Raw genomic sequence first — 72,089 nt, 5'->3', positions numbered from 1 at the left:
TACGCACCGACCCTGTGGCTGAGTGGTTGTCGACCTCCGTGGCGAAGTGGTTAGCAGAGCGCGTTACAACGACAGGGGTTCTGGGTTCGAGCCCCGGGTAAGGCATGGGTATTTGTGTTTGTCCTGATGAAAAGAAACTGAGAAACTGTAAGAATTGAAAAATATAAAAACTGAAATAATTGTGAATGGTGGGGGATACCTCCGTATAGGGGGTATTTCCTTTTAAAAAAAAAAAAAGTGGTTAGCACATCGCACTGCGACGCCAAGGGTCCCGGGTTCGAATCCCGGTCTAGCTTGGTTGTTTGTAAATGTCCATTCATCAATTTCATCATTTCATCACTCATCCCCATCTTCGCAAATTAGCCAAGAGGCACAAAACGCGAAGTAAAATAAACTAAATCAATCAATCAATCGTGGTGAGCTCTAGGTTATTTTAAAAGCATAATAAGCTATGAAAATAAGCGAAGCGCTGGACAGTAATTGAGAAACTGTTAGCAATTAGAAAGCCAAAATATTTTATTTAGTCTTTTATATCGGAAAACTTTCGAATAAAACACAAAGTCGAAACCAATTGGAAACCATCAATAGAAAAAATTGAATTTTTAGCCTCAAATTCACAATTTTTGACCAAAAGCATACGTAAACAGCATAGGAAACCACCCCTGAGGCACGAATGTAGGATATTTGCCATAAACAAAACAATAAACAACCATAATGCAGAAAAAAGACATGAAATAGCCAAATAATGACATTTTTGTGAAATTGTTGTGCGTGTTGCATAACCAAATCACTATCAAAACTTCAAGGTCAATGCGCGCCACCTAAACGACCTCCAAAAAATCTGAAAAAAATCAGACGTCTTTTTGGTCACAAATGGCCACTTTTCCGCACTAGCCATCTTAACATTTCGAAAGAAGGTTTTTTTCGATACACCCTAATCCACAATCTTTAAAAGTAAAGTGAAAAAATTGTCATTGGAATACACATTATATTTAGTTCAAGAATTTCAAGAATTAAATAACTTTATAAAATAAATTTAGATTGTATATTATATACTCCCTCTGTCCCATAACACTGATAAACAAGCTGTAGATAACTGACATGATGTTTACATTTTCTAATGCAGTTTTTCATGCTGATTTAAAATCTGAAAACCGTTTTGCTCCATCACGTCAGATTTTGAAGATATCGACAAAATTTTATTTTTCACGGAAAACCGTTCCCCAAAAAACTTTCGTCGTTTTTAGTTATATTTCGTGCAACACCAAAATTTTCTTTCGTCTTTTGTGAAAACAGTTATACTTAATGTAATACATCGAAATATTTTGGAGATCGCATTACTATACTTTCATTTGTTTATTTTTTATTTTGAGCGACAGTGGATTATGGCGTCCAGAGGTTGCATAAATTCACCAGATCTGTTTTGCTACGTGTGCGGCTATCTAACAGAAATCCATTCCATCGGAAGACTTTTAGACCGTTTCTGAAGAAAGCATATGAAATATACTTTCATTCGAAGGTAGATAGTAGTAAGTCGTGGGCACTACAGTTGATATGTTTGACATGTGCACGCAACTTGCATGGTTGGGTGAGGAAGGCGAAGAAGTACTGCTGCTTCATTTGCGAGTGGGATAGCAGAGATAGGAAGCACCACTACATAAAGAAGAATTGGCCGATCAGAGATAGAATGCAGTCATGAAGTAAAAACGTCCTTCGTGTGCCGTTGGTTGAGCATGAAAAAGTTATCATGCCACCGCTTCATTTGAAGCTGGGACTCATGAGGAATTTCGTGAAGGCACTAGACAACGACTCAGATGCTTTTCGGTACCTGTGCAACAAGTTTCCGGAGTTGAGTTATGCGAAAGTGAAAGGAGGTATGTTCATAGGTCCACAAATAAGGAAGATCATTGCTGACAGCCACTTCCAGGACTTACTGGGTGGCACTGAAAGAGACGCATGGGTGGCATTCAGTCGTAGCCAATTTCCTTGGAAATTATAAATCTGCTGACTATGTGAATGTTGTGCAGAAGTGCATTAGTGCGTACAGACAGCTGGGTTGCAACATGTCCCTCAAAATTAATCTCCTCGACTCACATCTTGACTTCTTCTTCAAGAACCTAGGTTCAGTCAGCGACGAATATGGTGAACATTTTCATCAGGACATCTCGGTGATGGAATCACGCTATCAGTGTCGATGGAGTGCAGCAATGTATGCTGACTACTGTTGGACGCTTCATCGTGACATGGCAAATGCTCAGCACAAACGCAACTCTACAGCCAAGAAATTCAAACCAATCACACCTTAAATTAAGGAAGTATTTTCTATATGTATGTATTTTATATGTGTATTATACCTTCCACTAGATGTTACTATATATGTCATGTGATGCATTTGCACAATTTTCTTAGCTAAAGCCATGTTCAATAGTACTCCATGTAGCAAAAAGTGTTCTAGTGAAACCTATGTCTGTGAGTTGTTTGCCTTGATACAATGTTAAACATATATACAAGGGTTGGATAAATAGTAATGGCAACACTGCTGTCCCGTGAAAGAGGTGAGTCACAGCACCACAACCGTTTCGTGGCTGATAAAGGAATGTCAGGCGAGGAAGTATAGTGAGTGGGAGCGATTGTATGTTATTCAGTCAAAAACAGCAGTGCTCTGAAGCAGAGGACGAGAGTGCAAGCGCCCTAACAATATGTTTAGGCAAGAAGAACAACGTCTCTCAGGCAGACGGTCAACGCAGCCTACTTCTGCACCTTCTTGCAACACCACCTTCGTCTCGCATTAAGAAGGAAGCGACGGCAGGGTGTCCCATCATCCTGCTTGACAATGCAAGGTGTCACACTGCGAACAATGTGACGGCGCTCCTGCATAACTGGTAGTGGGAGGTACTGGAACATCCTCTGTATTCACCGGTATGAGACCGTGTGATTACGACCTTTTTGCCAAAATGAAGGAACCACTGGGCGGGAAGCACTACGACACGCGCGAAGCCATCATATGTGCTATAGGGCGGTCACTGCGGGACATCGACAGAGATGGACGCGCTGACGGTGTACGACGCCTTCCATACGTGTGACAGAAGGTCGTAGAGATGAGGGGCGATTACTTTGAAGGAATGTAACACGAGCTCCTCTGCCAATACAGTCAAGTACCAATTATACCAGTGTTGCCATTACTTTTTATCCAACCCTTGTAAATGTTTGATGTCGTATATCTCAAGAATGGTGGGTGTTACAAACAAATGGTTTGCATATTTTGAATCAGCATGTTTCAATTGTCTTAGAACGCGTGTTGGATACCAAGATATCCGCCGAATTTTTTTTTTTTGTTAATCAGTGTAATTATTGTCCGGTACACCTTTGTTGGTTGTCTCATAATATTTGCTCGATATTCAAACTGTGACATTGGTGTATACAGAAGATGAACATGAAACACAGGAATGAGTCATACAACTCTATTACTCAAGGATCAATACAAATTGTGCTTTCCAACTGCCTCTTCGTCTGTCATTCCTGTACTACCATTTTTGCATACCGCACTATAATTATGGGACAGAGGGAGTAATATGTACTTTTACAGCACTAGTTCACTTCAAGAAATAATTTGTCAATGTATGTTTTACTATTATGTTATATTATTATAAAAAAATTCTGCCAAATTTATGTATAGAAATATATTAAGTGCTATGTCAACATGTTGTATTTTGTAATGTACATGAACCAATGCCCCTCAGGGGTACTTTCGGTGTGAAAATTGCTCAATCAACTCAATAAACAGGGAAAACAGGATTGTCAATGTTATATTGTTGTAATATAGCAAATCAACTGTGAAAAGATGCAGTCTGTTCTATTTTTATTTCAGATAAAAGAATTTTGATTTCATTATTTTTTATTTAAAATTATGAATCCTAAATATCATCAGGTAATTCAAAGTCATCATTGTTTTCACAAAGTTTCTTGATGTTTTCTGTTATATTAAATTTTAAAGATGGTGGCTTACTCCATTTGTGAAAGAGTAAACTCCATACTGGATCTATGTTACCATTTTCATTATTTAATTTATTCCAGTGTTCTTCTGCAATGAACGAAGCTTCCCAGACATTCAACTCTATGTCTCCCGTCAATCTTTTTAAAAACCCTTCTCTTTTTAATCAAATGCTTTTCTTAGATGATGTGAGGTGACAAACCTGATCTTGGGTTTACATTATAATGACCAAATCGTGTTCATGCCATCTTATTGCCATTTTCCTTGCTGTTTGTCTTACATAATCCTTTGAACATGAACAACTTATATTATATATTCCTGTGGTTTCCACATCTGGTAGACAGTTTCTCATTTTGAATTCATTAAATTTACATTCCAAACTTCTTGGTGATCTAAAAACAATTTTGAAATTAATTTTTTAAAAATTTTTGGCAATTTTATGTGAGAATCCCTTGTGGAATGGAATGCACACAAATTTATTGTTAACGGATTTTTCATCCTTCTCTGTATTTCTCTTTTATTTTAGTTTCTTTGAGATTTGTTTTTTGATTTGGTTTATTCTGTTAGTGTGAAAGCTATTTTCTTTTGCTATATTAGAAAGCCTTTCTTCTTCATTTTTGATATCCTTATTATTAGAACATAGTTTTTGTGCTCGCAGAAAAAAAATATAATATATATTATCCATTGTTGTACGTGAATATTCTGAATTTACATGGATGTATTTTTCCTCTGCTAATTTTTTCCTATGGACTGATGTTTGAATTGTTGTGTCAGTTGTCTTAATTTGCAGATCAAGGAAAGAAATTACATTGTTATTCATGGGTTCGCAAGTGAATTTTATGCGACGATGTGATTCATTTAACAATGTAAATACGTCCATGATGGTTTTCTCATTTTTAGCAATAATTAACACATCATCCACATATCTGATGTAGAGTATGATATCTGCACCTATCTGTCTACCAGATGTGGAAACCACAGGAATATATAATATAAGTTGTTCATGTTCAAAGGATTATGTAGGACAAACAGCAAGGAAAATGGCAATAAGATGGCATGAACACGATTTGGTCATTATAAATGTAAACCCAAGATCAGGTTTGTCACCTCACATCATCTAAGAAAAGCATACAACAGATTTGGTGTTTTACTAACGGTCCGTTCCAGGATTCGGCCAGGGAGGCTAGGGGAATTTATGAGCCAAGAGCTCGACCTAACGTTACCTGGTCTTGCTTACCCGTTGCATTTACCAATGATCAGATACTTAATTTCTTAACCTTGCAGATAAGGGAAACAAATATAGATTTTAACATATTTAATTAATAAAGACATAAACCTAACATACTTACACAAGCAAAAGGATACACTTGTTACACATGATTGGCGCTTATCGCCACACACGACTGTATACTTATAGCACAATACTATCCCGGGTTCGAACTCTTATGCACACCCTCTACCGTGTAAGTTACTGGCGCACTCTCTATTCCACGTCTCGTCACACACTGTCCTCTCTTCCAAACTATTTCCCAAAAACTGTAGCTTTTGGTGGATCACGTGTCCCCTGGCCCAATGAAATCGTTCGGCGTTGTTTTTACCAAACCGTGAGAACAGCATCTCCTGGTCATTCTCTGGATCCTACAGTTTCTGCCACATGTTACATAAATTAGTTCGGCGACGATGGACCGTGTCCAGTCGAAGGGATACAGGACTGGCTCATTTGTCACTTCGTCCTGGTCCCTCCCTGGCTGGGGAGAGAAGAGCCCACACAGAAGGAAACTTGGTTCCCAACTTTCCGAAGGAAAGTATTTTCAACATGGAGCAACATAGAATTGCCATATATTCCCGTTCTCCCGGGGAAAAATTTCTGAACTTGTGAAGAAATTTTTCATCATTTGTCCTTCACTAGTGGAACACCCTGTATATGATGAGATGAAACTGTCTTTCACTCGTGGAACACCCTGTATATAATCACATTAAACTTTGTTCATTCACTTGGTGGACACCCTGTATATATAGTTCAGCTGGACTTTTGTCCATTATGTTCTGTAACACCATGACATCTTCTTCTTTCTTCATTAGGTTAGGTAAATCTAACTTAATAAGGTTGAAGGGTATATTTGTCTTCTCGGTTAACAAGGATTAATAACTGCCGATGTCTTCGCAAGTCGTTGGGATGGGAAGGAAAGAAGGACGGGTTATTCTCTCTTCTTTCTATCTGGAATGCCAAACGACACTGGGTTTGGACTTCATAAACTTTTGGTGTTCTCAGGTGTCTACAGAGGAAACCATTCTCTTGTCACTTTCAGTCTATGGGGAACTTCTGGGAGCTTGTCATAAATTACACCACGGCATGTCGATTAACTGGATGTGTGGGTTAGGGACACGTGATTTCTTCCTCACCACTGGTGAGAGTTCATCTCCTTGGCGAAATGTTCAGATTGTCTGCGATGAAATGTTCTATCACCATCACTTCACTTAGTGTTTGTTTAGCGTTTAATCACATTGTTATTTAAGGTCAATAATTGTCTATCCTAAATGCTTCATCACCATGCATTAGGAATATACTAGTTTTCATTTACTTGATTTTTCCAAAAATTGCAGGATACATTTTACTACTACCGTTCACACATAGATAAATAAATGCTATTACACGTATCATGATTACACTTAGTAGAGAATTCTCAACTCGAATGTATTTATTGAAAATCAGAAAATGTATAATGTGACCATATCAGTTATATTACTAACATGATAATGGTGAATTCTAATAACACTCTATTAATTTTCCTAACTTCATAAATGGTCATTTTGGAACCTGAAAAGTACATTAATAAATGCTGAATAAAAGAAGCAACTTGAATACCAATTGTATACAGTTAATTATAATTATCCTTCTCCTCAGCGATTACCTGACCATTACGATGATAAAATAGCCAGATTTTCATAACCCATTTTTATAATACCTCATACACATAAACATGAAAAATGATCAATAAAATACACTAATAAGCAAATTAAATTTCAACCGTTATCCAATATCAGTAAATTCTAAGCATAAAATATGGGGCACTTGAATATTACCAAAATGAAATTAAAACATTCTGAACTCAATCATCACCTTATGCATTAACATAAGAACACAGGTGTTGATTCTCGTACACATACAACGCTTACCTTATTTATCCACATCATACCTCTTATAATTGAAATCTAACAAACTTCTTAGGTTTCATTTCTGAAACTACCAGATAAAATAACTGTTCATTCTGAAATTGATTATGATTTTGAACATAATAACTACAAAAAACTTCAAAATGTCATCTACCCCATATTTTCATGAGTTAAAAGTTGACATAATACTCATATTTTCAAAATATAGTAACATATCAATAAAATACCCTTTTTTATATAGATTTTTATACGATTCTGCACGAAAACAGGATGAAATACCAAACCATGACAATAATAAATATTTCATGCCCTTCAAAAATATAAGTTTAAAATAGATTGACAAAGTATAAATACGTCAATGGCATGACCTCATATTGGCCTATCAACATATTAATAGTGATTAGTTCAGTTTTATTCAATATGTTTGCGATCGCCACTTTTATATGTATAGTTTTTCTTTTATAATAAGCAAACAATATACGTAACAGACAAGTTTGGTCTTTGTAAATTATCGTGCCATCATTAATAATTTTTCTTTCTAAATTAATTTATTTCAGCACATACTTAACCCTTTACCTTCACTGTCATTTCAAAGTTATCAAGCTACTACTGAAAAACATAAAAGGTGCTAATGGTAGAATAAGTACATATTACCACCTATATAAAATATCTCAGATATCATAATTGTTGCTTGTTATTCGTACTGAAACAATTGTAATCTTTCTCAGGCAATAACCCAAAATCACACCTTAATATTATGTTTTTCACAAGTTTATCAAGAGTACTGGAAAAAAGTAGAACTTAGAACTAAAACCTCTTTCTACCATATATTACTTCAAGAAAATACCTATTTTATTTATAAATTGACACATAACTAAACTTTCATAGATACGAGTACAATAGTATCTGTTAGAAAAATATGTGTACACATCCTTAGAATCCGTACTTCACTAGTTTGCAAATAATAAAGTAAACGTGCATTTATTAATCAATAAAAGTTACGTAAATCATCTTACGGACTAAATTTCATAACATTCTGACACAAATTAAGTGTTATAAATATCAAGCGTAAACACACATCAACTCATTTTCTTATATATAAGAAATGGTACTTTGAAATGAATATGGAAACTAATATGCTAACTTCATTGTCATAAAACTCTATAAAATTCTCTTGATCATTTCATCATTCTATCATTCGACCTAAGAATAAATTTATCTTTCGTACTTCACCTTCTCTCTCTCACCAATTAGTAATTAATCACGTGCAGCTCATGCCTTGAGGAACGTGTCAGGAAATGCATGCTCATTTGGCATATTGCAGCATTGACAAAGTTAGTGTAAATATAAGTGTCTAACATAGCCTTATAATCTATTCCTATACCATGCTTACAAACTTTTAATAAATTCAATGAATGTGATAAGACCTTCCAATAAAGATATAAAGTAATACACAAGCAATAATACGCTAAGCAATTCCTATCGATATTTGTTTATAAAGAAATAACTATAGCACTACTGAAATACATTCTTCTAGCTTCTACTAACTATTTTCTAGAATAACCCTTCTTATTTGTTTTCAAATCAAAATACTGAACTAATATGATTTCCTACAAAATTAAATTACCTTCTATCCGACGTCTCCTCGCTCTTTTTTACTGACCGACTTACTAATTTACCTATTCTCCAATTTTCCAAATTTATAGAACATAATAGTCTGTTTGCCCGTGAAGAACCTGTTCCTTTCACAAATCCTAGAAAATTTATCTGAATTCTAAACAAAAACAAATGACACTTGTTGCAACACTAAGTATAGTTAACTAGATCAAAAGAGCTGTTCTGACATAATTCCTTAAAATTAAAAATCTAAATATGAATATCCTTATATTGAAAATTTAAAATAATATGACACTTGAAATATAACTTTGATTATATTTAACTATGACACTTGGCGCAAGAATGCTATCCTTCGAGCCAGATGTTCTTCAAAGAAACTGTGTCACTAGGGTAGACATCCCCTTTTTTTTGTCAATGTGACCTTCACTCCGGCCACCCCGGCTGACTGACCATTCCTACCCTTCAGGGGGAGGGGTAGTTACGAAACAGAAACTTCTCTTCTTTTTGCCTCAAAAGCCATAAACCTGGTCTTCTAGGACCGTGCTATTTCTTTACACGCACAATAATAATAAACATCACAAAAATAAAAGAAAGTAACTAATTATATAATAATCTCAAATATTTACTAGCGTTATAGTACGTACCAACTGCGTTATATATATTTTTAACAACTAATAATCATTTCCTTTTCTTGTGGTGTGAGTACGAGTGCGTTGTGAGAGAAAGAAAAACATTGACCTGCTAGGGATGGTTGCTAAACGACCCTCTCTTCTTCCTTTCCTTTTCTTACCAATGTATCAAACACCTTTCTTCTCCCGAATCTTTAAATGAATGAAACCTTTGTAACCACTGACAAATTTATGGTGGACCCTAGACCTCCTTAATCTATTTTTAAAAGTAATTTTGCATTCATTGACGCTGCATATAAGTAACTATAAAATAATTTCAACTTTTAAATTTCACTGCCGAGCATATCTCAAGCAAAATAAAATACATTACATTTATCTTATAACATTGTGCACTGTTCAAATTGATTAATAATAAAATTTTCCACTTGTGACATTAAAATCGAAGCACATTTCAGCATGTAACTCATTCATCCTGAAATAAAAATCGTCGTATATCCCCCCTACTCTAGTAAAATATCCCTTTCACTTTAGGATCGTTCCTACCAGCGGAACTCGCACACAAAATAAACCCATCGCCTTCCTGGCGGACTCAATAATAATAATTCTTCGCTCTCTGGCGGACACAATAATTCTTCGCACTCTGGCGGTACTAATAAAACTAACTTCATCGCTCATTGGCGGACACAGTAAAGTAAAACTCATCGCCTTCCTGGAGGAACCATTTAAAAAGAAATCATCGCTCATTGGCGGATACAACTAAATACATCTCATCGCTCTGTGGCGGACTCTATAAAATAACTTCATCGCTCATTGGCGGGCACAATAAAATAAACGGCTTGCTTCTCAACTATGTCACATCACGTCGTCTCACTTTAAACTTAAATTTCACTTGAATGTCACAGCATAAAATTTTTCACATTACTTGAGCTTTAAAAAATGAAAATGTGCATACATTTCTTAACTTTTAATCGAAGTTCACTTATTTATGTAATGAATATTTCCTTTTTCACAGCGTTTAATTATCATACTGTTGGATTACGGGTCACCACTTAATAGGTTAAATCTTCATTCATCGTATAAACTGACGTATTTTAGATAATTTTTACTCATTAAACACATTACGACACTCTCACGTACACTCACTATCAGTTAAACAAAACACACTAATCACTCACTAAATATCACTTTTCACGGAACACATTAAACATTTAATTAATTTCACAATTTCACTGATGAAATAACGCAATTGGCACATAAAAAAATTCTTAATAAGCTTAACTAACATTTTATGACATATTTACATCTTAGTACACATATTCCTGTAGTGCACATCAATTGCTCTTACTCACGCTTAATTACTCTTCCGCCACTTGGGAAGGAAACAAATCAGGCCTCATTTCTTTGATTTTCTTCAAATAAAATTGTATTTTCCTAATTGAACAATTCCAAATCTTCATGTGACTGACATGCTGGTTGTCACGAACTTTTCCTGTCACGCAGTCGAGTAATGTGAACGTATTTGGAGTTTCTTGCTGCAAGCAAAAGTAAGGTCCTTCGTAGGTCTCACAGTATTTTTTGATCCTTTGATCTAGGAAGCTACTCAAGTGGTGAGTCTGCAGGAAGACGAGTTCACGCTCTTGTACCTCAGGTCTGTGAGCCCAAGCTTGGTTTTGCCTGGAATTCTTTTTGTTTCGAATTTCTGTAGCTCTGACTACCGCCATGTACAATTTCTCCTTCCACTTCATCTCCTCAGACTGGGATATGTTAAAGTGATCTCTCACGGCCTTGTCCAACGGAAAGTGAAAGTTTAATTGCAGTTCACTAGGTGCAAAGCCTAAGCTGTGATGAATGCTCCCATTCAAGAGATTCACTATCGTCGGGACATATTCTGGCCAATCCTTGTGGACCTCCTTGCAAAATATCCTCATGAGCCGATTAAGTTCTTTATGCACCCTTTCCACTAGGTTGCTGCTCGGATTATATAAGGGCGTGTAACCCCATACGAAGCCAAAGTCTCCACAAACTTTTTTGCCTTAAATTGGGTGGCGTTATCACTAATTACTTTGTGCGGGATAACAAGATGCATGAAATAATCATGCGTCAGTTTACGAAGGATGCTCTCCGTGTTACAGCTGCGTAATGGGTATGCAGTTAAATACCTAGTTTTCACATTCTGCACAGTGAGAAGGAACTTTTCTCCCCGTCTTCCCCTTACAAGAGGACCTTGGATATCGATGCACACCACCATCTCGGGTGACGCCATGTCGTGCGCCCTCAGATTTTGTCGCGGCCGATGAGTATTGTCTTTTGTTCGTTGGCAGGCCTCAGAGTCGTTCACATATTCCCTGACATGCCTTCTCATCCCCTTCCAATAATACGTCTTCATTATCCTTCTTATCATTTTTTCGAACCCAAAATGGCCTAAAGTATCGTGATATGTTCGCATGATCAGTGGAGTTAACGTACAGGGGACACACAGTTTCCATTCCTGAGAGAAGTGAAAATCTCGTGTCACAAGAATATCATTCTGTAATGCATAGAACTTCGTCCAGTTTCTACCATGGGTGGCGCCCCCCTCGGTTGCGCCTTCTAAAAATTCAATGATTGGCAGCAAATTGGGATCTTTGCGTTGTTCTGAGGCCAGAACCTCTCTGGGCACCTCCAGCATTTCATTCTTGAATGTGTTTACATTGTGAACAGTGATCTTTTCGGGCTCTGCTTCCTCGAAACTTCGTGAGAGTAGGTCCGCGAGTTGGTTATCACTTCCCCGACAATACTCGACATCAAAACTGTGACCTTGCAGCTGTAACGACCAAGGCGTTAGACGTGAATTCCAATCCTTGGATGAATTTAACCATTGAAGTGCACGGTGATCACATATGACAGTAAACTTAGTTCCAGCTACAAACGATCTGAACTTGGAAATACAGAATATTATACTTAGGCATTCGAGCTCCGTGATAGTATAATTAACTTCATAGGGCCTTAATGTTCTACTGGCAAAGTAGATAACCCTCTTTTCACCATTTACCCTCTGAAATAAGTATCCCCCTACTCCAATTGTTGAAGCATCGCATTGGATGTAAAACTTTTCATTCATGTTGGGATGATGCAGCGTCACATTTGCAGCTATTACTTCCTTCATCCGGATAAAACTGTTTTCTTCGGTTTCACCCCATTGCCACCCCTTACCCTTGCATAACTCTGCGAAATACGGAACGAACTTTCTCAGCCAGGAGAACGCTCCGATCACTCGTTGTACCTGTTTCAGGTTTTTTGGCCTTGGGAGCTGCTCAATGGCGCGTACTCTGTCAGGGTGAATATGTATTCCCTGTTGGTCAATCAGGTGGCCTAAATAATTCATCTGTTTTTTACAAAAAAATGTTTTTTTCAGTTTCACTGTCATGTGCGCGTCACGCAATTTGTTAAATACAACGCGTAAATTCCGTAAGTGCTCTTGAAAAGTCTCTGTTCTAATACAAAGATCATCCACATAGATGATTACATGTTCTGAAAGGCTGTTACCTAAGCACTTTTGCATGGCTGCATTAAACGCTTGAGTTCCATTGCAGGATCCGAACACAAGTCTCTTATATTGATAACATTTTCCCTCAAAACTGAACGCAGTATACTGCTTTCAGTCCTCAGTAAGGCCAATCTGATGGAATCCGCAATTAAGATCAACCGTTGTTATATACTTCTTCCCTTGAAATCCCTGTAACGCTTCTTCTATTTTAATATTAGGGGCTTGCATGATTTTTTGGTGAACATTAACACCCCGCATATCGACACATATGCGTAGAGTTTTATCAGATTTTGGAATAACCACAAGAGGATTATGATGTGAAGATTCACTGGCTTCTATTATGTCCCACTGCAACAACTTGTCTAAGTGTTCCCTTACTTGTTGCTTATAATGGTAAGGTATCGGATAAGGTTTGGAAACAATAGGCTGGTCGGTGTCAACCTCAATTTTATGGGTGTATTTAGTACATAGCCCTGGTTTTTCGTCAAACAAGTCCTTAAATTCCAGTAACAATTGAAATAACTGCATTTGTTCATCCGAGTTTAAAATTTCAGCTTCCACTACTTTCTCCCACATCGCATCTCTGCTAGCCCCCGTGTCTTCTTGTTGATTCTATTTCAGCCATAAAGATGATCAACGTTCAGCTCACTTTCTTCCCAACCCCCTGTCTTAACAAAAGGTAGCGGTAATAATGGCACTACTTGCCTGCCCTGTTCAGTGTCTATGAGCAGCTCTTTATGTTTTAGGTCAAGCGTGGCGTCCAGGTTAAAAAGCAAGTCTAAGCCTAATAGGATTCCAACTGGCAATTCTTTGACTATTAAAAATTGCACCTGCATGGACTGTTCTGCGATGATAATTTCCATGATCACTTTTCCTAAAGTTTTTTGTTTGCGTTTTCCACTATAATCTACTAAAATTAACCCCTCCACCGGTCGTAAGATGGGATGTGTCACTTCTGATGTAATCCGCCTCCAGATTGATTCGGCCATAAGACAAATATTACAACCAGTATCTAGAAGTGAACGGTATTTGTTTCCATTTATTTCCACCCAAACGAACGTGCTATGCTTTAACCGCTCCCTGATATTCACAGGTAACGACATATTATTCTGAGTATATTTTTCTTCGTCTTGTATTAAATCGTCATAAAAATCAAAGTCTATTTGACAAACATGGGCTATTTCTGGATATCTTATGATCGCTTGCTTAATGTGAGTTTCTTCATCAGATTTATAATCATTTGCGTAGCCCCCTTGTCTCAAATGTGTCGGCCCCTCCATTATGACTGAAATGGAAGGGTCCCTTGGTAGTTTAAAGGCCCATTTCCGGTAGAATCCTGGTCAGTCAGTGGCCCACCAGCTGCGGGTTGAGAAAAAGGGGGTCTAGGTGCGTTCCCGGTGCCTTGCCTGTGGCTATAACCACTACCGCGAGCCGCCTCGTTATTTCTCTGTGGGGAAATGGGTCGCCGCTCTCTTGGGAGCCCCTCGTACTGTCCTCGCTGCTGCAAATCGTCATATCGTCTTTGCGAAGTCCATCTATTCTGTCCATCGGTTCCTCTGAAATTCCGATCAGACTGTCTGTCTCCGAAATTCCTACCCCATTGTCTAGCATTGTTTTGTTCTCTCCCCTCTCTGCTGACCATGTTATATGGTGGAAAGCGTGAGTTGACCGGAGGGCTTGAAGGACGGCTGCCTGCCACCGGACCAGCGCCCCTTTGCGGTTTTGACGTCCTTATGTTTATTTTCCTGGTTCCATAGACCCGGTCTCCCTTCTCTCTATTGTCCTTGAAATTTCTATCCCTATTGTTTGCTTTGTATCTTCCATCCTCATTATTATGATAAATTGCATCGAATCTCGACACAATTTCTGCCGCCATTTCCAAACTGATATACGGATGAACTAATAAAGCCTCTCTCACTTTATTAGGCATTTGATTGGCCACAAGCACAGTTTTCTGCTGGTCAGACATGTCCGGTTGAATGTTGTTAAGGAGATGAATCTGTGACCATAAGTAACTCAGCATGGTTTTTCCGCTTTCTTTCTGGTAACGAGCGCTCATTACATTGGCCAGGACAGTCGATTTCCACGAATCGGACTGATAAGTGGCAAGAAACATTGATTTGAACGTTTTATAGTTTACAATGCTGTGCTTGACCTGAAGGTACCAATTTTTTGCTACCCCCCCGCAAAAGTAGTGGTATGTATTTTAAATACTCGGACTCAGGAACACCCAATAGCTCGAATGACTCTTCAAGGTCCTGCAAGAACTGAGATGCGAGATAATCTGTGCGCGCCGCGCTGTACTTTGGGAATCTCTGCAGATCTCCATATTTAATAATCTTATGATTGTGGGAAAGTTGCCCTCCGGAATTCTTACCGCAAGGTGCATCAAGAACAGACCCCTCATCGTCACTGAAAGACACTTGTCCCCTTCTTGACGTGCAAAAGCTGTTTCGTGTTTCCTCGCAGCGAACCCTTTGATTAGTTACCGCACGGGACTGAGGAACACTCCTGTTATTAATAGTCTCATATTTAATATCAATATGATCCCTTCTGCATCCACATGTTGACTTGTGAGCAGTGTCGTTATCGACTTCAGGCACCTGTACTTGAGGATTCATTAGCGGAGAATCTTCTGGCTCCTTTGATTTTTCAAGTTGATTTATTAACTGAAAACATTCGCGGATTCCCCCATCTATTTGTTCAATTTCACTTGCTAGACCCAATAAATGTTTACTTTGACTACTATGGCTTTCTTGCAAGATGGTTACTTTTGTTTGAATTTCTTCATTGGTCTCCTTGCTTCGTTAATTCTAATTTTAATTCCTTCACCGAATTATCAATAACATCAAGCTTCCCATTTACGCCTGGATTATCGTCCTTTCCCCCAATATTCTCATGTATGTCATTTATGTCACTTTCAATGCCTTTGATGTTTTCTTTTTCATTGTCAATTTGCTTTCGTAGCCTATTTTCTAATTCCGCATTTTTTTTCATTTTGTTGATTATTTTCTTCACTTTGTTGCTGAATAATTTCCTTAAGTGGGGAGACGGCTGCTTCGATTTGTTCCCTAATAAAAGTAGCAAGTTCGGCGTCCATGGCGCGAGTTCTGGGCATAACTAATAAATCATTAAAAAATGAGTTTTCCTTAAGAGCAACAGTCAAAAAAAAATTCCCTTTTAGTTAAACTTAAAAAGTCACCAAATCTCGTGAATTATTAATATTTAGAAATTTAGAAATTCCAATTGGGTTGGGTCACTCCCTACTCTCACTCCTTACTTATCGCCTGTTTTATTCCTCTACATGCTGTGAGGATGACGCGCATGCAACACTCCCGAACAGACGGCAAATTAAGATCTGATCATGTTAATTGCAACTGTTCAATTTGATTAATTTAGGTCCCTGTTCAAGGGCATGGCCATATACAACAGATTTGGTGTTTTACTAACGGTCCGTTCCAGGATTCGGCCAGGGAGGCTAGGGGAATTTATGAGCCAAGAGCTCGACCTAACGTTACCTGGTCTTGTTTACCCGTTGCATTTACCAATGATCAGATACTTAATTTCTTAACCTTGCAGATAAGGGAAACAAATATAGATTTTAACATATTTAATTAATAAAGACATAAACCTAACATACTTACACAAGCAAAAGGATACACTTGTTACACATGATTGGCGCTTATCGCCACACACGACTGTATACTTATAGCACAATACTATCCCGGGTTCGAACTCTTATGCACACCCTCTACCGTGTAAGTTACTGGCGCACTCTCTATTCCAAGTCTCGACACACACTGTCCTCTCTTCCAAACTATTTCCCAAAAACTGTAGCTTTTGGTGGATCACGTGTCCCCTGGCCCAATGAAATCGTTCGGCGTTGTTTTTACCAAACCGTGAGAACAGCATCTCCTGGTCATTCTCTGGATCCTACAGTTTCTGCCACATGTTACATAAATTAGTTCGGCGACGATGGACCGTGTCCAGTCGAAGGGATACAGGGCTGGCTCATTTGTCACTTCGTCCTGGTCCCTCCCTGGCTGGGCAGAGAAGAGCCCACACAGAAGGAAACTTGGTTCCAAACTTTCCGAAGGAAAGTATTTTCAACATGGATCAACATAGAATTGCCATAAGCATTTGATTAAAAAGAGAAGGGTTTTAAAAAGATTGACGGGAGACATACAGTTGAATATCTGGGAAGCTTCGTTCATTGCAGAAGAACACTGGAATAAATTAAATAATCAAAATGGTAACATAGATCCAGTATGGAGTTTTCTCTTTCACAAATGGAGTAAGCCACCATCTTTAAAATTTAATATAACAGAAACCATCAAGAAACTTTGTGAAAACAATGATGACTTTGAATTACCTGATGATATTTAGGATTCATAATTTTAAATAAAAAATAATGTGATCAAAATTTTTTATCTAAAATAAAAATAGAACAAACTGCTTCTTTTCACAGTTGAGTTGCTATATTACAACAATGTAACATTGACAACATGCATTATATAACGGATTCTTTTTGTTTAAAAAATTGCAAACCATTGTTATAACTGTATCTTTAGTCAAACTTAAAATAAATGTCTGATGAAGGGAGCGTGTGTTCTCCTGAAACGTCACAACGAAAACTGTTTTCTTATGCTTGTAATAACCGTAAACTACAGGATAATAATTTGATATTAATATTTGATATTAATATTATTGCTATCCAAATCCACCTATCGCCGTAAGGTTAGACAACAAACGTAGTGTGTCCCATTTTTATTGCCGGGGACTGTACTTGTAACCTAGAATCCAGATTCTCCGTTTTCATACATTTAGCCCGTGGGTTCCATCTACTACAAAGAGAAGGTATTCAGAATAAAGTGAAGACAGTTGAATGATAACAAATGCAGAAACATAACTGTTTAAAATAATACGCAACTGTATTAAAAAGAGATATTTTATTTGCTATGCAATGCTGTCACTCCATTTTGGGTTTAATTGGCATGATATATTCAGTATATTTTCACAACACTCTGATATTAACTTCTGCATGTTTGTCAACATTTAATATGGGAACTACACGTGCTTCAGTTATAGGTAGTGTAGTATAAGACAAAGTCCACGAACTTTTGGTGAATAGTGAACAAAATATACATCAGAGGATGTATATTTTGCTGTCAGTGGTCCAGCACATTATTTCCAGAAATGTTCCCAACAAATTAATATTTTCATACAGTATTTATACTTATGATATGAAAACTGTGTCTTTATTACATATCCTTGCTTTACCCTTACTTTTTGCTGTTGTCTGAAATGTTCATGTATGCTAGCTTCTAACAAATTGCTAAAGAATTTTTATGGCTTCAAACTAGCTAAATATTGAGCATTCTAAATAGTTCATGTGCACACCTGATTATAATAGTGAACAATTTGCTTCTTTTTGCTGAAAGTGTTGTAATAAAAAATTTATAATTTATTTAGTTTGTTTTGAAAATGCAAGCTTGATGTGACGCTAATGGAATGTCAAATTGTTTTTTGTAAATTAAATAGTTAACAGATTTTTACTGAATGTTAGTGGCATTAGCATGCAATATTAATTGAACATTGTCCATTATCAAGTATATTAAGTATATTTATTTTAACACTACGTTCCTATTCTGTCGTCTTCAGGTGAACAAATTTCTTTTTACCCGTAATGGTGTTTAAACTTGCGATAAACCTGTAATTTTACTTCAAATCAAGTGCGTTAACCGAACGGATCACAGTGGAGTAGTTGATTTGAAGACGAAACAGAAGAAGTATTCTCTAGAAACGCAGTGCTAGAATAAGTATAGTTAGAAGCACGGGCAAATAGATAATGTCTACTTCAAACAGTATGCTAAAACATTCACAAAATGCAAGCACTTATCTAATTGGGTCATTTCAGAGGAAAATTGGATGTTAACAGCTAAGTCAGGTATAAAATCTATTTATATTCAAATGTTTTTGGACACATACGAGAAATTTGTAAATTTTGTCTTCAAATACAGTGCGTTCGTTTTGGCTCTGGGCAGAGATGGCGCGTGAACAACTTCGAACAACTATTATAACACAGGTTAGTACTCGTTATGCAATGTAAATATAATTGTCTACATGCTAAAGATATGTGCGTAAATAAGCGAGATGTTACGGGACGAGAATGTCTGCGCCATGTCACACATCGTCACGCGCTATCTCGGCACGAAGCCAAAATGATCGCACTGTAGTGTCAATTTGACGTTTCTGATTCACTTGACGTTCAGAAGGGCCACCCAGATGGCGTGGTTGTAAATCTTTCGCCTCTAATGAAGGGGTCTACAGTAGAGAAATATAGTCAGTTGGATTTCACTTTAAACTGTGGGTTCAATCCAGATTTCCTGCGCATAAAGTGGATTTGAAACAAACTTCAACATTAATTTCACAGAAATTAACTCAAAAGGATTAGACACTTTTTAATAATTTGATGAAACATTTGTATCTGCAACATAAATATTTTGATTTTTGGATCTCAGTGTGTTATATACTACTTGGAGGTCTACATTGCATGCCAATTGTCTGAAACCCTAGGCAATTTAAATATTAAGGAAGCATATATTTCGTTTCATCTGCGAGTATTTACAAAATACTAAATGAACAGTTCGAAATTTCTGTCTACGTAGGTCTATCATGGAGCATACAATTGGAAATCGTTGGTTTCAGTCTTTAGGCATTAGTTTTTATCCTTTCCCTCACTAAGTGTTCTTACATTGTCGAAATACTGTGACGTATATTTTTACTTCAAGGCAACCTTATGTTAACCTTCATATTTGTATTTTTCTCCTCAGATTTTCTCTACTTATATTTTTCTACATTTCTGCCGTTTTTCATTTTTTTTGTTTCCCATTTGTATTATTTAATGACTACTATTACTATAATGAGTATATTTTTAATTGCAGGATTATTTGTATTCATGTATTATTACTTTATATGTACTTATATTTTCTTATGTACCTAGTGACAAGGTTTAGGTGATGAACCTCGCCGCTAATTAAAATAATAATAATAATTATTATTATTATTACTATTGTTATTGTTGTTGTTGTTGTTCACTTCCAATGTCTTTGAAAATATTGCTTGAGAGTTTGTTTATTAATAGGGTTGCTATCTTAATCCTTTGCCAATGAAGGGCACGTCCTGAATTAAAACGCAAAAAGCATTTTTTATACGTGAACACCACATCAGTGTTATATATTTTTTATATATACACATTATGTGAAAATAATATATAATATGAACTTTCGCAAGATTGCTTGGTGGCCGAGCGCGTTAAGTGATCGACTTTTCATCTCACAAACGATTTCTCCCCAGTTCGAATACCGGCCTAGGCATGGATGTTCTTTGAGTGTCAATTTTACTAGATTATCTCTCTTCCCCATCGTCGCGATTTGCCAAATGTGACAGACAAGCGACGTAAAACCAAAAAATACAAACACAAACAAACTTTCACACCACATAACAACAAATTTTGGAATATACGAGATGGTGCCTGGAATGCGAATTCGACATAATTATTCTACAAGAATAGTTTTTCACTTCATAAATTGCTAAAAATAGTTATTCCGTATTGCACATGACACATGTAAGTACACGACAAATCTATTCCAGCTTACGATATCCTTCTTACAAAGGAGAATATTACAGCGCACTGTTACACGTTGACGTCAAGAGGCATTACAAAGAAGTTTCCAGATAAGCCAGAAATGCTATAAAAGCAAATAAATTATTCTGGGAATAAGCAAGAAATGTATCTTATACCACACATCGGAGAAACGCAAGTTCCTAATATAATACGATGTGTACCATGTGTGCAATTGTAACATCTTTTCTATTCTCTGTTGTAAAACATAATTACTTAATAAAGTTTTTATGTAACACTTATGTGTACTTTTAGCCAGTTACTGGACCTACAACTCAATTGATTGTTTTAGTTTATTTTCTTCGCTTTACGTCTACTTTTCGGTAATCGCGAAGATGAGGATGAATGATGATATGACTAAATTGATGAAGGGACATTCACAAAGAGCACCCATACCCAGCCCGGGATTCGAACCCAGGACACCTGGCGTTGTAGCAAGGTATGATAACTACTCCGCCACGAAGGCTGGCTGACTTACAACTCAAATTGTAGTACGAATCACAACAGGTTCTGGTAGTAATTTTTCCAAGTGTGTTATCGTCTTCAAAGATTTGAAAACTGCCATAAGTATCTTCTGAGATTTTAATGTACTGTACTATTTTTATTTCTCATGTTATCAAATTTTTTCAGGAATCGTAAAATTCAATCAATAAACCACGAAGAAAAAAAAGTGGAAATATATTCCAACTAATTTACTACTTCTGAAATTGAAGGTAGCGTGCAGCACGCGAATCTAAAAAAGGGAAAGGTCTTTCCGATTTCTCTAAAGCTGGACAGCAATAGCATAAACGGTTGAATATAGATTACAGCAGTCTCATGCCTTGCAGAAAACAGGGGAATTGCTTTCTCAGGATATTCTCTACAGAATCGACAGTAGAACAAACTCAACCCTGTTGTTTCAATATGATTTATGTTTGTCTTTTGCTCATTTTTCGTCGATTTCTACTTCTTAGGTTAACCTTTTAACTGAAGACCATTCTCTGCAGGGGTGTAACATGTCAGGCAAGTCATGAACGGTTACCGGGCAATATTCAAGAACAATGAAAGGAACTGTGTGAATCGTTACCTTGGTCACGACTGTGGCCGAAGCGGGGAGATTTCTAATTGGGATATAGATTAATTGATTGAATCATCATAGGTAAGTTCTATCTTGTAATTTTTATTATTACTAACATATTTTTTGCCACCCCATTTCCTTGCTTGCGACTAATGTACGTAGTAGAATAAACTGGGGTAATCCCAAACACAGAGGTAATGGCGAACAACAGGTTAAAATTATAATAGATAATACTAGTGCTACTACTCCTCCAAGTTTATTTGGAATTGATCGTAGAATGGCATATGCAAATAGAAAGTATTCTGGCTGAATGTGTACAGGGGTTACTAGTGAATTTGCAGGGGTAAAGTTTTCAGGATCTCCTAGGGTTGTTGGAAATATTAATGAGAGTTGTATTAATCTTAAAATTATAAGTATAAACCCTAATGTGTCTTTTATGGAGAAGTATGGATGGAATGGGATTTTATCCATGTTACTATTAATAGATAGTGGATTATTAGATCCGGTTTGATGCAAAAAAAGTAGATGAACTATGGATATTGCTATTAAAATAAATGGTAATAAAAAATGGAAGGCGAAGAATCGAGTCAGTGTGGCACTATCTACTGCAAATCCACCCCAAATTCATTGAACTAGTATAGTTCCTAAATATGGAATTGCCGAGAGTAAGTTAGTAATTACTGTGGCACCTCAAAATGATATTTGACCCCATGGTAGTACATATCCAACAAATGCTGTTGCTATTGTTGCTAATATAATTATGACCCCAATAGATCATGTGTGAAAATATAAATAGGATCCATAATATATCCCTCGTCCAACATGTATATATATACAAATAAAGAATATGGAGGCTCCGTTAGCATGAATAGTTCGTAGTATTCATCCATAGTTTACATCTCGGCAGATGTGTATTACTCTAGAAAAGGCTAAATCTGTTCTTGAAATATAATGTATTGCTAAAAAAAGACCTGTTAAGATTTGGATTGAAAGACACATTCCTATAAGTGAACCAAAATTTCATCAGTAGGAAATATTTAGTGGGGCTGGTAAGTCCACTAATGCATTATTTGCTAGTTTAAGTAGGGGGTGATAAATCCGTGCTGGCTTTGTCATTTGTAATTATTTAATTATTTTTAGAGGCCCATGTGAAAGTCTAGTAATTTTTACAATTGCAATTAATGTAATAAATAAATATACTACTGTTATAGTAGTTATTATTATAATGGATTCATTATATAATTTTATTCCTGGTAGGGGGGGTGTACTTCTTCAGGTTGTATATGTATCTATATTTTGTAGTATTGAGGGGGTTAATAATGGATCTATTATTATTAATATAAATAAACATAATAATATTAGAGTTACGCCCATAGTCATTATTTTTGTTCTTATTTTGAATATTTCATTTGGTGTAAGTCATGTTGTGTAAATAAATAGAACTAGTATTCCTCCTAAAAATACTAGGAATAATACATAGGAAAGTCATGTGGATTTTAGGAATGTTGATATTGTTAGACATGCAGTAACAGTTTGTATAATTAGTATAATCCCCATAGATAGTGGATGTTTTATATATAGTATTATTAGTGCTAATAATAATATAATAGTAATTAGTATTAATTGTATTTTAATATCAAGGAGTAGTTTAATAAAAATATTGGCTTTGGGAGCTAATGATGATATAATTATATCTTCCTTGATGTTTTTAGAATTATTAATTCATTTATGATTTACAAGACCATTGTTTTTATTAAACTATAAAAACTTATGTTAAGAGTATTATTTATATTAATTATTTTATTTATTAGATTTTTATGTTTTATTTCTCAACGTAGGCATTTATTAGTAACCCTACTAAGACTTGAATTTATTGTGTTATCCTTATATTTATATATAACTTATTATTTTATTAATAATCAGGAAGAAGCTTATTTTTGTTTATTATTTATTTCATTTTGTGTATGTGAGGGGGCTCTTGGTCTATCTGTTATAGTATCAGTTACACGTACTCATGGTAATGATTATTTTAATTCTTTTGTATTATTAAAATGTTAAAATATATTTTTTATTTTATATTTTTAATCCTTTTGAGATTTAATAGTTCTTTATGAATGGTGGTTCAAATTTCTATTGTTTTTGGTTGTTTTTTGTTTTTATTAATAGTGTGATTTGGTATCGGAGTATGGGGGGCTGGTTATTTTATTGGATTAGATGTGATGTCTTATTCCTTAATTTTACTTAGTATTTGAATTATTTTTTTTAATAATAGTGGCTAGAAATAGTATTATATCTATTTATTTTTATCCTTGTAGATTTATGTTTTTGTTAATTATTTTATTATTATTATTAATATTAACTTTTATAAGAATAATTTTATTTTATTTTATTTGTTTTTTGAGGGATCATTAGTACCTACTTTATTTTTAATTTTAGGGTGAGGATAGCAACCAGAGCGAGTACAAGCGGGGGTATATTTACTTTTTTATACATTACTTGCTTCTTTACCTCTTTTGGTTGGTATTTTTATGTTAAATTATAAGGTGGGTGGTCTATATATATATATATATATATATATATATATATATATATATATATATATATTTAGATATATTAATATTGATATAAATTATTTTGTTTGATATATTAGAATGGTGTTTGCTTTTTTAGTAAAAATACCTATATTTTTGGTTCATTTGTGATTACCTAGAGCTCATGTTGAGGCTCCAGTTAGTGGGTCTATAATTTTGGCTGGGATTTTATTAAAGCTTGGAGGATATGGGATTTTGCGAATTATTTCTTGTATTGAGAGATTAGCTATTAAATATAATATTTTTTGATTTGGTATTAGAGTTGTTGGAATTTGAATAATTAGTCTTGTTTGTATACGTCAAATTGATTTAAGGGCCTTGGTTGCGTATTCATCTCTATCACACATAGGTCTTGTTTTAATAGGGATTATAACTATAGGAGCATGAGGAATAAATGGTGGACTTACTTTAATAGTAGCACATGGTCTTTGTTCTTCTGGGATATTTTGTCTAGTAAATATTACTTATGAACGATTAGGTAGTCGTAGTATATTAATTAATAGGGGAATAATTAATTATATTCCTAGATTATCTTTATGATGATTTATATTAAGAATTACTAATATGGCTGCCCCTCCTTCTATTAACCTGCTGGGTGAAATTAGTTTATTAAATAGAATTATTGGGTGATCCTATTTTAGTTTTGTAGGTGTTGCATTACTTTCTTTTTAAGTGCTGGTTATACTTTATATTTATATTCTTATACTCAGCATGGAATATACTATTCTGGTGTATTTTCTTGTTGAAGAAGTAATATTCGTGAATATTTATTATTATTTTGTCATTTATTTCCATTAAATTTTTTAATTATTTTTTGTTCTCCAATATTTCATTGAATTTAAAATATTTAAGTAGTTTAAGTAGAATAGTAAGTTGTGGACTTAGTGGTAACTAAAAGTTCTTAAATCAATGGTTTTTAATTTTTTTATTACAAGTATAGTATCAATTATTTTATTGATTAGTAGAATAATTTTATTATTAGGGATAATATTTTTAATTAAGGATGTTACAATTTTTATTGAGTGAAATATAGTTAATTTGAATAGTTCTAGTATTATTATAACAATATTATTTGATTGAATATCTTTAATTTTTATAGGCTTAGTTATATATATCTCTTCTATGGTTATTAATTATAGAGGTTCTTATATAGAGGGGGATTATAATATAAATCGATTTATTATTTTAGTTTTATTATTTGTTGGATCTATAATGTTTTTAATTATTTCTCCTAATATTATTAGAATTATTTTAGGATGGGATGGCCTAGGATTAGTTTCTTACTGTCTAGTAATTTATTATCAGAATGTTCGTTCCTATTCTGCTGGGATACTAACTGCTCTGTCCAATCGAATTGGTGATGTATTTATTTTATTATCTATTGCTTGAATATTAAACTATGGTAGATGAAATTATATTTATTATTTATGATTAGTTTCTGATTTTGATATAATATTAATTACTAGATTTATTATTATTGCTGGAATAACAAAGAGTGCACAAATTCCGTTTTCTGCATGGTTGCCGGCAGCTATAGCTGCACCACCCCAGTTTCTGCATTAGTTCATTCTTCTACTTTGGTTACTGCTGGGGTTTATTTATTAATTCGTTTTGGAGATATATTGATATATACTGTTCTTGGTAGGGTACTTTTATTATTATCGGGGCTAACTATATTTATAGCTGGGGTTGGTGCTAATTTTGAATATGATTTAAGGAAAATTATTGCTTTATCTACATTAAGACAACTTGGATTAATAATATTAACATTATCTATGGGATTAAAGGAGCTATCATTTTTTCACTTGTTGACGCACGCTATATTTAAGTCTTTATTGTTTTTATGTGCTGGTGTAGTAATTCATGTTATAGGTGATGTTCAAGATATTCGTTGTATGGGGGGTTTAATTAATAAAATACCAATAACTATTTCTTGTAAAATAATTTCTAGTCTTGCCCTATGTGGAATAACATTTTTGGCTGGATTTTATTCTAAGGATTTAATTTTGGAAATATTAAGTATATCTTCTTTTAATTTAGTAATATTTGTTTTATTATGAATTTCTACGGGTATAACCATAGCTTATAGTTTTCAATTAAATTATTATTTAGTTGGTAAATCTTATAGAGGTACATCATTTCAATTCTTTTCTGATGATGGGGGGTGAGGTATGTTTAAAGGTATATTAGGCTTATTATTATTATCTATTGTAGGTGGTTCTGGATTAATATGATTAGTTTTTCCTTCTGTTTTTGTTATTATTATTCCTCTTAATTTGAAGATAGGGGCAGTTATTTGTATTTTATTAGGAGGGTGAATTGGATATAATATCACATCTTTTTTGTTCGAAGTTTATCCATTTTTTAATAATAAAATAATATACTATTTATTAGGAGGAATATGATTTTTACCTTATTTATCCTCTGGTGGATTAATTGGTAGTTCATTTATTACTGGAGGTCTATATATTAAGGCTATTGATTATGGATGAAGTGAACTTATGGGGGGCAGGGAGTGTATAAATATATAAGGAGTGGTTCTTTAAATATCCAACTAATACATTCTAACTATTTTAATATTTATTTTATATTTTCATTTTTAATAGTAATTTTATTAATAATTTATGTGTGTTTATATAGCTTATAATAAAGCATAATATTGAAGTTATTAGGAAGAATAAAATAATTCTGTAAACACTTCTTGAACTTATTTAAAGTCCAGCTTTATCATGAAAAGATAATGTAATTTTATACTAAAGAAATAATGTGAAGAGTATTAATGGAATTTCACCACTAAAGATGGAAGTTAGCAGCCCCCACTTAATAGTATACCCCTTAACTGAGGAGATAATCCTAATTTTATTATTAACATTAATATGCCGCCTTCCTTTGGCTTCAGTCAAGTAAGCAAGGGTAATATATACCAATTTATTCAGGTCGAAGCTGATTGCTTTTGCTTCTTGCTTAATAAAGTAAATTGAATTATTCAATACCTTTTGAATGCAACTCAAATGTTATTATTAACTATTACTCCAGCATGCTCATTCTAGTGATCCTTGGGTTCATTCATGATACAAACCTAAAAGTAAAATTAATAGGAATAGGAGTCTAACACATAGTCAATATATTAATTTTGAATTAGTAATAATAACTGTTATTGGTAATAGTAATACGATTTCTACATCAAAAATTAGAAAAATTACTGCAATTAGAAAGAATTTTATAGAGAATGGAATTCGTGCTGAGGATTTTGGGTCAAATCCACATTCAAACGGTGATCTTTTTTCTCGGTCTGTAATTATTTTTTTTGATAGTAGTGTGGATAATATTATTACAATTGATGTGATTATTATAATTAATAATGAGGTACTTATGATTACATTAATTATTTACTTTATTTTATTATAATCTTTTTAATTGGAAGTTAAGTGTACTTTAAATATTCTAAGTAAATTATCTACCTCATCAATAAATTGAAATATAAAGGAATAACCATACTACATCTACGAAATGTCAATATCATGCTGCTGCTTCAAACCCGAAGTGATGTGTTGGTGAAAAATGGCATAAGATGTGTCGAGCTAAGCATACCCCTAGGAATGTTGATCCAATAATAACATGTAGTCCGTGAAATCCTGTTGCTATAAAGAATGTGGATCCATATACTGCATCAGCAATAGTAAATGGGGATTCATAATATTCATATGCTTGAAGAATAGTAAAATATACTCCTAATATTAATGTTAATATAAGTGCTTGCATTGTATGTGAATGGTTTTTTTCTAATAGTCCATGATGGGCTCATGTTACTGTTACTCCTGAGGCTAGCAGAATTGCTGTATTTAATAAAGGTACTTGTATTGGATTAAATGGAGTAATCCCCTTTGGTGGTCATAATATTCCTAGTTCAATTGTCGGGGACAAGCTTCTATGGAAAAATGCTCAAAAGAATGATACAAAAAATAGTACTTCTGAAATAATAAATAAAATTATACCTCATCGTAGTCCTATTATAACTTGATTTGTATGTAATCCTTGATATGTTCCTTCTCGTGAAATATATCGTCATCATTGAATTATTGTAAGGAGTATAGTTGTTATTCCTATTAATAATAGTTCTATATTTTGTTGGTGAAATCATCTAATTATCCCTGTTGTTAATATTATTGCTCTAACGGCTCCTGTTGCTGGTCATGGGCTTTGATCTACTAAGTGATATGGGTGATTTTGGTTTGTTGACATTAGTTATTTTGATTTTATAGAATAAATAGCAATTAATAAGGCAAATACATAAGACTGAATAAATGCTACGGCTGTTTCTATAATAATTAATATAATTTGTGCTAAAATTAGTATTGAAAGCCCAATAATTTCTAATATTGTTCCTGTATTTCCAATTATTGATATTATTAAGTGTCCAACTATTATGTTGGCTGCTAATCGTACTGATAGAGTTATTGGACGAATTAGATTTCTAATCATTTCAATACCTACTATAATTGGTATTAATAGTGCTGGGACACCTTCCGGTACTAGGTGTGCTAATATATGTTTTGTATTATTAATTCACCCGAATAGCATAAATTATAATCATATTGGTAGGGCTAGGGTAAGGGTAAAGACTAAGTGACTTGATCTAGTAAATACATAGGGTAATAATACTATTGAATTATTTAATAAGATTATTGAAAATATACTAATAAATATTAGAGTTCTTCCTTGGTGACTAATTATTCCTAAAAATGTTTTAAATTCTTCATGTAATTTTACTATTATTATATTATATAATATAGAGGTTCGTGATTGTATTAATCAAAATGGGGCTGGAATTATTAATAATCCCAAGAATGTTCTTATTCAATTTAGTGATATATTTATAATTGATGATGTTGGGTCGAATGATGAGAATAATCTTGTTATCATTTTCAGTATTTAATTTTTGGCTTATTTTCTATTTTAAAATTGTTATTATTTAATAATTTATTATAATTATAATAGTTGACAATTATAAATAAAAAATAAATTAATATAAATATTGTAAATAGAATAATTCAGTTTAATGGATATATTTGTGGGATAAAAAAGTATCTACAAGGATAATTTAGGTTTGACATTCCTATGTTATATATTAACTAACTCTTTTCATTAGAAGTAGTTGTTATATTACTATTTTGTAGTTTAAGAGACCATTACTTACTTTTCAGTCATCTAATGATTCTTGTATAATTTTTATTAATCAATTAATAAAAGATTTGTGAGTTGTAGTTTCAACAATAATTGGTATAAATCTATGATTAGATCCACAAATTTCTGAACATTGTCCAAAAAATAGACCAATTCGACTAATATTTACCCCTGCCTGGTTAAGTCGTCCTGGAGTGGCATCTATCTTAATTCCTATGGATGGCATGGCTCATGAATGCAATATATCTGCAGATGTAGTTAGTACTCGAATATCTATATTAATTGGTAGTACTGTTCGATTATCTACATCTAATAATCGAAACGAGTCTAAAGATATTTCATTTGTTGGGACTATATATGAATCAAATTCTGCCTTTATAAAATCGGAGTATTCATAACTTCAGTATCATTGATGCCCAATAGTTTTAAGAGTTAATGAAGGTTGATTAATTTCATCTAACAAATATAATAAACGTAGAGAGGGTAGGGCAATAAAAACTAGGGTAATTGCTGGTATAATTGTTCATATTGTTTCTAACGTTTGTCCTTCTAAAAGTATTCGATTTGTTAATTTGTTATTAAATAATGATGCTATTAAATATCCTACTAATACTGTAATTATAATTAAAATTAATATTGTGTGGTCATGGAAAAATATTATTTGTTCTATTAATGGGGAGGATCTATCTTGTAGTCCTATTTGATTTCAGGTTGCCACTTTTAAGTAAGGGATACCCCTTATATTTGAAGCTTAAATTCAATGCACTTCTCTGCCACCTTAAAAATTAGTTGTTAGTAAGTAGTATTGGAAGTTCTGAATATGTATGTTCAGAAGGAGGTGACATTTGGTATCATTCAATTGATGATGCTTGTTGTAGATTAAATAATGTTGGTCGGGCGCTTGTCATACCTTCTCAGGTAATAAAAATTATAATAATTACTGCTGTAAATGATAAGATTGATCTTGAAACAATATTTCATATTGTATATGCATCTGGGTAATCCGAATATCGTCGTGGTATTCCTCTTAATCCTAGAAAATGTTGTGGAAAGAATGTTAAGTTGACTCCAATAAACATTGAGATGAATTGAATTTTTAATCAATCTGGATTTATTATTACTCCTGTAAATAGTGGAAATCAATGTACTAGTCCTGCTATAATAGCAAATACTGCTCCTATAGACAGTACATAGTGAAAATGTGCTACAACATAGTATGTGTCATGTAGTACAATATCTAGTGATGAATTTGCTAATACTACTCCTGTTAATCCCCCTATTGTAAATAAGAAAATAAATCCTAATGCTCATAATATTGATGGGGAGTAATTAATTTGTGTTCCATGTAGTGTTGCAATTCATCTAAATACCTTAATTCCTGTTGGTACAGCAATAATTATTGTAGCTGCAGTAAAATATGCTCGTGTATCAACATCTATTCCTACAGTAAATATATGATGTGCCCATACAATAAATCCTAGGAATCCAATTGCTATTATTGCATAAATTATTCCAAGGACTCCAAATGTTTCTTTTTTACCTCTTTCTTGAGTTACAATATGTGAAATTATTCCAAATCCTGGTAGAATTAGAATATATACTTCTGGGTGTCCAAAGAATCAGAATAGGTGTTGATATAAGATTGGGTCTCCACCACCGGATGGGTCAAAAAATGAGGTATTTAAATTTCGATCTGTTAATAATATAGTAATTGCTCCTGCTAGAACTGGTAGTGATAATAATAGTAGAACTGCAGTGATTACTACTGATCATACAAATAATGGTACTCGTTCTATAGATATTCCTATAGTTCGTATATTAATTACTGTTGTGATAAAATTTACTGCCCCTAGAATAGAGGATACTCCTGCTAAATGTAATGAAAAAATTGATAAATCTACAGAGGCTCCAGCATGTACAATTTCTGCAGATAGGGGAGGATACACTGTTCAACCAGTTCCTGCACCACTTTCTACAATTCTTCCTGATAATAGTAGAGTTAATGACGGGGGTAGTAATCAAAATCTTATATTATTTAATCGTGGGAAGGCTATGTCCGGGGCTCCAATTATTAGAGGTACTAATCAGTTTCCAAATCCCCCAATTATAATGGGTATTACTATGAAAAAAAATATAATAAATGCGTGTGCAGTTACAATTACATTGTAGATTTGATCATCTCCAATTAAACTTCCTGGCTGGCCTAATTCTATACGGATTAAGATACTTAATGATGTTCCAACTATTCCTGATCATACTCCGAAAATTAAATATATTGTACCAATATCTTTATGGTTAGTAGAAAATAATCATCGTTGCAAGAATGAGATGACTGAAGTTATATAGGTGATAAACTGTAAATTTATTTATGAGTTTTAAACTCTCTCATTAAATTTTGGCTTTATAGTTAAGAATAATAATTTTGAACTGCAATTTCAGGGTGATACGTTGTATGTATTAAGGTCTAAAAGAATACCCTTTATTTATGACTTTGAAGGTCATTAGTTTAAAATTAACTTAAGACCTTATAAAGATCTCATAAAGATATATAAATTGGTTGAATTATAGGTAGTCCACATACTGAGAGAAAAATTGTAACTATCGATAATACTTGTTCTTTTAAATTTAATGGTTTGTTGTTAATAATATTTCATATATTAGTTTTATAATTTATTAAAATTGATGTAAGTGAGGTTCGTAAGTAATAGTATAGGGTTAATAGTGATATACTAATTAGGATTATAATTATAATTAATTGCTTAAGGTTGGTTGTTTGGATAATAACTATTCATTTTGGTAAAAATCCTAGTAGTGGTGGTAGCCCACCAAGAGATAGTATTGATATGAATAAGGACATTTTTTTGATGGGGGGAAGTTTTAATATAAACAGTTGATGGACGTAGTATGTTTTGTTTATTGAAAATAACATAATGGCAGAGGTGGTTATAAGGACGTATAGTAGTAAATATGTTAACCAGGTGTTATCTTCTGATGTTATTCTTAGAATAATTCATGATATGTGGTTAATTGATGAAAAGGCTATAATTTTTCGTAACGAGGTTTGATTTAATCCTCCAATTGCTCCAATAATTGCTGATGTTCTAATTGTTAAAATTAGAATTATGTTTAAATTGTCAATTACATAACTAAGTAATGTTGATGGAGCAATTTTTTGAATAGTTGTTATTACTAGACAGTTAATTCATGTTATTCCTTCTATAACTTCTGGTATTCAAATGTGAAATGGAGCAGCTCCTATTTTTATTAATAAAGCTATAGTCAGAAGTTGGGTCTGTATATTGAAATTTGCAGCATTAATTATAATTAATGCTGCGGCCAAAATTATTGATGATGCTAATGCTTGAATTAGGAAGTATTTAAGTGATGCTTCTGTATTTCGTCGATTATTTGGTGTGGAAATTAATGGAATAAAAGATATTAAATTAATTTCTAAGCCTATTCAGGCTCCATATCATGAGGTGGAAGAAATAGAAAGGAGGATTCCTATTGTGAGGGTCAATAGGAATATTATTTTCTTGGGGGTTGTGAGCATTAAAAAGGGAAGGATTAATTATAGACCTTCATATGTGGGGTATGAGCCCTCTAGCTTAATTAGCTTACCTTTTTATTATATTTTGGTGTATGATGCACTATGGGGTTTGATACCATTGGAGAAAGTTTAATTCTTTGCTTCCTTCATAAGAGTGATCCAATAGGTTCACCACGTAGCGCCTGTCACGAACAATGATGAAGCTTCTAGCGGCGTCATTATTCTGTGGAACATCTCTCATGGCGGTGTCCATCTTTCGTCACAAGCACTTGGTCATGACACTTGTCTCTGCAAGGTGGGTACCGAGCCTGCCAATGTTTCATTCCCCCAATATTTGGGCAAAGAAAATATCGAAGGTGTGCCACACCCTCCATGTAGCTCGAACCTTGCTCTGTGGAAAATCGTTTTATCATCGCCAGAAACCGGAGATAAAAGTTGACCGTTTTGTTTCGCCTGGAGATGCCAAGAAGATAGCGGAAGCGGTTCTGCACACCCCGTCAAAGAATGTGTTCCATCATGCATTCCAAATTGGGAGATCGTTGTGGAAAGTGTGGATAATTTTTTACCTCCCTTCGTAGAATCGGCTTGTTTTGTACAAACCCAAGAAACAAATCAGAATCATAGTGTCTTGCGTCTATATTAGTGTTCAACTCTTGAAAAGAAAAGCCTTGCACGAATGATGTAAAGATGTCAAAAATGAAGAGACCTGCCAATAACAAGGCGTCCTGCAGTAGAAATTTGAACGAAAAATTTTCTGAATATATTTAAAAATATGTTCAATATTCCTTATATTTTTACTTTATTTGTGTTTATATTAACTAATATCTATAATGTTAATTATATTCATAACGGCGAAAGAACCCTGAAATATGCCGAACATGGCAGATGTGTACTTTTCTTATTTTCTTGTGAAAAACAAAGAGATCGGGAAAATTCTTACAGAGTTGATTTTGAATGGAAGTTACTAACGTTTCCTTAGAACATATGCTTATGCATAAATTGTGTTCATATCATTCCATAATTCACCATCAAAGCTAAGTGTTCGGAAATACCCCGATTTCCCCACTAATTTACACACACAATGTTATCAAATAAATTGGTATAAAAAATATTGCAATACTCTTGATGGTAGTGAAAAGCGAATACTGAAAATGAAAAGCTTGTGCCATATCTGTCCATACATCTGTCTCTCCATATCAACTATCAGCATCTCAGAAAGTGCCACAGCTAGAAAGAAAAACAAATACTGTACTGATAGATCTACAGAATAGTAGAACTACTTTAATATGAACTCATCCGAAATTAAACATGGCACAACCCTTAAATACAAGGGCTGGGGAATAAGTCATGGTAACTATATTTTCCTCAAATTTAAACGGTGGTACCACAATATGATCATATGTCCCGGAGATCATTACACCCGTAGGATGTGGATACGCCACTAGAGGGAATTGTGATGAGCGGTTATTGTGCAGAGGCAGTGTTAATTCATTGTTTGGTAAAACGTCGTGTCACGCCGTATACAGCATGCATCAAAATAGCCGTTCTTTGGGTGAGAAATGCCAGAGAATACCACAGGAAGTTGGTGGAAACTGTAGGGAATAATGCCCTATAGTACAATGCGCCTCTTTTGTTCCTGTAAAAGTCCAATGCTTTCAGACTTGTAAACACATGTGGCACGATGCTATCTTTAAGGATTTTTGCTTGCTTCCCTACCCTATACCTGGTACACACGTTCATGCATTCCATAATACTATAAACTGCCGCCTTCCATTTGTATAATTCGTGCTGAACCTGCATTCTCGAAGATAGGAAAAAAAATCTATGCCTTATGTCTAACCCTCGTTTATGAATTTGTTTGATTTTTCTTTTAAGTACACTTTATGCACAGATAGTCTAATCGGGACTGGGGAATCAGAGATTCCAACAAACTGCATTGGTCCTCCGCGAGATATCGAACCCGAAACATCCCTTAATTAAAGGGCGACAACGTTGCCAATTCTGTATGTGGAGGTATCAGGGAGATACGAGGGAGGGAAAGACACTGATCGTCAAGTCGGTGACCGAGAGTTAAGTGGTTGATATTCGATTACACCACTAAAAGTTCCAGGTTGGAGTCACGGCCTGGGCATAGGTGTTATTTGCGAGTGTGTGTGCATTCATCAGTTTCGTCTGGTAATTATCAATCATCCTCATCGTCGCGATTAGCCGACACTGACAAGAAACAACGTGATTCAGTTCAAATATAATATAGCATATGATAGAGAAAGGAGAGATTAGATTTAGAAAATAATTGTGGATGGCAAGTCATTAAATTCTCCCGCTCCCCTTGAAGAAAAATTCCATACCTCTGTCTTTGGGTAAATTTATTATTGGTTAAAAGAGTCAGGTTTAAGACATCAAATATCTAGTTAAATTACGTCAAGCAACGTTAGTCTACTATGAAGGTAACCGCAGTTTAAATACACGGTATAATTTCGGTAAACTGAAGATCAATGTAGTGAAATCAACTACGTCGGTCAAATGCATCTAAGTTCTCTTCCGAAAACACTTGACTTTCGGCTTGAATTGCTGGGTGTAAAATAAAATGGGCGAGACTCATGCAGAGAAATAAGATATCGTTACATATTTAATAGGTCTACGACTGTGCAGTAGTTTCCCACTGCACACAATGAGGCCATTGTTTCAAAATCGTTGTGGTAGGAAATCTAGAAATGCGATCTCCTAATCTTAGTCCACTTCCAGACCTGCTGGAGAAAAGCAGTGAGAACAACAGACAGCTCCACTTACCCTCTCAACGTCCCTGAACACCCTGATGAGATTTCGACCAGCGAGTTTCTCGACGTCTTTCTCCGTCCACCGACTGCTCGCCAGCAACTCTGCCAGGAGATAAGGATACAGCGATACATCCTCAAGTCCTTGTGGAGTTCTGAAAAGAGATTTGGGAAACGCATAAGTTTTGCTAAATAGCTCAAGGGCATCTTTCGATGCAAGCTCAAACTTCAACTGCACTACAAAATAAAGACTGCATGCAATGATTATAATACATTATGAATATACATGCTTCTTTGTTCTTATAAATCTGTTTTAACTTCCTCACACGTGTAATAAGTAGCATATTGTTCTCTGTCCTTTGATGTACGTACATGCAAATGTAAATATATTACGAGGGTCAGTAAAAAAGTTATTGCACAGCATGAAAAAAATAACGCATGGAATGTGAAGGACAGTTCTTGTATTTAATGAATGGACACTCTCAAAACTATTACAAAGTCTGTTCAAACATTTGTCATAGCGTGACACCAGTTCCTCTGCACCTTCTTTGAAGAAATCCCGTCAAACTTTCGATAACCATAATTTCGTCGCAGTTAAACTTCCTGGTCGGAATGATATCGCCGCTTCGCAAGTTCTTCTTTCATGGACCCAACACACACGGAAATTGCAGGGTGCGAGGTCTAGACTATGAATCAGTTCATTGACATGTTCAATATTGTCCCTCGTCTTAGCAGTTGACAGCCTTTTTCCTGGTGGTAGTTCTCAACGTCCGTACGAACATTCTCGAACGAAACACACCATTTTATGATCATGATTTATCATGGTATACTTCATGCAATTGACGATGAATCTCAGTGGGGTTACAGCTTCTTGCCCACAAAGAACTAGTAACTGCATGCACTTACAGTTTGGACAACACTTCCAACTGACCTGACATGTTCAAATTGATTATATCCAATCCCTAACAGCCACGGCGCAAGAGAACCGTGAGCAGTGTTCGCAGCCACTTTCATCAAAATGTATCTTCCCGATAAAATGTCATGGGTAAGTGCAACTTATTTTTTGACCGCCCCTCGTACACAGGAATTCGAAAGAAACGCCCCCCCTTACGGTTATGCAACCCGGAAATTTTATATCGTCTAGTTTCGCCTGGTAGAGTAGTTCCCGAGAGGAGCAGTGTTTCCAAACATATAACCGTAGTGTTTCCAACCCCGTATTGGTTGGTTGGTTGTTGATTTGGTGTTTTAAGTCCACAATGCACAGTATGACTAATCGGGACTGGACCTACAGTTTAAAGTGGGATCCGAACCACTTTGTGCCTCCACCGGGACCCCTTGATTACAAGGCGACGACGCTACCACTGCGCCATCCAAGCCTGTATTGCTTCGTAGAAGACGAAACCTTCACGTAACTTCTTCATTCGTGATTTGCATTTGGTTTACAGACTCACATTACAGGACACTCTTTTCCTGTATTGCATGTTTTCTGGAGCATTTATTTTTCCTTCTGTGGAGAAAATTCTGTTATTATTTTACATCTTATTTTTCGCAGCTTCTCTACCATTTATTGGCTAATCGCAACAATGAGGATGAATGATGACTCGATGAAATTGATAAGAGGACAGTCATAAAGGAACCATGGGGAGCTAGATTCATATTTTTATTATTACTAATATCTTTCTCTTTTTTTACTTTACTTTTGGCTAGTCGCAACGATGAGGATTAGTGTATGATAAAATTCATGAAGGAACACTCATAAACAATCATACCCAGGCCGGGACTCGAACCCGGGAATTTCGGCAGCGAGATCAAAAGCCGACGGCTTACCACGCTCGGGCACAGCGGCGGCCAATTATTATTAGTGATATTGTCTCAAGTAGTGTATTTTTCCACCATATTCTTTCACACCATCATGAAACGGATGAAAATTAAAATGTTAAAATACCTGTCTACGTTGTTTTTTTTAGCTTGCAATATAAAGCCCTACTGCACGAAGCCAAATTGTGGGAATACGAAACAGAACCAAGTTAACATATCTTGTCCGTGGAAAGTGTTAATAGAAAATCTAGAAAAGAGCCATTTAACAGTTGCCTGATTGCTTTTCCATTTGTTGTATGGGAAGAATTGTCTGAAATGTGTGTGTAGTGGCAGGCAAAAGAGAACACAAAGATCTAATAGAGAGGCAACACTGTCATTGTTCTGCACTGCACAGACCACGCGTCTCGTCGAGTGGGCGGGGCACTGTGGGTGCGAGCGAGCTGCTGTTGCTTCTGCAAAAAGAGCACTCACAAACAACTGAGTGACGCTCCGCTTAAAATCTAGTCAATCGAGAAAGGATTTGTTGAGGAAGTGAATTGAAATATAAACGCCAGAATTTGGTCTAAGCCTATAATGGTTACTAGCAATAAGAGCTGATCAATTTTTACATGTGGAATTCCGTAATGAACGAGGCAACAGGCCGCACTCCACACCTTTAGTCTGGTAACACTAATAAATCATCTCATTATATGCGTTCGGTTATGCTGATAGTCATGTTTAATATATTACCTTCAAACATAAACAATATCATGGACTCACTCAGAGGCAGAATTCAATTTTACGCTTTACTTTCTTGAAGATATTGTAGCAATATAATCATTCCGCTCTATTTTCGTATTCTCAATTGAACTCGCACTATTTTTTCCAGAAGTTGAGCCCCCCTTCCCTTCTCCCACCTTAAAAATTCTTGGGTGAGAGGCTACAAACTATACTAAAACTGAATTACAGACAATACTTTACGACTCAAAGTGACGTGACCTAGAACGTAGTGAAAAATCACTGGTGCAAAATTCAACGTAATGATGATGAAATGAAGGTAGGAAAATGGATGTGCTAGAAAGTTTTACATACATACACACAGTTAGCTCCGTGTAGAAGATATTTCTTCACATTTTTCTCACCTTGGCTTCCTTGAATTCACGAAACTGTAAAGCCATGAACGCGTTAACCCCCTATAATCACGGAGTCCCAGGTTCGATTCCTGGTGGAAACACAACTGCCTAGTGGTTCGGATCCCACTTTCAACTGTAGGTCCCACTTCGGGTAGCCTTTTTGAGCATGAAATGGAATTAAAACAAAATTGGGACACGGTAACGTATCACAACACACGCGCAGAGAGCGTTGAACTTAATGACTGACAACTACATCGAACTTTCAGCGAAGCTGGAATAAGGTCTATTTGCCATGCTAAATAGTGTGAATTTTCAGTCTCGTGGTGCTTTCTATACGAAGTGCAAGCAAGTTATCTAAAAAAAATGCAAATGTGAGGGTAAGTCGAGCTATGTTTCATTCAATAAGACTCTTCACTTCAAACATATTTTGCTCTATAGCTGTCGATTTCGAATGGGCATCTAAGACTGGTTGCTTAGCGGACCGGATTTGGAAAAAATCACGGACTGTCATAGTTCCAATCACAGTACAGACATAGCAAAAATTGATCGCCTGAAGATGAGAGAAGAGGTGATCTCTTGATATGTCTCGAAATATATAGATAGAATATATAGTCAATCAAAAAGAAAAACAATGGATAATGTCCAATTAAGTATAGAAACGCTGTTAGAACCGGTGTTCATTCACAGAGCAGAAGGGTTATTTTGACAAAATTCTGTTTCCCGGCTGGCTGCTTCGGAGAAGAGGGCTTTGTGAAGTTGCCGCTTCTTGCCCAAGCGGTAGACCTAATTCGTTGTTTGGCCACGAGTTCCTTCGTAGGTAAACGCGGCAACAGAGGATCACTGCCATAAAGGTGGTTCCCGCGCCGGCTGAAAGAGCGACGGGAAATTAAAGAACCATTGTCACTAACTTCAGACAGACATCTAATCATTTCCTTAGGTTTCGAAGCTGATCCGAAGGGACAACAAATACCAAAAAAACGACATGAATTAAATGATCGATTGGTCCGTCCTTCTGTTGATGGATGGCAACCCATATTAACAATAATAATCGTAAGCTTATCATTAAAGAGTCAACAATCAAAGCTAATACGCATCTATTGATCAGAAATTACTAGAGGGTTAAAGTTGTTTTTGTACCTCTGTTATTTTAAGTCGCTCTTCTGCCACTTTCGGCTAATGAGGATGAGTGACGATTAGATTAAATTGACACCATGATACCAATACTGAAGCCGTGACTCGAACCCGGAAATTTCGTGGTATCGGAAGTGGACCATTTAACGCGCTTGGCCACCAAAGAGAACCTTCTCTGCGGCCAAGCGCGGTTAGTGATGGACTAACGATCCAGACACCGAATGTTCCGGGTTCGAGTCCCTTCACAATTTAAGACATAACACTTTATCAAAAGTTCATTCCCCTCCCCTCCACCTCAAATTTAATACTAAATCTTCCCAACAAAATTTCCATGCCAATTTTAGACTTCCTGTTGATATTGCTCCCTCCAAAAAAGCAATCTAAGACGTAATAGTAATACACAAGAGTTGGGATTCCCTGCCCCCCAAAATAATTATCAATCCAGCTACCTGAAAATCCCACTAACTTCATTAATCGCCCACCATAATTTCCCTCTCAATCTAAGGCCTAATAGGTAAGAGTTGGATATCACCCCCCCCACCAATATTACTTATTACCCGTAACACTTCCCCTGACAATCTACAAATTACTATTTGTATAACAGCAATGGCTAATTGATAACGTAATTAAACTTGTTCCCTGTTTACTCAGTCAAATTTCCATCACAGTCTGCGCCATAATGCCCCTCCCCCTGGGCACCACTGATTTAGAACTGTGACAACGTGATAGGTGTAATGTAACTAATAGTTAAGTGTTAGGAATGGGTGCATGTGTGCTGCGCATTTGAATTTCATGTGAATCATATCTGTCAATAATGTGAATATTAATATTATAGAATATAATATAATGGTGCAGGTGTGTGAAAAAGTAACCATGAGCACCAAGGTATCAATAAAAAAGAATTGGAAACATAAGTTGCATATGGAGATGTGTGCAATTAGTTTGTTCTTGGATGTAGCAAAGAACGTCGGTTAAACCGTGCGGGGTTTCAATACTCTGTCCACCCGCAGTTGGTTTCAAGCACTGCATCTAGTCGACGAGGCAAGGATTTCACGAGCAGATGTTTGGTCTTCTTAAACTCTCCCAAACATCAAACACGTGAAAATGTTTTCGATTGGGAGACTTCGCTGGCCAATCTACTCTTGAAATTCCTGGGGGCTGATTAAACCAGGTGGTGTTCGCTTTCGATGTATGGACGCTGCTGTTGTCTTGATCGAAAGTCACGTGCGAAACCTCATCTTCAAGGTGTCTCTCTCGCACGCTGGGAAGCGTGTGGTTTTCCAGCACTGCGATGTATTCCTGCGAATTCATTCTCGAGGACACTTCCACCAATCCACCTACTCCAGACGAACTGATCCATCCCCACACCGCCACGGATATCCTGCCACTCCTAGCATGGGTAGAAATGTTCTCGGGGCTATTGAATTGATGCAATATATTGAATTAATTGAATCAATGCAATATAAAAGAGTATATACCGTAAAATATACGTTATTATTGACTCATGCATTCCTTGAAAAAAAATGCATTGTTTTCTCGCACATTTCTGCCCGCAATGAATATAAATGTATAATCTATTAAATTAAGCAGGTGCATGCAGATTTAAAAATATTGATAAGATAATTCAATTGAATTGAATTGAATTGTTGTTTTTTAAGTCCACTTTGTGCACAGAAAGGCTAATTGGGACTGGACCTACAGTTTATAGTGGGTTCCGAACCACTATGTTCCTCCACCGGGTATCGAACCCGGGACCCCTTGATTAAAGGTGACGACTACGATTGCGCCATCGGGGAGGCCCTAGTCCTCTTACGGAGATAATTCGTTCGGAGCAATAGAAATGCCCTATCAAAACAATTGGGGAATATTATTTTCAATGTGGATATTCTTCGGAAAATATGTTTCTAACAACAGTTTACCTAAATAGTGGGGACTTGGGGGTGAGAGAGAGAGAGACGGAGTTGGAAGAGAGAGAGAGAGAGAGGAAAAGCACACAATTTTCTGTTCAGTGCGAACCTTTGTGATTGCTTTTTCCTAGCGCACCAAAAACACAATACGTATAACCCAAATACAACCCAAACCTTCAATGGCAAATTTGTGAGTCAATCACTCAACTGGAATAAAAAGTACGGATTTAAATCTAGGCCAGAAGATAGTTATTGCGCTACCATGTGCCATTACAAAAAAAAATCCACTTTGCCCGCGAGAATTGTCATGCCTGAGTGATATGTAGTTTACGTTAGTTGTGAGAGTTGTTTCAATTCCATTGCCTGCCAAGAATAATGATAGCGCTGAAAGCATAAAATACAGAAATGTGCATGTTTGGCGAGCTATGAGAAAAGCAGATCCTTGTGTTTTCTTTTCAAAATTTACTAATTTTATGTCAACTTTTACATATAGCCAATGGCGACAGAGGATGAATGATGCTTCAGGGAAATTGATGAAGATTGAAGAAACAACGAAAAAGAAAAACTCATTATCAGAGGCTAGGACCCAAGAACCCTGGCTACGCAGCATGTTATGATATTTAAGTATATCACGGATTGCTGCTAAATCCATTCCTAGATATTTGTAATAAATGAACCCCCGCCCCCGCTACGAGAAAAAGAAAGACTATAGGATGTGAAACATTCACAATGTAATTCCATTGCTTTACATCGCTCTTGGCTGTATTCCAAATGTAGTAAGAGATCAGCGATAAGTTGGATTTTTGTTTTTTGTGCCAAGGTATAAGTGTATTTGAGCGCAAGGGCTACCTATTTCATCATTTATAAAGAGTTAACTTCGTCGTTACACAAGCACCAGGCACAAATGCATCAATTTCTATTTCGGTTATTTTACATCACTCTTCTGCCTCTTGAGTTAATCGCGATAATACGGATGAATTATCAATTTATAAAATTGTGACGGGACAAACTCAGTGATACATTCATGCCTGACCAGAGTTCGAATCTGGAACATATGACCTCGCTTCGCTAGAAAGGCTGGCAGAAATGTATCGGAAAAGTGTAGGAGCACCAAGAACCGGTTTCACCCAGCACAGACAATGAAATCATTTACAGCGACTCGCTGTGGCAGTGTTGCTCGTCACCCCCTCCCCCTCACTCGCAGATAGCATAGCCTTCTCAGCACTCACATGCTGATGGAAGAGTGGAACCACATGCAAAACAACCTGCGCAGACCCACGACTCCTGTGCACCGTACTCCCGCGAGGAGGGGCGGGGGAGAGTGGACCATGCTTCCTTATGGCCCGAACTGAAGGGAAGAAGGGAGATCTGCGCGGGTACTTTTCGTCCCAAGGATTTTTTTCGTTGTGGTCGATCTATACTTTTCGTTTGAGGCATATTCCGGCTGGAAGGTTTCTGGCACCCCTCCCACCATGGTTAATAAATGAGACCCTTGCACTTTCAAAACCCTTATCGCAAGAAAAAGCTGGCATCAATTTTACACCACCATACAATAAGATTTACACGGGAAACATTTCCTAACATATTTTCTTGATTCGGACTAAGGGCAAATTAAAAGTAGTCAAAGAATTAAATTACTGAAAATATGGAAAAGCGCGATACCGAAATCTGTAATGAGTGCGAAGGTAAAATCGAGAAAAGGAAAAAAAAATTAAGTATAAAAGTATTCGAATAACCAGATTAAGAGAGAAAGTTATCACGGCTCGAACAATGCAAATGAAAAAAACAAACGGGAATACGAATTGAAATATACGACAATCGGAAGTAGGCTGAAGGAAGGAAATTTTAATAAACGTGGAAAGAAAACGTAATGAAAGGAGCGCTGGTTCGATTCGCGACGGAAGCTCATATTTGTTGTTCGAATCCCACTCTACACTGTATGTCCAGATGCATTTACACTTAAAACAAACTTCGTGGAACTTTTTCCAAATCAGATGTCGCCAAAAATTTAAAAACAAAAAGAATAACTCTGAAGGAAAAATGCCGAAAGCGTTATTGCAAAATGAAAAAAAAAATCTTCACATATTCGTTCGGAAGTGGTAAAAGAATAATAAAAAACTCAAGCATAAATGTTAATAACACTTGTTATTATTACCAGAGATAATAAACTTCTTGTCCGTTAAAATCAAATCAAGAGGAAAGCAAGATCTCCACCCGGTCGCGTGAATCTGTGGCTAGATTCAAGAGTTGGAAACACTACGCTTCTCGCGAGCTGCTATTCCTGGCGAAACTAGATGATATAAAATTCCGGGTTGCATAACCGTAAGGTGGGGGGCGTTTCATTCGATTTTGAGTGTACAAACAAATGCAATACCACGAAATTTCACAATGGATCTAAGATCAAAAATTCAAAGGATTAAGGTGTGTTCAATAAATATAGAGGATTCCACTTAATTAACATATTAACTTAATTAACATTCAATCTGAAAGTACATTTTCTGAATATGCGCAACAATATTATCTACAAATAGCATGCGATGTTAATTCTTCATTGGGCATTATCCACTGTTTATCTTTTTACCTAGTGCGTTACGTAACAAGAGAGCATCGCTTCGCTTCTGTTCAAGTGAACAAATTATTTAATGTTTGTGGTGGGATCGACGAACCTGTGACTTTTACAACAAATACAGTGGGCCATCAAAATACTCAAATGTTCTTCCCACCAGTAAAATAAATTTGTTATTGTATTCTGCATTTCTTGAGCTGCGTAGCGCATTCAGTTTATAATTGTCTAGACAGGGATCCTAAGCATATTTCGTACAGAGGTTTCTATTCTATTCCGTAATAATTAAATTGTGTGCGCTGTCTTAATCGATAAACTGAGTGCGATTGGGAAATAAATATTCAGCTTAAACAATGTTGTGCCAATCGTTGTGCACCAAATTGTAAAGATTGGTCGCACACTGGACTCCATATTGACAATGAAGTGGAATGTAAAACAAATGAATTAGTCAAACTAAAACGTAATATTTTACTCTCCTATCCTCATATGTAAAAACAAATGAATGACCCGTGGCGCAACACCCCGTGACGGCCAGGGCCTACCTAACGACTGCCGGCTTTACTCCCACTTCTGGTGGGAGATCAACCAATCAGTAAGGGGTGACGTGTGGTCAGCACGACGAACCCCCAGTCTTTGTTTTACGTGTCCATGACCGGTTTACGCTACTCCTTCGTAGCTTCCCAAGTTCCTCACAATGGTGGGTGACCTCTGGTCCCGTACGCAGGCCGAAATCTCAAGAGAAAAGTTGCTACGCTTTTCCCAGAAGACTTGAAAATACGCGCGTTCCGTAGCCGGAGCCCAAAGCATGAGGTCAAACCACACGGCCACGGTCTTGGACTCAGCAGAGATAATACGAACATTAAAATAAAACTAAAAGTGTATACTCTGTGCCGACGATGTCTGGAGCAAACGAACGAAAGCAAGTCACAGAGCTAGTAGTGACCCGATACGGCTCCGTCAAGGAACACGTGTGAGGAAACGGTATTGCGTGGAGGTGGGAAAGCGCCTGCAGTTACCAACCTTCCCAGCAGCGTCTACTGCTTCGCTCTGCCCACTCGATTCCCCCAATTCTCTGCAGCTATGCGCGGCCTTGCTCCACAGATTCCTTGGATAGAGTATAAGTCCACTTTACGCACAGACTGGACCTGCAGTTTAAATTGAGATCAAAACCACTGAGGAATGTGCCACCACGAAAAATCGAACCAGGGACTCCTACTACCACTACTGCCTTTCACATAATAATAATAATTATGCACTGTGAACTTACAACATTAGTGCATTAAAATAATATACTTACAAGTTGATCCCATCATATCCGGCTCCGATGCCAACATGATCCACCCCCGCAACCTCTCTAATGTGATTGATGTGAGCTGAAAGAGAAAACAGGAAAAAAATAAGTGAATGACGAATGGGCGGTTAGAAAATATCATAGAACATCCACATCAGCATATCCGCAGAAATAATGGATCGAAATGAAATATCTCCTTGAGAACAAAAGACAACGCCCATCAATTGTCTCCCGAGAAGAAGTTTAAATTAAGCAAGCAAGTGCCTCATCTTATCGGCAGCTCCAATTCTCCATTGATTGATGGAGTTCGTAAGACAGCACTGCACTTCCGTGATGAAAAATGTTGCATTGATTTCCTATTCAAGGCTTATGAGGTGGAAAAAAATGCAAATTTAGAAAGGAATTCTTGGATCTCGGCGATATTTTTCCGGTTTGTAAACAAAATTAGGAGCAAAAGATGCGGAACTTGCTGTAAAGTTTAGCAACATGAATTTTGCTGGCGAGTTTCAGAATAAATTGAAAGGTTCAAGTGTGATCTGGAACAAAGTTAGATGAACTTACCACGAAGCACAAATATGTATTTGTATTTTTTTGTTTTCCTGCATCGTTTATACATATTTTGTACAAAGTAGCAGCGTTGTAGAGGAAAGGAGGCAACATTAACGATTCTAACCCACGACCTCCAGTTTGACATGACGCTAATCTATGAACCTTGTAAATCTAACAATGTCCGATGCTTGAAGAATCAATAGTACGCCTACGGGCTATTAGATTCATTGATTTGCCTAATTTTACTTCGCTTTTTGTGCCACTTTTGGCTAATAAAGAAGATGGGGATGAGTGACGTTATGATGAAAATTGATGAAGGGACACTTCACAAACACCCACTCCCAAGCCAGGATTCGAACCTCAGGCCCTTGGACGGTCTAGACATGCAGTATATTAGGCGCATCCAGAAAGTAAGTTTCCCATTCGTCCACAGGGGACAGGATATGAGTATTGAAACTGGTTTTGCGCATGCGTGAGAGGCACATGCCCTGGCTAGTGAATGTCCTAGAAGACGCCTCTCGAAAGTCCTCAGTAGCGTCGCGGCAGCGATGAAACATGGCGGCTCTTATTCCATCTCCCGCCGCGTCCGAGGTTCGTTTGGTGATCAAGTTCTTGAACGCACAAAACATACAGCAGATCAAAATTCATCGTCAGCTGTACCAGGTGTATGGGCCAGACGTCATGATCAAGCAGATGGTGCGTCGTTGGTGCATGACATTTTATGAAGGCCGGCAAAATGTGCATGACGACAAGCGCAGTGGGCGGCCATTGGCCGTTATGGACAAGCTTGTGGAGCAGGTGCAACAGCGCATATTGGAGGATCGTTGCGTCACGATAACGGCACTCAGAAGCCATTCCCCGCAGATTTCTCGGTCGTTGTTGAACGACATTGTTACCAAACGTCTCTTGTTCCGGAAATTGTGTGCCCGGTGGGTGCCTAAACAACTGACGCCGAACACAAAGGAAAACGCATGGGCACTGCGCTGATATTTCTGCAGCGTTACCATGATGATGACAATTTTCTCAAACGGATCATCACAGGGGATGAACCGTGGGTTGCATACAGCCCCCCAGAAAGCAAGCAGAAGTCCATGCATTGGCGTCACAGTGGATCTCCATGCAGGACGAAGTACAAATAGACTGTGTCCGTGCGAAAAGTGATGTGCACGGTGTTCTGGGACAGATAAGGCATTCTGCTCATCACGTTTCTGCCCAGAGGTGAGACTGTGAACACTAACCGTTACTGTGAAACACTGGGGACATACCGACGACCCATTCAGAATAAACGACGCGGTAAGCTCAGTGCGAGGGTGATCTTGCTGCACGACAATGCGAAGCCGCATATGGCTAGAAGCACTGCAGCCCTTCTGGACAGGTTTGGTTGGGAGGTGTTCGATAATCCATCATACAGACCAGATCTCGCTCCCAGTGATTTCCACCTGTTCTTGCAACTGAAAAGTTACTGTCCGGTCAACATTTTCACAGCGACGAAGAGGTTCAGACTGCTGTCACACAGTGGCAGTGGTTCGGTGCCCAGGCGGCGGACTTCTACAACGCAGGTGTACAGAAGTTGGTCCCACGCTATGACAAGTGCCTGAATTCCGGCGGGAATTATGTTGACAAGTAACTGGATAAGATCTGTATCTGTGGCAGTAAATCATTGAATGAAATAATGTTTCCTTTTTGTGCACGACCCCAGGAAAACTTACTTTCTGGGTGCGCCGAATACAATAATTATAATATTAACAAATATAGAGGTGGAATTGTAAATCCAGGGGTCGCGGGTTTGCCTGGGCGTTATTGTTCTCCGTGAATGTTCCTTCAAAATATTCATCATATCTTTAGTCATCCTCATAATCGTAATTAGTTAAAAGTGGTAGGAAAAATAACAAAATTGAAAATAAAAAAATCAAGTAAAGAGATAATAAAGCTACCAAACAGTTTGAAAGGTAACACTCCCTAGTCAAAATACTTCAATCAAATCATCTAATAAGCCATTTTAACTATTTTTTTGTGAAAAATTGTCGCCGGATATTTTGAGTTCAAAATTACCAGAGTTGCGTTTTAACTCGTATCTTGGATCCATTTCTATTATTTAATAATATAATATGTTACCGAAAGTTTATGTTATTTCGCCACATAACAGCAGCAGAATATAATTCACTAACTAGTTTTACTTATACGGGGTGAGTCACCTAGCTTTACCACCGGAAATATTTCGTGAAAAACAATAGATATTGAAAAAGTACTTTCACAGACATAAAGTTAAGAAAGAAGATCATGAAATTAGTGTATACAATGCACTCAAACACGTAAATAAGAATTATTTTCAACACAAACGTACGTCTTTTTAATGGAAACGCCATACTAGTTTCGGCGCAATTGAAAGTGGGAGAGAATACATTAAAAACAGCATTTGTTACATTGTAATGTTTCAATCACTTCCCAAGTAAATGTAACGTGAAGTTGAGACTAAGACACAACGACCGAGATGAACCTCAGGGAATCAGGCATGTGTATACAGGAGGACGATATCATGAATGAAATAGGAATAGGGATAAAAAGTAACTTTTATTATGTAGAACTATGAACGGTTTTGGGAGTTTTTAATATATTTGGTTGTTCACGAAATATTTCCGGTTGTAATGTTAGTTGACCCTGTATAAACTGTATAAATTGAAAATGATAAGAAGGAACTCACCTACAACATCCTGCATCGTAGCTGTTTCATTGTAGCTTATAAAATAATTATAAAAGGCCACCATGACAATACCTCCATTCCCCGCCTGCAAAGAAAGGAGATGTAAAAAGATGCATTAGAAATCTTACATAACTTTAAGATTTTACAAAACATATTCACTCCATTATATGTCGTGCTTAGGCAATGATTTGGAGATGGGGGAGGGAAGGGAGTAGAATAAAGTTTTGCCCCTCCCTCAATATTCACTCTAAGTAATATAAATTTTAAATGGATAGAGCGAAAAACAGTGTACGTGTACGAACGCGTATATTCTTGTAATAGGTAATCTCAGTGAGATAGTTCATAAATGGTTGATAAGAACAGAATAGCGATGGAGGCAAAGGGTGGCAACTAAATATATATGAAAACAATATGGATTATTTTCAGAAAGTTCATTTTTACGTTCTTGTTAATAGGGAAAGAATTTTAAGGTGCAAAATTATACTCGAGAAATGGAAAAAAAGGCCCTGAAAATGTTTTCAGAGATGTGCAAGAAAAAAGGTACTGATAAAATGCCTTTATTCAATGGTCTCTTTTTCTGCGCCTTCTGTATACAATTTGCGCGGACCGCATAGAGAACTGCGGATCTGCCGAATAGGTTTTGTTGAAGTTTGTGTTTTCTCTCTACATTATCTTGGGAACTATTGGAGCTACAATGATTATATTATACCATTTTATAGATCTCGTGCTACTCTACAAAGTGAGACCATTGAATTTTATGTAACTGCTCAGGAAGAGTGCAAATCGTTTATTTTTCCGCCCAATTTTTTAACAAAACACGAAAGAAAAGGAAGGAAAATGTGTTGAAGCGCCGAAGAGAGAGTAAAAGGGGGGTAAAAGTGCTAATCTCACGAAAAGGTGCAACAAAGTGTCTTCATTTTACTAGATTTCATGTCCTAAAATACATATCTAGAAACAATCGTATGAAAACAGCTATATTTTTGAAAGGTGCTGCACCTTAAAATCTGTTTCCTAGTTTTTAATGTTCCATTAACAGTTTTGTTCGTTAGTTTATGCGATACACTATGCTCATTTGGGAGAAGGAATATGAGGCACTTCAGCAGCAAATGTGCAAAGTATCACCCAATTTCCTCACAGCTACTAACTAACTAACTACACTGGCTCGGTAACCTGTGGAGCAAGGCCGTGAATAATGGTAGAGAATGGGAGGAAGCGAGTGAGCGGAGCAAAGCAGCGGGAACTGCTGAAAAAAGGTCGATGGCTGTAGCAATGTTTTCCCCTCCAGGGAGTGAACTGGTCGGAACACGTGAGGATTCCCCTACACCCTGTCCCAACTGTCTCTGGAGCAAGGCCGAGCATTAGCGCCAGAGAAGGAGGGAAATCGAGTTGGCAGAGCGAAGCAGTACACGCTGCTGCGAAGTGTGGTAACTGCAGTCGCTTTCCACCTCCACGCAATCGAGTTCCCTCTCACGTGTTCACTATAGCAGAAACAAAGTAATGGTCTAAGCTTGGTATAAGCTGAAATTTATACAGCTAATAAATATGTTGACTTACTGATCTGATACATTTTAACAGTATCGAACGGTGGACGAAATGTTATTACTAGTATTATAATTATTATTATTATTGCTTTTGTTGTTGCAATTATTTGTGTTGTAGTTATAATCATTTTTATTATTATTATTATATTATAATATAATATTATATATTTGAAGTTCGTAAAAGGCTAAAAAGGTTTTAGGTTTTATATTTTTTAATTGGACTTCCCTTGATAAATTTGAAACTTCTACATTTCTATTTATAATATTTGTTCGTCCATTATTGGAATATGGAACGTGGCGGCAAATAGTCACACCGAGAAAACTGACTCAATTCAGAAATTATTTATTAGTTTACTTTGTATGAAAATGAAGAAAAGTTATATGTCACTAACATATCTGGAGTGGTTTGAAATATTTAATTTAACAACCTTGAGCTTAAGAAGGAAAGATAAAATTAAAGTATTTCTACAAAACATTTTGTCAAATAGGGTTGGTAGTGAATACTTTAGAAATACAATAGTTTATATAAATATAAAACAAGAAATAAATCATTATTATCAGTAAAATTGAAAAATGGTGTTGAATTTATATAAATATTAATTTATGATTTCGAATATGACTTCCTTTAAAATATTGTATTTTGGTATAATTAATTATACCAAATTAATTAATGATCTGATGTAAAAATGAGTTAATCCACTGATATTACTCTTTGTGACATAGTGCTGTATGAGGTTTTGTAACTGTTCTCAGTACTTTAAATAAACTATTATTATTATTATTATTATTATTATTAAAACTACTACCACTACTAATGTTTCTTTAAAAAATTGCATACATTTGTAATTTCCATATTCTGTATATCTACGTATATACAATTTGCACAACTGTATGCAGACAAAAAGCTGTTTTATATATATATATATATAAAGAGATCAGTGTAAAATAGGCTGCAAGCTTATATGTGGTTCTATTTCAAATAATAATAATAGTTGCTGTAACTTACGACCTGAAAGTCTTTGCGCATGGTAATATACCGTAAAGGCATATGGTTTGGGGGGGAGGGAGTCAGAACCCAACAAATCATAATATGTGGCATGTGCGGGGGTGCTGTGAAAATATAAGTACTTATTGATCAAAGGCTTGATGAACTCCACAGTCACTTCATCCAGGGACATTGCTTGATAAATTCCCTCCTGATATTGTCCACTGGGACACCGAACCATGACCTACAGCATAAGAGTCACACACCTGACCTCTTGACCACCGTGGATCTCTCTAATATTAACAGATGCGTCAATGGTTACGACATATGCACACGGATTGTCAGTGTGTGTAGGTATGCATAACAATTGATTTATTTTCAGATACTATTGAGGCTCGTACAGCCTGAATGATGTACTGAAAATCCAATCACTTTAGATTGAAATTCACATATTTCCAACAACTTTCCCCTCTCTCAATTATTCGCTATATGAACTAATAACAGAGTTGCCTATGAGACCGAAGTTTTGAATCACCCTGTGTTTCTAAGAAATGGGAATGTATAATCAGCTTCATGTGCGGTGATTCAAACAATATTTTGTGAATATTGAATTTTAATTTCTGTCAGACCTTTACTTTTCAATTACAGTACTTTATCTGTGGAGCGACCACAAAGAAAGGAACCTTCTGCCAAAATCCTTCGATCACCTTCAACTCTGGGAAGTATGCTCTACTCTGTCCCTTCCCTCCACGTGCGAGTACGAAGAAACAGGAGTCGCGGGTCTGTGCGGGATATTTTGCGAGTGGTTGCACTATATCAAAATATGTTATCATGCATTACCTAATCTACCCTACCCTAACCTAAATCTTACATAACTCAGGATTTCATTGACATCCAATTTTCAAGGTGAATGCTCCAGAATCTCCCATTCGAATGACTGAAGTCTCTCGAATGGTCCTGTTTGCCCCATGAGGCCAGGCGTTAACGTGGAGGATAACCACATTGTCCACATCGAGAATCCCTTGGCGATATTTCTTGAAGGCAGCTCGCAGACGTGAGAGCCCTTAGCGTTGATGGTGTCACCTCCTGGCACGAAATCCAGAAGGAGTGGTCCTCGTCTATCCCAGAAGACCGTGAGCAATGTTTTCCGTTGTGAGCGAGGAGCGGGGACGGACCGCTTATTGTCATGAAGGTCTTCTCGGCGATTTTCGAAATCACAACACTACCACCGCACACTTCTCAAAGCAAGCCACTTGTCCCCATACGTCGGCTGCATTTTCCTATGGATCTCGATGGGCGTTCGTCCCTTGCTCCAGAGAAAACGAATAACACTTCGCTGCTCATACGCCGTGGACGAGTTGAGAAAGTGTTGAGTACTACAGCCATCTTTGCAAACTGACAGCTGCGCCATGCCGCTGAACAGCCGAGAAGTAACGCTGAACCGTTCCAAGAAAACCCATTATTTTGAATGTATATCTTTCCATATCTTTCCTATCTCAATCACACTAATATTTCTGCTGAAAGAAAATAATTTTCTATTTGCCCTTGTAATCAAGGTGTCCCAGTTTCGATACCTGATGGCGGCACATGGCACAGTAGATAGTATCCCACTATAAATTTTAGGTCCAGTCCAGATTAGCCTTTCTGCTGGTAAAGTTAATTTAAAACAACAATTAAAAGAAAGAAACAAAACTTTGCATAGTTTCCTATCTCAAGTGATCCTTTGAGAATGCCAAACTTTAAAATGAATCAAAAAATGTAAAGTAGAATGACCATGCTCATTTACGGTAATCGGAACTGGTCTTATTGATCAAAGTAAAATTTTTGACCAACGCTATCAAGTAGGCCATCTTACATTAGCAACGAAAATTAGAAAGTGATTTGTAGTTTCGTTTTAAGTCCACTTTATGCGCAGATAGGCTAATCGGAACTTGGCCTACAGTTTAAAGTGGAAACCGAAACACTATGCGCTTCCACCGGCTATCGAACCCCAGACCTCTTGATTACAATGCGACTACGTTACCATTACGACCTCGGGGAAACCTTGATTAGCATATGCAGGTGCAAAGACATTCTTAACCCTTCCCTAGGACATTCGGCTCAGAACAACCTCTCGTTCTCGGAAGCAATAACACGCACTTCCTCTTTTTTTAAGTAGCTTCATATTTTGGAATATCACGTGAGCCCCCGGGGGCACTTCGCTTGCTGCGTTTTAGTTTCGACGCAATAGACACTCCCGCAAAACACTTTACATACGTATTTCGGTAAAGGACCTGGTGCGAGAATCAGATGGAAGCATAAGTGAATTATCAGATCTGGATTCTCATAAAAGTGATCATTAAACATCCACCGACTATCGATCTGATCATAGACCTTTTTCAATCATTTTGACATTGTGCAGAATTTTTTTATGTAGCTTTTGATGTGATTTCTTAAATTTTGGTAACTACATGTATGTTTAGTGATACTTGAGCAACGAAACCATTTTTTTGTGTTTTACAATCATATGACAATATATTTATAGAGCCGGTTACGGATATGTCGCAGTATTTGTAATAAACACATCAATAACGGAAACAGTGCATACAATTTATCACGATTTCATAAAAAAGGTCCGAAATACATGATAATTTGTGAAACATTTCGCTAATATATCGATAACCAGGAAGATTGTTTCTGTCAAGCCATAACTACTTGTAATGCCCTGGACATTACACTGTGGTTCTTTGTGGTTTAGTTGAAATGTTGTGTTTGTTCACTTTTTAATTTGGCAAATATTAATTACGTCATAGACAACTAGTGTCAGATGACCAGATAAACTACTCTTGAAGTACCTGAACCTGGCAACATTTGACAAACGGAGAGATTTATCAACAAAATAAAATGACAATAGCAACGGTTTAATAGTGGCAGAAAAATGTCGAAATAATTGTAATATGTGGTTTAAAGTTTGATTGCTGTAAGTGTGTTTTCAAAAATATACCTTACATTTAGGTGAATAGTAAGTTTTCATTTTCACGCCTTGTGATCGCAGGAGTCTTTTGTCACGACATGAGGAGGAAGGGAAAGATTCCACGTTAGACTGAAAGGTACGTAACAGGAATTATTTGGCGACCAACGTGGGAGCGAGAAGTGAAAACTAATTTCGATCGCCGATCAGTGAAAAAATATTTGCTTCTGGCTTGAACTTTGTGATTCACTTGCGATTTCAGATTGCGTGATTTAGTTTCTGACTGCTGAAGCTTTAAAGACTTTTGCGGGTAGCTTCAGTTCACGTTATTCGGTTTCGTACATCTGAAATTTCAGAAACTTTCGCGAGTGACATCAATTTATGTACATTAGAGACAGGGGAGCACTTTACCTTACCTTTTTTATGTGGGAGGAGGCAATCTAATGCCCTGGACATTGCACTGTGGTTATTTGTGGTTTACTTGAAATGTTGTGTTTGTTCACTTTTTAATTTCGCAAATATTAATGACGTCATAGACAACTAGTGTCAGATGACCAGATAAACTACTCTTAAAGTACCTGGACGTGGCAACATTTGACAAACGGAGAGATTTATCAACAAGATAAAATGACGATAGCAACGGTTTAATAGTGGCAGAAAAATGTCGAAATAATTGTAATATGTGGTTTAAAGTGTGATTGCTGTAAGTGTGTTTTCAAAAATATACCCTACATTTAGGGGAATAGTAAGTTTTCATTTTCAAGCCTTGTGATCGCAGGAGTCTTTTGTCACGACATGAGGAGCAAAGGGAAATATTCCACGTTAGATTGAAAGGTACGTAACATAGTTCTAACTTAAGATTTATAAAATGTCTTTAGTACAACATATTTTAAATTTACGTTCCCAAATGGAACAATGCCGTCTCTCAGAAGACAAAAATATACCGTCCTGGTCGTTGGCCGGTTTCCTTTTGCAAGATGGCAAATCCCTCACATTTCCACTCTTAAGTTCCACCCTGGTTAAACTTATGAGACCCTACGTCACCCTAATGTAAATACTAGAGTCCCTACCCTTATTAACTCACACTGTTGCACCACAAGGAAGACCAAATGAACTTCCATCCCACAATAGTAGCCGTGGACTCTTATTGCCAGGACAGAGGTTCCGCTCAAGGTAACTTAATATATAAGGTAGCGCCATCCGAAAATTGCCGATCATGCACGAGCGCGTGACGTCAGGTGGGAGGATCGGTTATGCTCGGTGCCCCTTCGGTTATGTTCGTTCGGGGCTTGGCCGAAGCAAACGGCCGCTATCATTTCTATGCGAGTTTCAGAGAGGAAAAGTGTTTCATTACTTTGAGGGGTAAATATTAATTATCATACTTCGGGATGGTATTGAGGTATTCCTTTAAAACATGTAACTTTTAAAAGAGGGAAAATTGCGCATGCAAAAGTATTGTAAAAATTCATGTTTCTGAAACCTGATCGATATATTACAAAGAAGGTTATCCGTGTTCTCATTAGCATTTCAGATTTCATCATTTCATAAATCGTATTATGATTTTAATAAAAAACGTTGCATGCTAAAGAAGAATTGCATAGTGAAAGAGTTACAAAGAAAGAATTGATTGACAGATTTGGTTTATTTTTGCTTTTCTGTCTTTTTTTAAATATGAAAGGAAAACCCATAAGAGGTAGTCCCCCCCCCGTTGTTCTCTTTCTTTGTTTCCACAAGCCGGCCTCCTTGGCGTAGTGGTTAGCACATCGCGCTTCAACGCCAGGGGTCCGGGTTCGAATCCAGGCCTGGGCATGGATGTTTGTGAGTGTTCATTCATCAATTGCATAATTTCATCACTCAACCCTATCTTCGCAAATTAGCCAGAAGTGGCACAAGAAGGGAAGTAAAGTAAAGCAAATCAATCAATAAATCTTTGTTTCCACATATACTATCACATATACTAAATTCTCAATTTTCTCATTAAGGACAAATCAATGTCTTGCCCGATTGGATTCGAACCCGGGACCCCTGGCGTCGTAGTGCGCTGTTCTAACAACTCCCCCACGGAGATCGTCAGAGGCCTCCGAGGTACTACGGGCCTCACAGAACGTCACAGGAGTACTATCGGATTATAAATTATGGATATTAGAGTTTGGATAATAAATAAATAAAATATATAATATATAATCTATAAATAAAAAAACTGTTTTTTATTTATAGAATTTCAAAGAGAGTAATAGTTTGCAGTAGAGCAGTGGCACGGGTTCAACGCCCGAAAATGGCGCTCGGTGGCGCTCGCAGTGTTGCTAACTCCTCACTTGAAAAAATCACCAAGGTTTTTGTTTTTGGGTCTAACCTAACCTCAAGCAAGGAGCTGGCAACACTGCTTGAGGCTTTTCTCGCAGGGTTGCCAGCTGGGGCTCGCTGGGGCTCGCAGTGTTGCCAACACCTTACTCGAAAAAATCACCAAGGTTTTTTTCTTGGTCTAACCTAACCTAAAGCAAGGAGCTGGCAATACTGCAAGACAAGCCTCAAGCAGTGTTGCCAACCCCTTACTCGAAAAAATCACCAAGGTTTTTTGTTTTTGGGTCTAACCTAACCTAAAGCAAGGAGTTGGCAACCTTGCTTGAGGCTTTTCTCGCAGTGTTGCCAGCTGGGGCTCGCTGGGGCTTGCAGTGTTGCCAACACCTTACTCGAAAAAATCACTAAGGTTTTTTTTTCTTGGTCTAACCTAACCTAAAGCAAGGAGCTGGCAATACTGCTTGAGGCTTGTCTTGCAGTATTGCCAACATCTTACTCGAAAAGTCACCAAGGTTTTTATTTTGGTCTAACCTAACCTAAAGCAAGGAGCTGGCAATACTGCTTGAGGTTTTACAGTGCATAAAGCAATTTGCCAACCTACTGGTACTTTTACCATAGCTTTTTACAAAAAAAAAGAGAGGGAAGAGTTAAACAACCGACAGTGTTGCCAACACCTACCTACAGCTTTTTTTTTCTTGGCAAGGACTTAGCTAATTTATATACTGGTGTAACATACACTGGGCAAGAGAGCCGGTAATAAATATATACTGCCGTAAAAGAGAGAGGGATGGATGGATGGCAGCACAGTATGTGTGTGCGTGTGTGTGTGTATAATATGTAGCATTATTAACTAGAGTGCGTTGGCAACCCACCTATAACTAAAAAATAGAGATGCTAATGTTGCTGTAAGATAAAGAGAGAGACTAAGCTGGCAACAGTGGTGAGCGAATATGCATTATTTCCAAGTCCCGAGCGCCAATGTATATCGTGATTTTTGCAATCCTCTCTTGCGGCAACGATGCGCCACACACACACGTACGTACTTCTCTTTATTTCAGTATTGTGACGCAAACAAACAAATAATAATTGTTGTTTTTAGGATGCCTGGCCCCTAACCCCGCCAGGGTGCGTGGTGCCCAACCCAAAAAAGTTCTAATGGCTGCGGCTCTAGATAACCACACCTCTGTAGAGTTTCACGTGTTTTTTTTTTCCCCCAAACTTCTATGAAACCCTACAGAGGACCTCCGTAATGCATGCAACGTGTACTAACGACTCTAGTGTTATTTTGATGTTGTAATATTTTTGGATATAGAGTTTTATTGTGAGATATAGATAAAAATAATTATGTTTATTATAATATTTTTTGATGAAGATGGAGAATGTATGTGTGTATGTTACAAATAAAGTTGCATGCTTATTTTTTAGTGTGTATGTATGTGTATGTGTTTTTGATGTTCGACAGCATCTGAAACGATAAAAAAAAGAATTTTATTGTTAATTTTCTCATGTAAAAACAACAACAACAAAATTTTTGTGCAAAAATTCTGATTGTCTTGTGCTATAGTGCAAAAACTGATGATATTGTAATTCATAACTGATGAAATTAATATTGTAACTGATTTTGAACTAGTGAAATTTTTGTATTGTGCTATTGAAACTGATTGTGCTAGTACAAAAATTTCTTATTGTGCAAGAAAAGAGGTTAAAAACTTGTTAAAACTGCTCTGTGACCCTCTCGTTCTTCACGTCGTGGACAAAGGACTTCTCGGCGACCAGGATGACACTGCATACGGTATCCTCGGGCAACGGACTGTTGAACTCGCAGACGACCTTGATGTTGGTTCGATCGTTGACCACCACCTGCTTCCTCTTAGATGTGTTGATGACAAACATAGGTCTGCGGGTTTTGAATTCGCTGGGCGTGTAGTACATGTCCATGCTTCCCTCGGTCACGCGTTTGAAAGAGGTGTAAGCTTCGTAAAGTTTGAGGTAATCGTCTTTGGTCATGTCGAGGTTGTAATTCTCGCGCGGGAACACTTCGTTCCTGCCATTCTTCAGATAAACGTTCTTGATCTTGCAGTCGTCGAACTTGCTGGAATTTTTTTCCTGGTTGTTATCGCGACCGGTTTGAAAGAGCACTACGACGAAATCTGGCATGTCGAACTGTATGTTGTTGAACTGTGTCGTCACGTCGAATTCCATGTGACTCCCCGACGCCATCTTCTGCACGCACTGGTAACCGTGAAAGTGAATTGGCACCTGCGGACTCTTCAAGATCTCCGCTTTGTACTTGAGGGCGTAGTTTGTTTCGTATTCCACGATCGGCATTCTCAATTCCATGCTCCGGATGACGCACTTGGCCGCTTCGGGTAATGTGTTGGCTATCGGCGTGCCGTCGGCGTTCAAGTTGGTGTATCGCATCAGTGCGTTGTTGTCGTTGGCCGCTCTTCGAAACGTGACGCGCAATCCTCCCTTCCACATGATCTCCTTGTAGTCCGAGAAGAATCCCGGCAGCAGACGCATGGGAAAGAGCACCGTGTGACTTTTAGTCGATATTTTGGTCCCCGCTTCGAATCCTCCCGCCTGGTAGTATGCTGCGTCTGTTTTGGATAATTTCAAAGTTCCCACTGCCGTCGACGTGATGCCTGGATAGTCTATTCTGTCGATGACGGTGTTGTGTTTCCTCACCTCCACCTGCGAGAACAGGTGAGGCACGAAGTTGTCCACGAGTATCAAATTTGCATTGGGCGGAAACGCGTCTCCGCTTTCCTTCTTCACCACGTCGAATTGAAGGTAGAGGTCTGCTCTGTGAGGATGAACGAACCCATCGCCTACGTCCACGTCGTATTCGATCTCCCTGTTCGCTTCGTTCAAATTGGCGAACGTGCGACGGTTGGGAGGAAAAGATTGCAATTCGTAACTTTCGATTTGCTCCATTTTCACTATGTGTGTTATTTATTATATGTTGATCTCCACGATGGCAGTGGTTGTTGCACCTGCGAAATCCACCACGTCTCCTTTTTCGTTTGTCACCACCAACTCTATGTCGTCTATGCGGTTGCGGCATACAGGAAAATAGATCGGCGAAGAGGGTGTGTAGATGATCGGTTCCATGAACTCGGAACTGGGTTTGAAAGTGGCTATGATTCCTGTCTGCTTGTGACTTCCTAACAATCTGTCCGAGGATTTAGTGATCATGCCTTCCGCCACGTTGCAGTGAACGTTTAGAGTCTCTATGGCTAGAAATTTAGGAATGTTGGTTGCTGTGTGTTTGATGCCAGCTTCGAGTTTTGTGTCGTTCTCGAAACCTAAAAGTTCTCCCATGGTACCCAGGTCCACGGTCTCCGTCGCAGACACGATTTCCACTCTGTGCGTGACCGAATTTTGAGAAAAGTACGTGCCTTTGGGTAATTGAGCTTGCAAAGTGGAAAGATTGTATTGGCCTGGCGTGACGACGATGTGCTCGCTTCCGACGCTAATTTTGTTGTTGTGCTGCGTGACGTTAGGTATGAGGTACATGCTGTAGAATGCACGCAGAGCTACGGATTTAGGATAGACGATGTCGTCGTGCAGCGCGAGTTTCAAGATTGAAGATTCGCTCGTGAGATGGAACACGCCCATCGTGTTTAAGATTCCACAATGCTTTCTGAAAATGTTCCACCGACGGGTTATTTATTTTAGACATGTATGCGAGAACGGAAAGGCATAGGTGGCCGCAGTTAACATCGGTGAAACCCTGGATGCGTTTGTTATTGTAGTAGAGGTTGGCAACACTGAGATACTTCACCAACCTGGCAGGTGGTGTGCCACCGAACGAATCGAAAACAAATGCATTGTTATCGTCAATTTTGAGGTAGCATATCCAATGTGTACCAGGATTTTTGTAACTGTCCAGGTTGACCACGCCATACTCTTTTTTCTTCACAGCAGAGGGTAGAGAATCGGACATGAAAACACCCCTGAAGTTTTTTATTCCCAACAGTTCGATCAGAGATTCAATATCGAAGTTGGACAGGGCTTCTTCTTTTTTTTATATTTCTTCAAAGCATCGAGGTTGCTTTTTTGTTTTTTGGTCATACCTTTCCCCTTTTTCTCCATAGCCAGGTTGTGACGTTTCTGTTCTTCCAATTCTGCCTTATTCTTCTTCGAGTCGATGACGGTTTTCGCGATGGCGGCGCTTCCGCCGGCCAAACTTCCAACGGCCCCCAATGCCGCAAGGATGGCCGGGATGCTGAATATGAAACCTCCGATTTTTTGCTGTTTCCGCGAACGCTGCAAACGTCTCAATTGAGGTGTGCTGAGAAGTAATTTCATTCCGTGTCCTTTTGTCAAGCAAGAACGTTTCTTCTCGCGTTGTTTCTTGGTGAGTAACCCATCGAGGGCACCTAGATTTTTCAGATTGGAGTATGGTATCTGGTACACGACACCTTTGGGCTTCATGTTGATGCTCTATATGTTATCTTCACGGTATGTTATTTATATATATGTTCTGAGATTTTTTTTGTTTTGTGTAATTTTTTTTCGGTATGTTATTTATATATAAATATTCTGAGATTTTTTTTGTTTCGTGTAATTTTTTTCAAGGATATATTCCGCGCAGAGCCGTTACACAAATTCTATTACGTGCTTTGTTTTCTTACCAAGAAGTTCCTTTGTACCCTTGTACACGATTCGAGTTTTGTTCTCGATTAAAATAGCTAGCTTCTCGTCGGATAACATGTTAGCGTATCGATCTGGTAAAAATAGACTGTATTGTGCGTTGAGCAACAGACGCGCCTTGGGACCATACTGGGTAGAAACAATTGAACCGGAAGTTATCGTGTAAGGTTTGTCCACTTCCAATTCCTGAATTTTTACATATTCGACTGATGAATTTAGCATTTGTTTTAATGCTTGGGCGTCTAGTGATTGTTTACTCATTTTCATAAGATGGCAAACACAAATGGAGTTTTTTTTTTTACGTAGTGTTATTTATATACCGAAGAAATTTTTTTTCACGGGTTGAGAAACTTTTTTATTTCTACACACCCCATCCAAATTTTTGTTTCGTGTTCATGGCGATGGTGGTGCCCAGTGCTGCAATTCTTTCTCCCAGCGAAGCGTCTCTGCTAACGAATCTTTCGAAAGCTGCGTGCTCTAACTTTCTGTCTGCTTCGTGACGTGCATCCAGATCGGTGCGAGTGGTGTTGTAGGCGATGTCGTGATCTTTGCATGCGGCGTCCAACGGATTCACACCCTTGTCTCCTCTCTCCAATCTTTTCTCGAGTTTGGTACCCGGTCCGCAGTACTGGTAGCCAGGTAAATGCATCTCGAAAGGTAACTTGTTGATGATGTTGTTCACGAGTCCTTTTCCTTCAGCCACGTTCCAGAATCTCGGAGGCAGCGTGTTGATAATTTTGATGAGGTAACCTATGCCCTTGTCGTCGTTCACGATGAAGTTGGAAAGTTTGGCGCTGATCATGTCCACAATTCCTACCTTCTCGTTGTAGAAATTACGATTGCCTGCATTCTCCTCTCCTGCAATAACCAACAACCTGTCTATGAGCTTGCGCACGTCGTCCACCCACACAAACTCTTTGGGCAGGGTGTTGTAGAGTTTGACACCGCTGCCTGTTTTCACCTGGTTCCATATCGGCTTGATGAGATTCCTGTACTTCTCGCCGCTGCTGGATTTGACCCTATTCTGCGAGGCGTCGTTGTTCTGGTACAAGGCATCCGTCATGATCAAAATTTCCTTGTAACTCTGGTAATCTTCGTCGGTGTAATCTTTCGGCTGCTTTTTGGCAACGAGTTCCCACAGTCCCACCGTACCCGGATACCTGTTCCAACTATTCTTCTCGCCTAAATTAACTTTAATGTCGTTGCCTTCGAAGGTCACTTTCGATTTTCCAATCTTCCAAACCACACCGCCGCCTTCGTTGCTCTCCATGCTCGGATACAATCCGAACACTTCATCCTTGTCGAATTTCCCCGTGCTCAGGTAGTCTCGTGCCAAAGGTCCCAACTCGATCTTATCCAAAGACGATGGCGTGCTACCTATGGCTCGACGTCGTGGCGGTACGTCCTTCAGTTCAAACGGCGTCGAAGGAATGCTCGAAATGGGCGTGGGTACGGTGTAACTTTTAGCTGCAAGTGGTACGAGTTCGTTGATCAAATTTTTATTTTGTTCCGTGACGCCTTTAATTTCTTTACCTAGATCGCTGATGGCGTCGATCACAGGTTGATCTTGACGTTTCTTCTCTTCGTAGAATCCGCGATTCTCGGATTTCCACCCTTTGAAGCGTTTCGCGAGGTAATCGCGAAGCTTGAGATTTTCGTCTTCGATTTTTCGTTTCGTCATAACGTTATTTATACACGTCGTTTCTCACAACGTTGCAACGTTTAGAAAGTCGTTGATTTTATTTCTGTATTTTCCGTCGTTGGGTTTTCTCGTCATGTCGATCGTCGCGAATCCGAAATCGTCACTGTTCCAACAGTGGGAGCAGCAGCGTTCCGAAAATTGATTGTAGTTCATGTCTCCGCCTACGTAGTCATCGTACGCGTGCTTGAGGTTGGTGTGATCTTGACGAAACAAACATATAAAATTAGCGTTGTCGCGTACTAACTGTTTTGGAATTTTGGAAAACGTTTGAGCTAGGAAGAAGCAATCTATTCCTTTGTGACGACCTTGCATGAAAAAATTGCGAATTTCATTTTGATTTTCCAGGATGACATCGTCGAACACAACGACTGAATTTTCACGACAATCGTCGAGTGGTTTTATTTCCGAAGAGAACGTTGCAATGTCCAGACCATCGTACAGTTTTATCAGTTGCTGGTATTTCGCTTGCTCCAAACTTTTCGAGAACACGTAGAGGTGCCTGTTCTTCCAATCTAACCAATTCGGTGCGAGGAGAAAATTGTCCACGAGCAGTGTTGTTTTCCCACACCCCGAAGGACCTACGATTAGACAGCGGATGCTGTCGGGAAGCAACTCGCCGTTCTTTTTTTTTGTTTGACTTTCCGAATCCGGTAGACGCTTCACCACGTTCCACGTACTCACAAGATTACTTCGTTCGCGTCGATCCAACTCTTTTCCGGAAGTCCCAGCCATTTGACTTTCTCGATGAGGTACGTGTCGGGATGTTTTGTTTTAGAGAGTTCCTCTTCGTAAAATCTTCCTTTCAAAATCTCACCGCTACTATCTTTTATTATATACGTGTGTCGGTTTCCGGGTAAAACTCGAACCACCGTAAAAAGTTCCGTGCTCCAATTTTTTGTGAACCCCTTCTCGAAGGTGCGTTTGAATTTGCTGATCCTCACCTGGTCTCCAATTTTGAATTTTGATTTCTTGGTAGTCGTGGGAGTATACTTTGGACAGTAAACTGTAGAAATTAAACGTTGCTCGTCAGATTTCGTAACGTCAGCTGGCTTTATGCCTATCGTTCTGTGTACCGTATCATTATAGGTGTCGACGAGTTCCGGCAGTATGTCGACCCATTTGTAATTTCCTCGAAGCGTGAATCGTTTCCACATGTGTGTTTTCAAGGTTCGATTAAATCTTTCCACGATGCTGGCTTTGATGTGACTGAAGGTGGAATAATGTCGAATGTCCTGTTTTTGAATAAACTTTTGGAATACGGCATTGTAAAATTCCTTCCCCTTGTCTGTTTGCAAAAACCGAGGTCGTCTGTTGCTTTCGCGAAAAATTGTCTTGAATGCTTCCGTGACGCATGTCCCCGTTTTGGCTTTTAAAGGTACTGCCCATGCAAATTTCGAAAACGTGTCTATGACGGTGAGGAGGTACTTGTTGCCCTTGTTCAATTTATGCACATTTTTTAGATTGCCGCTACTCATCTCCACGAGGTCACTTTGCCAGAGGTCATCGATTCCCTTGGTTACCACAGCTAAACGTTCGTAGTTGCGACGTGCAGGTTTATGCAATTCTTCGACGATGGCTTGCCTAGACATTTTTTAGAGATTACGTTTGAAGAGAAGCACCAGCGTGATGGGATTCAAAGAGGGTGGCACTTCGCTCGTGTTTTGAATGATCAGCTTATCGCCGGCACTCACGTCGAAAACGGTAAGATCTTCGTCTTCGTGTATTTCATATACGTTGCGCGTTTCGTTCCAACGTGCCAGAGGAATATTTCCTGCTTTCTGGACACCACGATTCGATATCAAGGTCATGGTGGGAACGCTAGCTTTTCTGCCGTGAGACCAGTACGAAAATTCGTTTATCTGAATCGTGCCATCGAGGAGAAACTTGTAGTACGGATGATAAGGATGCAACATGTACAGTTTGTTACCTTCGACGAACGTGGAGATTCTCTGTTGATTGGGTACGCTGTTGATTTCGATGGCTTGCAGAGAATGCAGTTTAGCGAATTTAGTATCAACGCTAACGAGGTTGCTGTGAAGCTGTCCCAGTGTATTTTGTACAGGCAACAAATGTTCGACGATGGTATCCGTTACTGTAGAAAATGACGGTTTGATTTTCACTTCCACGTTCAACTGCTTGAAGTTTTCGTTGAGTTCTTGTAATTTGGCACCGAAAGAGGCCAGCGTCGATTCCTGCGTGGATTCCAGCACTCCAACTTGATCTCTGATGTTGACGACGATACTCTGAAGGTTTTCGACTTGATTTAATTTCGAACTTTTCTCGGTAAGATCGTTCACGATGCTTCGCATCTCGGTAAACTGCGTGTGAAGGTCGGCGACGCTCTACGAAGTGGGCAGCGTCGACACCAGCGAAGTAAGTTCGTCTCGAATCTGTTCCACGTTCGCCGTTTCCGTTTCTAGTCGTTTCAGCATACGTGATATGCTCCTTTTCAAAGCGTGTAATTCTTTTGAGGTGGGGAGATTGGCCACCCTACTCTCGAGATCGCTCAATGAACTTTTGATGTTGCTCGAATCGGATAGTGCCGTCACCGCCGATTTCAATTTTTCCAAATCTTCGCTCGAAGGTACGCTCGTCCGTAACGATTCCAAGTCACCCTGTATGTTGTCCAGTACGTGATGAAAATGAGCAAGATTCGTTTCGACGTTCAAATTTTCTAAATATTCGATCTTCTGCTGAACCGTGCTTAACGTGTCTTGTATGCTCGTCAACGCACTGGCTTCAGTGTGAATATTTTTAATTTCTTCGTTGATCAACTCCAGAGACGCCTGAAGCGTAGCGATGGTGGTTTGAATGTGTTCGAAATCTTGATAAGCCTCCAATTGAATTTTTATGTTCGCAACGCTTTTGCTGATGACTTGGAGTTCGTCTGACGATGGTAGGTTCGTCATGGTATCTTCCAAAGTCTGTAACTTGGATTTAATTTCTTCCAACGTGCCGGCGAATTCTTCTTGTAATTTGGAAACAACAACATGTAAGCGTTCTACATCAATATCCTTCACGACGGTTTGAAGTTCAGAGAAATTCTTTTCGATTGTCGAAGTTCGTTCTTCGATTTCGAGTTTCAATTTTTCCAAATCTTCATTTTTCGATTGAAATTGCTGCAATTTGGCCAAATCATTTTGAAGCTTATCCACGCTTAACTGTATATTTTGAACGTTGTCGTAAGAAGGTACGTCGACATAATTTTTTATGAGCGTTTTCAGTTCGGAATCGATTTTCAGAATGGGGTCGAGACATTGCGTTTGGAGCGTAGCGATTTCCGACTCTAAACTTTTGTTTAAGGTCTCCTGCAAAGCGATCAAATCGCTCCTCAACTTTTTAATTCGGACGTCCAACATGAGAATCTCTTCTGCGTGGTCTACACGCTTAGTGTTGCCGAAAATGTCGTTAGGCATTTTGGTTAACGGTTATTTATAATAGGATAGACGATTCGTAATTCAACGAAGAGAGGAATGAGTTTGTCGTAATCTCCTAGGAGTTCAACGTATAAACAATCTCCTGCAGAAACATCGTACGTAATGTTAGAAAGCATCTTGTCGTGCTTGATTCGAAAAATGTTCTTGCCGGTAGATATTTTGATTTCGCCTACGTTTTCCGGATTCACGGTGATTTGAAGTTTTCCATCGATCGGAATTTTGTAAAAATGTAAATTGTTGTTGAAGACGTAAAACATCTTGCCTACATCGTCATCCAATTTCGTCCAAATGCTATTAAGGTGAACAATCAGTAGACCGTTGAGTTTAGTTAACATGGAAGGTAGAAATTCATGATCTGTCGTCGCGCGGTGTACAGTCTCCATGTTGGTTTGTTTTCGGAAACCAAAGAGATTCATAGGTATGCTGGTTATTTAAAATACGGTCAAAGTTTTTTTGTAATGACAGTCAGTGTTTTTTTTTTGTAATAACTAACAAAATAATTTTTTTTGTCTTTTTTTGTTTTTGTTTTATGAATCTTCTGTTGAAGATGGGCATATGTTGCAGGTTTTGCTTTCTGCTAAGCGATAGTGCCCCCACGGCAGTGTGTGGATTCCACATTGGAGAACACACCTCTTGTCGTCGTTGGGATCCAGGGCAATCTTCCTCACTTTGTTGGTGGTCAACACATGGTCGACGCTCTGGATGCGCTGTTCTGCTCTTAGAACCGACGACCTGGTCTTGAGGCAATCCACGAAGTCCTCGAATGTGAGATGCTCCCGAACCACCTGTTTGCCGACACCCTTGGCCTTCTTGGTAACGCTGCCCTCGGCTTTGATGGTATAGGCCTTGGCGCGAAGACCTGCAAACTCAAGAATCACGTCTCCGTCCTTCTCATCTTTGAGTTTGCCAGGCACCTTCTTGTTGCTGGTCAGGATACCGTACTGGTTCGGCTGGGGATAGCCCGAGGTGTCGAAGAGTTTAACCAAAGATGGAACTGTGGCTATATCCCCGTATGCATCGGGTGAGCGGACGTGGTACACCAAGCTGTCCGTGTCCGTGTAGAGAAGCGAGATGTTGTGGCCGTAGTGTGGACGTAATATGTCGTAGTACGTCTCGAACATGTGGAGCTTGCTCAGATCCAGAACCGTGGCTCCCACATAGATGGGCTTGGTTAGTTTCACCACACCTTGCTTCATGTGAATCAGAGCCAGCTGCTCGTTATAGATTGTTCGAGACTTGAACAATGGACTCGCGACAAGCTGACGACATCGCTCTTTCCTCGTCACCAATTTTATGTCCACGCGATTCCGTACATTCTCCATGGTTTTGCCAAACACCGCATTATTCATGAGCTTGAAGAAATCCTTATCAAGCTCGGACGTGGCTGCGGTGCGGTGTTTAGTGTTGACTTCGATATATGGACGCAACCACGGAGAATGCTCGAACTTGAGGATGTGGTGAACTGCGTGGACTGTGACCCCTTGCTGCATCAACCACCGGAGATTCTTGTAGTGAAGGACGTAATTCTTCTTGGGTTCGAAATCCATGACGAGCTTCGTTTGGTTGGAATCGGGTGGACACTTAAACTCGGGTGCAGGGGGAAGATCGCAAAACAAATCCTGCAGCTTCTCGGAGAACTCAAGGTCTACCTCGGCGAAAAATCCATATTCCGAATCGTCGAAACCTTCAACGTCAAATTTGGTAGGGTCAGCCCACTCGAACCCTCTAAAAGGGAGTGGCTGCATCATGGAGTGCCCATACAAGTTATTTACGTCCGTGTGCATGATGTAGCTCGACGGTTGGGTGGAGTCGTAGCCAGTAGCCATGTGGTGATTGTTGGCGCGCGCGTGCCGTTGCGACACCTGGACCATTCCACCCCGCACAGCACGTTCCACAAACAGCATCATGTCTACGTCCGAAAGAAGCTCCAGCTCGATTTTCGTCACCAGAAGCATGGCTGACCACGCCAGTCCGGGGAGACTATAGAAGTAGGCGGGATCCAGGTGGTAGATCTTCATTGCGGTCGCCCGGAACGTCTGGAACACGTCGGCGAGGAGCGTCACATCAAGTTTGAGGTAGGCGTCGTGGTAGTCTCCGAGAGTTCGACAACCCAGCTCGCGCCACATGGACTGGGCGTGGTAATATTCTTCGTCGGTGATGTTCGAGCCTCGTAGCTGGCTGTAGAACTTCGCCTGGGGAGGTAGCGTCGTCTCCGCAAACTTGGTAGAGTCGGTGATGTATTCGTAGGGGTAGACCCCCTTACGCCTGAAGAGACCGGCGTCCAAGTTTGGAAAATTCGCAGAGGTAATAAGCATTTGCTCGTTGCTCAGCTTCCCTGCAAGGGCATCGAGGCTGGCCGGGAGGAACCTCAGGGAGTCGAGGAAGCGAAGCTCGACGGTAGAGTCTGCTCCCGGGATTCGAACCCATTTGCTTACACTGATGTAACGCTCCTCGTTTTGTGCCAGGACGTTGATTCGCATGTCGTCGTACCCAAGATGCTTGATCAGGTGGTGAAAATCGTACCCCGAGCCGTTGTGAAAAAACACAGGGATGAAGCGCGGGTCCCGGGCCAAGCGGTTGCAATCGTTGCACCAAGAACCAACGTACCTACCGTTAAAGTGATCGTGGTGACGGACTTTATGGTTTTTGGTAGTGTACTCCTTGACGCAGACAGGGCAAGCGATGGCCTCGTCATGTCTATGTTGATCGTCGGTGGACAGCGGGAGCATAGACTTGGGGGCCAACAATACCTTCCCTATTTCGATGGCCTCGACAACCATCCTCTCGAGGAAGTGTTTGGCTGCGTCGGGACCACGGTACACATAAGGCTCGGGGGCGATGTGCTGGTCTCGTCGCACCACAACGTATGCGAAACTGGATGCCTCGTGGAGTTGGTAGGGGGTAGTGGAAGAAACTTCGGGATCGGGATCGCAAGTAGACAGGGGTTTGAGGAAGGCCTCGAAATCCGCGATGATGATAGCAGGGTGCTCCACCATGGCACCGTGCATGTGGAAACGCTCCATGGTGCCAGGTTTGGGCAAGTCTGCCACCCCCGGTTCGTTGGCATTGCAGTAGAGCTTGTGGTTAGCGAGCTTCTCGGCAGCGATGTTGGGACCTCTGATGCGTTGATAATCCCCCCGTTTTTGATTACGAAATTTAGACAAGCACCTGGGACAAACTTCTATGTGGGTTTTGTCTTTGCTCAGCTGGCTCGAAACAAGTCTAGAGAGAGAACAGATGAGGGTGTAGTGATGGCGAGTTTCATCCTTGATGAGCAGAAGATGAATTTCCTGCGCACCGTTGTCGTCTACGTCGCTCACCCGGATGGGGTACACCACATTTTTGTCGGTGAGGCCATAAACGTTGATGGCCAACCGTGGGTTGTGTGTACGGGCCTCGAACTTGCGAATGTCCGGGACCTCCACCGGATAGTCGATCCCAGCCATCGCATCTTCCAGCTCTGGCTCGTAGGGTAGGTAGTGGTTAACTCGGTGTGGGTGTTTTTTCCAGTGGACAGGGTGCAATGCTGCAAGCACCGACCAGAGAAAGCACTTGGCGTCACTGTTTTGAATGTTCAGGACGGCCTTCTTTTCCACAATCTTATCTGGTAAGGGGACGTAGCTGGAGGCGGAGAGAGGCACAAACTTGGAAAGTTTGACGCGCAGTTCGTGAGGCTCACCACACAGCGAACCCCCCGAGCCCTTGGCTTGATGTTCTTCTTGCTTTGCCACCAGCTCCTCGGCAAACTTGTTGTAGATGGCCTCTAGGTTTTCGACATCCGCCAGATGCAGCGTCTTCGCCTTGGTGTTGTGGCAGAAGCTGTAAATTTCATCAGACGGTTTTTTGTACCAGCAACGAAGCGATGCGTAGAATTTGGTGGAGTGCGTTGCAAGCGCATCGCCGAGGATAGAAATAATTTGGGCTTGCACGTTCTCCAAAAAGCTACGCACGTCGCATGAGCCCTCCGAAGTAAGAGAAAAGTCCTCTAACAAACGCTCGAAAGCAGACTGGTCCGCTTTGGCCACAGTCTTGATGCGCTTGGCGGATGGTGGCGAGTCGGCTTCCGCTTTCCTCTTGGTTGAGCTGGTCGACGGTTGAGCCCCAGATGTACTTTTGCTTAAACAAGTAAGCTTATGCTTTTTGGCATACGCAATTGTAATATATTTATTGCATCCGGAACATAGTTCAGTGGCAGCCAAATGCCTGCCTGGCACGCAGGTACGACAATGTCTTGCAAAATGTTTGCTTGATATAGTTTTTTTGCACACAGGGCAACTTTTCATGGAGCGCATTTTTTTCGGGGTATGTTTATTTATATGTGATCTGTTGGTGGTAGAGTGTTTACAAAACAAAAATGCCTTATGAGAAAAATTTTGTGAGCTAATTCTAATTGGTGTTAGTTTGAGGGGTTTATTTATATATGGGTAGTGTTGTCTTCCTCAAATATGTGCTTTAATCAGCCCTATAAAAAAAATAAAAAAATATATAAGAAAAATATGATTGTAGATAGAAAAAGCACAATAAATATTGTATGCATGTGTAATTCTATTTAGCTTATTTTTGCTAGACACGAATATTCTTCAGATTTTATTGCCCACTGTATATAAAAAATACAGTGCTGGGCAGAACAAAAGTTGATGTTTATCGCGGGAGCACAAATCTCACCGGTTGCACAAAAGCAGGTCTCCACGTGTATCCTGTTGGATTCATAACGCCGCAATAAACAACAACTTTACCGCCGGGCAAACTGCTCGAAATAGACGACAAACAAAATACGGCTAAATTAATAATAAACAGCATGTATAGTCAGATGTACGAATTGAAAAACATTCCGAAAAAAATTCACCCCCCACGTTAATCAATTCTACGTTCGAAAGTTGTACGGAATCGCAGCCGTTAGAACCTTTTTGGGTTGGGCACCACGCACCCTGGCGAGGTTGTAGGGGCCAGGCATCCTAAAAATAAAAAACAATTATTTATTTGTTTGTTTGCCTCACAATACGAAAAATAATAAGAGGCACCAGCGCGCACGTGTGTATAGCACATCGTGTTTCCCCGAGAGAGGTTTACAAAGGTCGCGATAGGTCTCTCCCTCTTTATCTTACAGCAACACAGTATGTGTGTGCGTGTGTGTGTATGTTACGCCAGTATATAAATTGGCTAAGCCTCAAGCAAGATAGCCCTTGCCAAGAAAAAAAAAGCTGTAGGTAGGTGTTGGCAACACTGTCGGTTGTTTAACTCTTCCCTCTCTTTTTTTTGTAAAAAGCTATGGTAAAAGTACCAGTAGGTTGGCAAATTGCTTTATGCACTGTAAAACCTCAAGCAGTATTGCCAGCTCCTTGCTTTAGGTTAGGTTAGACCAAAATAAAAACCTTGGTGACTTTTCGAGTAAGATGTTGGCAATACTGCAAGACAAGCCTCAAGCAGTATTGCCAGCTCCTTGCTTTAGGTTAGGTTAGACCAAGAAAAAAAAAACTTAGTGATTTTTTCGAGTAAGGTGTTGGCAACACTGCAAGCCCCAGCGAGCCCCAGCTGGCAACACTGCGAGAAAAGCCTCAAGCAAGGTTGCCAACTCCTTGCTTTAGGTTAGGTTAGACCCAAAAACAAAAAACCTTGGTGATTTTTTCGAGTAAGGGGTTGGCAACACTGCTTGAGGCTTGTCTTGCAG

At 38.3% G+C, this 72,089-nt stretch overlaps 2 pseudogenes; both read right to left on the bottom strand.

The window, feature by feature from the left end:
• Positions 1-27,734: 27,734 nt before the first annotated feature.
• LOC145982309 (cytochrome c oxidase subunit 3 pseudogene) lies at positions 27,735-28,511 on the bottom strand (annotated as a pseudogene).
• Positions 28,512-29,505: 994 nt separating this feature from the next.
• Positions 29,506-52,786, bottom strand: LOC145982311 (cytochrome c oxidase subunit 2-like; annotated as a pseudogene).
• Positions 52,787-72,089: the final 19,303 nt, after the last annotated feature.

The sequence above is a fragment of the Lepisma saccharinum genome, unplaced genomic scaffold (assembly GCF_977018435.1).
Source record: "Lepisma saccharinum unplaced genomic scaffold, izLepSacc3.1 HAP1_SCAFFOLD_93, whole genome shotgun sequence".
In the NCBI taxonomy this organism is placed as follows: Eukaryota; Metazoa; Arthropoda; class Insecta; order Zygentoma; family Lepismatidae; genus Lepisma; species Lepisma saccharinum.
This window is presented reverse-complemented; position numbering and strand designations above follow the sequence as displayed.